The following is a 71622-nucleotide window of genomic DNA, read 5'->3' on the forward strand; positions in this document are numbered from 1 at the left end:
AGTGCCTGGGAACACAGGAGCGACATTAAAACCTGTAATTAAAACCTTAAAACCTGTAATTAAAAAATAGTTCTTGTTTGGAAAAAAAAACAAAACAAAAAAAAAACCCAGAGAAAGCCAATTCTTCAGTTCTTTGCAGGCAGGCAGAATTGAGAGAGACATCATGCAAGATGTCCATGTTCTGTTGTGCCAGGCTGGACTTCTARAGAAAAAGTTTGAGAGAAAGCCCAAGAAAGGTGTTTGTATGACTCAGMTTCTCTGAGAGTGCTTTCTGGGTGTCCCACAGAACTAAGTGGTTTCCACTGGCAACACAAGCTGGCTTTGACTTTTGTCTCTGGGTATTTCTTCTCATCAAAAATAACTTTTCCCACCCACACTTTCTCCTTTCTCCTGGTTGCCATTTCATGAGTTGTTGGACTCTCCAGGGGGAGAAGCAGCTGCAAGACCATATCATGTATACCTTATAACATGGACTTTGGAAGAAAGTGGGAGGAAAAAGTGTTGCAGATTTGGAGAGATGCAAAAGACACATTTAAAGCTGTTAAGGAAATGGCAAGCTTTTAAAAACAAGGCATTTTTATGAATAGGAAAATCTCATTAAGACTTTTTAAACACTGCCAGCTCTAAGGAAGGGGCATTTTCATTTACCTTTGTTTGCAAGRGAGACCTTTCTGAGATTCTTGATATTTACATTGAGAACAGGCTATATCTTGTGAAGATCTGGAGACAAATGACGGAACACTTTCTTTACCAAATGGAAGCATTGGCCCTATGTAACCCAGGCCTGTGGGATGCAGGYGACAGAAGATGCCCTAGGGCTGCATCACATTAATCCCTTCATGATATGTGCTACCATGAGCTCGTCTGGCTCCCTGAGAGTGTTAGAGCTGAACTTGGCTACTGCATCTCTGCTCCACAGACCTCCAAACACTTTCCTTTCTTATTAGATGGACAGTAAGAGTCTTTATTTTGTGCAGAGATGGGGCTGAATTATACTGGAACTTTCCCTGGCTTTCAGAAATATAAATTGTAGACCTGAATGATGTAATTATGAGAGATCTTTGTTTCTGTGTACCTAAGCATTCTAAAAGGCATTAATTTACTGAATAAACCCCTAATAAGCTGACTTTATAAAGCACCCTTCACTTTGCTTTTAGCATATAATCGATCATTGTGTCCACACGGCCTTCGCAGAGTAAAAAGTAATATTATAAACAAGCATGTTAGGAAGCTTTATGTGAATAAYAGAAGAACAGTAGAACACTAAGGGCAGAGCCAGCGGCAGTGCCTGGTCCCGTGCTGGCTGCCTGCAGAGTCCTTGCCTGTGACAGTGCTGTGCTGGACCCAAGTGACCCATCCAAGGTCGGACACAGYGACCAGTTTGCCAGCAGCAGCAGGGACACTGGCCTTGATCCATCAGCTGAAGCTTTCCTGTAGGTAATCACATTTTCCTTGATTTCTTTGTTTTGAATTTGCAAGAAACTGCCCTGCYGATGTAGGCATGCATTCCCCAGAGAGGGGCAGGCGCAGCCTCCCTGCCTGTGCCCACCCCAAATCCGCACTGGTGTTCCTGGAGTTTAGCATTTCCTCAGCGACAGGCCTGATTGGGAGGAGGAGGACTGGCAGAGAAGTGGAAAGACTAATTTCAGCAAGGAACATGGAAAAAGCCTTCCCAGTTCTGGGGTGTGAGTTTCTGAAGTTGCCTCCTCCCTCCTCGTGAGCTCCTGGTGAGAGATGTGGAGGCAGCAATGGTTCCTCCAGTGGGATAACATCCGTTCCCTGCAGTGTCCCACGAGGTGACAGGGACATATGGGCACAGTGCACATGTGATCCTCCTGCTSTTGCAGCTCACAGCAGCATTGCCCCTGGGGAACATCCACCTCAGAGGGGAGCTTTCTGTTGCTTTGCTACTGGAGACTGATGGCTGAGTGGGATTGTTTGTGGTGGAAGTACGACTGATTCATTTTCCCCCAAATAAAACCTTTAATGCAAGAAAAGCCCATCCGTAACTAATGTCTGAGTTTGCAGCACATGACACAGGCAGGTGAAGCTATAAAGGTGATTCTGGAGATAAAGCAAAGGCTGCTGACTGCATGGCCTTCGCACATGCCGAAGTGCCAACCTGCCTTTTGGGGCATAAACCAGCCTTTCCTGTGCCTACCAAGATGTGCAATGYTGTGAAACTGGAAAATGCTGCTGCTGGGAGAGCACTTTGCACTGTTCCTGTTCTCAGGCATCAGCCCCAACGCCACCGCACAGCCCGAGAGCTGCCTGAGGAAGGGGAAGAGATTTAAACTGACACATTAAAGAGACCAAAATGAAAAGTTGTGGGTGCAATTGGGAATAAATTGCTTCAGAGCTGCTAGAGCTTGTGCTTGAAAATAGCACAGAGGAGGGGGGTTTAAGCCCTGCACAGTATTTCCAAGTAGCCCTTTGGATAAATTGACACAAATTCCAGAGGGATTTTAACTACTAGGACAAGGATCCAGAGCCTCTGCTCTGGTGCACAGGCTTTAACTATGTAATGGAAAAAGCCTGATTTCAATTCCATGGGACAGGGACAGGAATTTGGGAAGGGAGCATGCTTATAATGTGCATGCTTGCACAAGGTTCATTAGGATTATTTTTAGGAGTGTTTATCATACCTGGCCAAAGGGGTATGAACAACACAAGCTCCCTTTAAATACAAGACTACCTAGTTTTGTGAGAAATGACAAAATAAGCATGTTCTTAGCGAAATGCCCAGGAACAGGGTTAGTTTTTATTTTGTCTTCAGCTTGATTTCCCTGTTAAATAAATAATACTGCTGTTAAAGTTTCATTTGCAGAGAAGTGTGATCCTCTTTTGAAACCAACTTTAAGCTGCATCGTGGGGAAAGCATCTTTTGGACTTCCCAAATGCTTTTCTTTTTGTGAGGTGATTGTGTGGGAAGAGCTAGGAAAGCAAAGCAGATGTTATTAGGATTCAGTTTACTCCTGCTGACTTTCCTCTGCTCCTGTGCTGCAGCGCAAAGCTGCTGTGCTCTGAACTGTGGGAAGGCATAAAGCTTCACTGAGCAGGTTTACTCTAAGGTCCTTCAGAGGTGAAAGAGGAATTTGTCCTTCCACTGGCAAAACCCACTGCTTACTCTGTTCACCCTACAGTTTCTTATCCGTCAATAACCCCAAGCAAAATTCCTTACAAGGCTGTTCCATCATCCACAGCCTGTTCCCCTCAGCCCAGCATTCCCCAAGTGCTGGTGCAGTGCTGGAATTCAGACTCCAGCACCAGGATATTTGTTGGATGGTTTTGAGGCTGTCTTGCCTCTTTTATCTGTGTTTCGAAGACCACRAGTCAAACACATTTCTGATGTCATTCATTTAAATTTCTTCATTAGCTCTAATTGCACTAGGCATGGGAATGGGGGCTCTGGGCAGAGACATGGCAGTTTCTTGCTCTTGGAAGGCAAGGAAGGAAGGCCCCAGGTGGTGATGGCAGGAAAAATAGTTATAACAGGTATCCCCCAAGTTAGCACAGAACGTGGCACGGTCTGGGCTGTTTATTAGATCAGATCAGGTCAGAGCCTGCCCAGGCCATTATGCCCCCATGGACAGCTTGGTATGCTCAGTGCCAACAAACGCAGAGAGAGAACTCCCATTAAACTGGAACCAGTGAGATCAGAAGGACACCCTGATTGCGTGTGACTAACCAAGCAGGAAGGTAAAAACACCTTCTTAAGGCACACAGGAATTAACCATGTCAACTTATCCATGACAGGTTTAATCCCAGAGAGGCCTTTCCAAGTTTGTCCATATTATCCCATCAAGCCTGGGAAAGCAGCGCCTTCTTCCAGACCAGCACTGAACCCACTTTCCAGTGCCTGTTTTTAGGCTCTTGCATGTCAGTGGCATTTTTTGGATGGGGCTTGAATTATGGGGCCATTCCCGTCCCCTTATTGTGTGAATGCTGCTGTCACAGGCAGACAGCTGTTTTTACCATTCTGCGAAATTCTGTGAATTTTGGACCCTGTTCAAGACTGAACAAATCAACTGGGACTTTCCATTGTTTGCCGTGAGCTCGGGAGCAGCTGTTATTGTTCTTCATCATCTGCTGGAACATTTCTGATCGAGTTATTATTGTCTCCTGAGGAAGCTTTTAGAAGACTTTCAGAAACCTTCACATATTGGCAAAGAAAATTTTTGGTTTCATTCCCAGGGCGATAGTCAGACTTTTTCCCTTTTACTGACGTCATGGCTTTTGGATGTGCTCACACTAACTCGTGGGTGAATTCAATATTCATCTTCGCAGCTTCTGCTACTTTTTCCTTTTTATCCCACGGTGGTTTATGGCCACTAGTTCTTACAGAACCATGTTTAATTTCCACAAAAGGATCAACTAAAGACAGAAAAATACCTTTATTCTTGAAATATTTAGGAAAAAAGCCCCAAAATGCTGTTGCCTAGTATCTCAATGTCTTTTTGTTGTTAGTTTTGATTTTGTTTTTTAATCCTTTTCCTTTGCAAAGATTTCTCACACATATATCCACACAGCTATTTTTCTTATATGTCTGGGTTTTGTCTCTCTCTTGTTGCTTGAAGACTGATGGGCATCGTCAGCTTTTTCCAAAGCTGTGGATTTAGAGATCCAGAAATCTACTAATTAGTTCATATCTAATCTGCATGATCTGCAAGAATGGTTCTGGAGTCTTGTAGATTTGTTCCAGCACAGTCAAATTATGCTGATTAGATTGGTAAAAAGCCAAAAAAAAAGCATAAATAGCAATTATTTTAAATAAATTCCAAGCACATAAAGACTGATTTTAGCCTGGGCTGTTGAAAAATTTTGTGCAAATTGTAGTGTGTGTTTATTGCATTTTTTTCCCCAAAAGAAGTGGAAGAGTTTGACTCGTATTTGTCATAAATAAGCTGAAATATGATGGGCAGCTGTGATCAGGAGCAGTGATAAATCTCACAGCTGTGTGGTGCCTTGCAGGGGAGAGCACCGTCACCAGCACTTGCTGCGTTGCCCATTCCCAAGGCAGAGCTGCCTCTGAAAAATTCTTGTAAAATCCCTCTGCCTGTAAAACAAGCTGCTGCTGTTGAACTGTGCTAGCTCCCAAGGACACTGGGGCTGCCAGGCTGGGGAACAGGGCTGCTCCCCACCGCAGCCACGGGAGCCCAACCCCTGGAGCAGGCAACGGGCTGGGAGGGGCAGCCACCGGGCAAGGAGGGTGCCCTGCTCTCCACCACTCAGTGCAACCAAAGGTGCTACCTGGCAGAGCCCTTCCTGGCRCTCCAGTGGCTGCTGCCCTTGTTTTTGGGGTGTAATGGAGTTTAAAATAATAATTTAAAAGTCTTGCTCTCTGGTCCATCACAAATTCGAGCATGGGAGTGAGCCAGGAGGCTTAGCTGCCCAGGCAGCACTGCAGGTAGGAGGTTTCTTCCGTCATCAGTTACTGCTGCACTTGCTGAACTGCAACATGCACACACAGAGGATAAATACAGGCTAGAGAACAAGTCAAATATAATTTGAATGTTTATGGACACAGCTGAGCAAGCCCTCTGCTTTTCAAAGGCTTTTAAATGTTTAGGAAACAAAGTCATAGCGAAAACCTCCCATCTTACAAGTGGGCAAATGTGCTGTTAAGAACCWCCAGAGTTTTGCAAGGTAAATCTTATTATGTGGTTGAAAACGCAACTGGAACTTGACTCTGACTTGCAGCAAGCAGCCATTACATGTTTTGGGAAGGGCCATGGAGCTTAAGACCATCACTGGCAGGAAAGTACAGAGGGGCATTGGAGTAAATGGGAATGATCTCCTAGATTAGCTCCACTTAGTCACGCTCTGCAAGGAGGTTTAAAACAGCTCCTGTGAAAAGAAACAAGCTTGTACTTCCCTCAGAGCATGACAGAGCTCCTCTCATGGTGCTTCTCAGCCTGCAGATGCCAGCTGAGCACGGAGCATCTCTCTCCTGGTGCTGCAGCCCCAGCAACCATCAACTCACAATTCCCAACAGGGTTGTCCCCTGGTAACCCTTTGCATTTATCTGTGTGAGTTTCRCTTGCCCTTCATTGCCTAGTCAGTCATCAGACAGGACTCACCTGTAAARTCTCTCCAAAGTTCCTTACAAGCTGTCCCCATCCTTAGTGCCATAAATAACTGTGCACCATCAGCAGACTCCCCCAGATAAGTGCTCAGCCCTTATTCCAGGTCATTTATAACAACACTGAGCTGCACAAGTACCAGCACAGGCACCAGGACACCACTCGTGACCTCCAGACTCCTGTGAGACCCAGCTAGGACCTCAACCCTCTGTCCCTTGTCCCTGAACTCATTACCCAGCTTTATTTATCTTACAACTAATGGCTTCAGAAAGTGCCTTAATTCTATTAGATTCCMAAGCTTTTTGCATGGGTGGCTCTGCAGCCTTACTCATGGTCTTTTAATATTATTTTGGGATGTGTAATTGAATTCAACCACCCTTAGGTATTCTACAACAAAGCGGGGCAGGCATGGAGGAAAACACTACATGTTYTGAACATTTAGCAGACTTCATAGTGTTGCTGCTTTGTTTATTTTTGCTTGAGAAAGTAATCTGTAAAAATGCAACAAAATGTGACTGTTTTCTGCTAGTGTGACTTTTCTGCTTTGGAACCAGACTATCCAAAACCAGGGCCATGTTTCAGCTGGTGGGGGAAGAGCATAGGATCTATCTATAGTCACTGATCCTTCTAATTCACAGGGAATTTGGGARGTTTTTTTCAGCCCTGATAAAACTAATGCAGCACATAAGCCTCTTTGAGTCACCCTCTCTGCTATAAGAACTACCATAAACAGCTGATTTCTATAAGGCAGATGTATATATAGGCTTGGGATAGAATGTAGATTTTAAAATGCCACTTTTCTACTTCAAAGAGATTGATTTATGTTTTTAATCTGTAAAAAATTAATGCGGCTAATTAATGAAAATGGCTACAGAGTAAAATGAATTAAAGTTTCAGAAGATTTTAGCATTGATATGGCTGCATGCTCTGATTTGCTAATGAGTCATGACACGAGTCAAGACATTATCTGACTGTATTTGCACCCAGGTACTGTAAGAACTAATGGGCACTGAGGTGCTGCCATGTGAGAGCTTTGCCCTGGAGGAGATTCTTGCTGAGCATCAGGAGAGCACTGTYTTTTAGGAAGGAGCTGTGAGAAGATGTGGGCTGTCAGGTCCTGTTTTCCATTCTGACACTGCCTCACACAATCCCCTTACACCTCAGCCTTTGAAAGGAGCGCGGTGCTGTGCGATTCCCAAAGAAGCCAACACAGTCAGGGCCCAGGCAATCAAGAGCGCTGTGCTCAAATCCCACTGAAATAAATTAAGGAAAAGCAGTAAGAGCTGGGGCATGAAATCCTTCACCTTCTTTGAGAAACCTGCTTTCTTTAGTCGGCCAGCAGCTCCCTAATGTGGAGGTACCACCATGCTCTCACAACAGTCATGGGTGCTTCCACCTCCTGCCACAGCCGTTTTACAATTGCCTTCCCCTCTCTGAGTAAATGTTTGCAGGATCAAAGTCAAGGAGGAACTGTTTCCTTATTGAGCAGAAATCCTGTCTCACACAGTGATTTACCATGCAGAAGAGCAGCACTTTCTTTTCCTCAGAAAGCACGCTGCACCTTGACACTTAGAGTACAGCTCTGTCCCGAGTGGCACAGACAGAACTGGAAGGTGCAAAGACTCTTCATCTGAGGGGAATACTGAGCCCTTGCATTCCCTTGGAGGCAAAAGACGCTCCAACAGATAATGCTCAAGATCCAGAACTGTCCCTGAGGCGGGAGGAAGCCCTGGGCTTGCTGCAGCACCACAGGGTTGTGCACAGGTCAAATTTTGCACAGGTCACATTTTGCACAGGTCACATTTTGCCAGTGCCTTTCTCAGTTGTGACAGGCCCCATGTTCATGTGTTCAGCCCATCTGGGCCTCTCGGTGCTGCTCTAATGCCGTGCACAGGGGCTGCGTGTAAGGCCTTCAGAGGGAATTCAGTTCCATTGACAGTCCAAATAAAAACCTAAAGGAGTCCAGTGTTGCCATTCTTGCTCTGGCGTGTGTCTGCAGGCTGGTAATCAGCCGTAAYCATGAGAATATCTACGCTCCCTGCTGGAAAAGGGCACTTTCCTCTCTTTAAAGGGCTGTTAAGATCAGTGAGGAAATGCTGACAATGAAGGATCCTCCGGGGAGCACTAGGTGGTAAAAACTGGAAGTCAATCTCCTGTCTGGAAAGATTTATATGCTTGTGGGTTCTGTACTCCACTCAAGTAGTATCCATTTTCTTCAGTGTTTCCATGTTATCTGACAGGGGACAGAAAACACAAGAGAACATGCAGAAGCTGTGGCTAGTTTCTTAGTTAAACCTGATTTTCAAGAGGCAATCAAATCTCTCTCTTATTCAACGCTTTGTTCAGTAATGTACTGAAATGGGTGATTTTTTATTGTATAATATATAACTACGTTGTGCATTTTGTTAAGATAATTTAGACCATACTGAACTCCTTTAACAGTGTGACATAATGCACCTGTAAATCGAACAGCTTGAGCTGACTGAAGACTTTTTGTCTCCTTCCCTCCTTTCCACTCCATAASCTGTAGATCCCACCCTACATGCTTTGTTAATACAGCCTAATTGAACCAACATCTTCACCATTGAGTATTTCTGATCTGTGGCTTTCAAGGAGAGAATCTAGAATTTCCTGGGGAATTGCCTCTTTATTGCAAAAGGTCAGGGAAGAGCTTTCTCCCAGAAATCATTCTCTACCTTGCCACTGCTTCTTCCCCTTTTTCTTCCAAACAGATTTGGTTCTCAAACCCAGTTGATTCCTATGAATTATTCTGTGATAGTGCTTTAYGGACAATTTCTAAGGGGATGGGAGACCGGTGTAAAAAGTACCAGAGCTACAACTTCATCATCTTCCTCACCCCTCAGGTGGAATAAACCTGTGGCTCAGAACGTTTTGACATCACAAATGTCCATGCCACATGCCCAGGGACCAGACACGTTGAATTGCAGATACGTGCTAGGCAAAACTACAGCAAATGTATTTTTGACTCAGGTTAGGAGTGGGGAATACAGCTCTCCTAAAGCAATATGAGGGAGAGGAAAATCCCACTGCAGACTTCCCCTTCCTGCACAGTGCCAAATACAAAGGAAGGTTGCTAAAGCAACAGTTTCTCCGAGATGACTAGACCTAGTCAAGCACATGGGCTTCATGCTGAATCAGGATCAGCATTCAGAAAAATATGGAAAAAGCTCTTTCTTCTCTTTACGTAGCTTTAGCTGCTCAGCTTGCYCCTCTGGGAGCAGAAGCTCTGAATTCACTGGGTCCTGGTTTCTGACATACCCTGCAGCTAACCAGACCCCTGGGGAGAGCTCCAGAGCTCCACTGGAATCACTCATGCAAATTGCCCTCTTAAATTTAAAACTATAAAGGAACACGATATTTAGCATCAACCCACTCAGCCCCCCCTGAAATAACTTCAGGCTGAGGTCCTCAGCAGCTCGAATGCTGCTGTGCTGCTTTGCTCTCTACAGGGCGCCCAGTCAGGAGCACTCAGCTGTACCTGCAGGTCCTGATGAGGTGGCAAAACACGGCCCTTGTCCTGCACACTGGCAAAGAGGAAAGCGCTCTGCCCAAAGGCTGGCTGTGCAATTTGAGCAGGCTTGGAGCAGCAGGAAGAGCTGTGTGCAGTGGTAMGGCTGTCGGCTTTGGGTCTGAAGGCAGCAGCAGGGAGATGATGGGAAGGGACCACACACAGTAAGAGAAGCCCAGCTGGGGGCAATTGACCTTAGCAGCCAGGGGGAACATGAGGTATAGTGAGATGCCCACAGGACAGTGTTCCCTTTGTGGTTGTTCTTATCAGTGTTATCAGCCAGTTTACCTCAGAGTTCAAAGCTGTTGCCCCAAGGCAGAGAACAGCCTGCAAAAGGACAAAGAGCTCCTGGTCGAGATACGCAGGTAGAGTTGAATATCARTGAGGAGAATTATTTTTATTTCACTATTTAATTCAAGGTTTCTCTGTTCCCTGTGTTGATGCTGATGCAAATTCATTCCAGTTCAGAAGCTGTCATGTAGGGAGAAAGTAAATAATACAGTCTGGCTCCCCTCTTTTGGCATCTAAACAACATCACTCCTCAGGAGCACTCAAGAGGCCAAGCAGCATGTAAATRCTTTCCCTCATGGTGACACAGACAGAACTTTCTGGTGCTACAAAAACCCCCTTGCTCCCTTTGCTCACAGCTGCACGTACCTTTGGTGTAACATCATGGTTATGCAATGCAGACTCTCCCACTTTCGMTCTTATCATGCCTCTCTCCTATTTGTGCCAGCAGAAGCTGAGACAGAGCCCAGCAATGGCCTCCAAGAACTCAGGCATTTCTCAACCCTCCTTTAGTGAGCCTGCACTGCTCCCACTGGCACAGAGGTGAGCTGGGAGCACCAAACTGGAGCCCAGGAGGGCACAGTTCTCCAGTCACTGACTAGAAAGAACCTGGAAAGGCATGAACACATGGGCTGCCCAGCACAGTCCTGCAGCCAAGTGATGCAGACCCTGCTGGGATGAGCACTCGTATTCCCAAATACTTCACTGCATCTCTGGGCCCCCCTCCTTCCTAGGTCACCATGACTTCCGCACTTATCCCGTTCACCAGCACTAATGGAGCACAGATGTACTCTCAAGGGAACGAGCATGAACCAGAACCCTCATCTCTGGAACGCTTCCCAGGAAGAACCATCTCCTCACCATCACGTATCCCAAACTACCTAAGGACAAGGCAGAGCAGGAAACCAAGCAGAAGAGTGAGTTCCTCGAATTTTTGCTACTTTATCCCTTTTAGRTTCTCAAGCAGGATTTATGATCATTTGTTCAGAGAAGTGTTGTGCTAACAGGTAGGCAGGAAACAACCACAGTGCAATACAGATCTGTCATACTTTAATTAAAGCACAGGTAAACTGTGAATGGCAGCAGAGCTCTGAGTGTTTCTTAGTCACTCATCTTAGTCACTGCTGTTTGCCTTGTAGGCTGCCAGGTGTCACAGCCTGCTCTCCACGCCAGCCTGCAGGGGCACAACAGGACCTGGCTGTTGTGCAGAGCTGTGTCCTGGTGCTCAGCTATGACTGAGGGATCCTGGTGCCTGGCAGCAGTGAAAAGGTGCAGCCTGAACATGTGACTGAACTGCACCAGGGCAGGAAAAAATGTTTTGTTCAATACTGGAGCCTAAAATGTATTCAAAAGAGAAATGAGTCTCTAAAAGTATGGCCCAGGCAGATTCCCCCAGCATGGAGGGAAAGACCCWTCTTTCTGATCTACCACTTTAGGCAGGGAGTGCAGCCAGAACGTAGAACACAGGTGACCATAAGCAACATTAAACAGTGGGGGATCTGGCWGCATAGTACTGTCCAAACTGGACAGTGTAGGATCCTCCCTGTGACCCTGACAACAAAGCAACAGCAGGAAGAGTGCAGTGCTGCTGGCCATGGCTGCCATCGACAACCGAAACACAGAAGCCTTTTTAATGTTGCAAAGGCAGAAATGAAATCCTTCTCCTCTTATGCAATACTTGCTTTTCCTCWTCAGGGATCAAATCAATATGGGACCAAGCAAAGTCAATGGTTTATTTCAAKGAGTTTTGAATTGGGCTTTGTAAGCAAAAAGGCATCAGCCTTGTTTCARACTCCAGGAAGACACATTGGTATTTCCATTCCACATCTATTTGTAGCACAGAAATGTGACCTTCTTCCTTTTAAATCGTGTTTAAATGTTACATTAGTTTAAACTAAGGTCTATCAGGAAAAAACAATCAGGTTTAGGGCTGGAATTATCCCTGGAGAAGCTTGGGGATGCCCCTTGTTAGTRAATGAGGATCACCTTGAAGGAAGTTAAAAAGAACTTTGTGGTTGTAATTCCCCATCCTTTCTTCTGGTGTCTGTCAGTATCTCAGCTGTGCTGCCTGGTGGTGATCCCAGCACACACAAACATGTGCACACACAAACACATGCACACAGGTTCTAACACAGCCACCAAACCCCAYACACAGTGTCAGCAGTTCACTGGAGAACATGAGCAGCAGAAGACGGAACTCTCCCATAATTTCTGGGGAAATGCTGCAGTTGTAGGCCAACTTACATAACTGATTTAGCTGAACAGAATTGCTTTCTGCCTTTAATCTGCTCAACAGTTTATCTTTGCTGTCGTGATCGGTTGAGCTCTCTTTAAACCGTTATGGATTAGCGTTCTGCCATAACACGTTAAAAGCTTAGCTTTGTTTATTTTTATCAAGAATGGGGGAGGGATATCAGGTTAAATGTTCAGGCAGCAGTTTATGAATGGCTGTTTTTCTTGCACAGCAATTGATATGCTCAGGTACAGAATGCAAGGCACAGCTAAATGCTTTGAGTGACAGCACTAGTGGCTGAAATAGAAATATTCGTGAATTTACTATAAAAGTAAAATGAGAAAAAAAGAAGGAACTTAATAAATCTGCATAATTATTTTAATCCATAAATACAAAAGGTAATCCAGCATTCAAACAGTTCATTACACCCACCAGTCCTGTAYGGAAGACCAAAGAGTAAATGATCTGAAAACTTAATTAATAAGGCTGGTTGAGGATTTTACTAAGTTTGCATTATTGATGTAATTTGGAGACAGAAATCCTGCCAAAAGCAATCTTTCTGTCATTCAGCTGCAGGAAAACAATACACCATAATGGAAATAAACCACAAAACAACTGGAAACTCATCCACACCACTTACAAAGAGGTGCTCAGATAATATTACCCAGCTGTTCAGTTAATTTTTACAGTGGATTCATCAGCTATGAAAGTGGTTGTTCCATTAGAAAATGACTGTATCGATCCAGGTTCAAATTTCTACTACAAACTGATGAGCACAATATACCGATTTAAACTAAATCCAACAATTACCACACTTCTTTGACCTCACTGTAGTCAAAACTTGCAGATGCCAGCCTGGAATTGAGTAAGAGGTTGTGTTCTCAAGCACTGCCAATAATCCTCTGGAACACCACTCCAAGGAAACTGATTCTGTGAACATTGTGCTGGCAGACGTATAATCTCAGAACTTTCTTATCTAAAATGGAGGAAGTAGGCACTTTCACATTCTTAAGAGCAACACAGGCACTAGAGAACTTCAAACAAAAGTGTCCAGTGCTGCTACAAAAAAAATAAAAACATAAACCTGGGAAAGTAATTCAGAAAAAAAAGAGGAAAAAATCCAACTTCTTTGTAATTTGTGTGTTGTTTGTTTTGCTTTCTTATGAGATCTTAATTCTGCACATTCCAGTGAATGGCCATTCACTATTAATTTATCTTCTTTCTGACAGCAAGTGGAGCACCATTCCAGAGTTTCAACATTCTCTTGACGCTGCTCTGCTTAAKGCTTGTGTGCTATTTAAACAAAGCATATTCCAACCAAATCTGACTATAYATGGAATTCCCTGACAAGTAAAACTTTGGATGCCATACAAAAAAGCCATGAAAACAGAATGTACACAAACCCCAGTCCAGACTGCACAAACTAAGCATGTACTACACCAGGCTCTTGGTGGCAAAGGTCAGGTACCCAGTGTGCCCAACCACCTCCCTCAGTGGCACGCCACTCTTGAACTGCACAGTCCCTTGCTGCAGATTAGTGCATGGACTACCTTGGTGTGATGGGCTGCTGCTGTCAAAGCCAGTGCTAGAATTATCCTCAGCTGCTTTTCCAAGGTCAGGGATTTGCAAGYTAATTGTCCTTACGTTGTATACACGGAGCAGAATTTCCAAGGTGTTAATCTCTGTAAAACCATATTCTTCCATCGCCAGGCAGGTTCTCTGAACTTGTTCAATGCAGGGGGAGAAAGAGCAGATGCGGCCACCTGCAAAATAAGACAGGCAGTGGAAAAGAGGGCAAAAGCCAAAATGAAGCATGTTTAATTTTTTTTCAAATTCTCCCAGATGCCCACAGAATCACTATTATACCAACAAAGTGAAAACACTCTTCAAGAAAATATTCATGGGGCAACTTTGTGGGTTTAAACTCTCAGCACAAAATCAAACATAGACAACTCTAGAGGATGCTTCAGACCCTTTAAAARCCGCAACAGGAACTTCATTCATCTTCCACATCCAGTGTTATCCACGACATTTGTTCACAGTAAAACTGTTAAAGTTGATCCCTTTCGAGCAGTGGCTCTTTTGGAATCACTCTCCACTGTTCTGGACTGAGGCACTAAACTGCAGTTGGCATGTACACAAAGCCAGAAGTCATTCTCCACACACTGTACAGCGCTGCAGCGCAGCGCGCGTGCACACGCCCCTGACAAAAGCGGCTGTGTTTAGTTGAGGACGATGGTATGCGTGGACAGAATAAAGGGATCTCTCCAGGCCATAGATGGAGAGCTGTTAAGGCTTTACCCTTTTAGTCAAGCTGACWGGCTTGTCTCCTGAGCATTGCAGTTTATTGGATATCACATTGTGCAGGCTTACAGTAAATGCTATCAAACTCGAGGCCAATACTTTTAAGTGATAAACTAACACTTGCCTCCTTGTCTGTGCACAGTTCTGATTTTTGATTCTGAATGCGGAGTATTAATAGGCTCCCTACACCATTTTAAGTGCTGCAATGTCACCTTAACAGCTGAGAATAGAATGATTCAGATTTACTCTGAAAAGCCACAGCCAAATCAGATCAAAGAATTATAAGGACACTGTCTGCCATAAAGCCAGGGCATGTGCTTTCACCCAGGACACAGTGTCCCCCAAGGCAACTGCCCTTCCTGAAAAGCTTTTGTGCAGGAGGAAGGAACACTGGGCAATGCAGCTTCAGCAACAGTTTCACTTATTACAATTAGATGAAAATGCCTGCTGACCTGATTTGCATTCCTTCCCAGTCCTCTCCCGGGCTCATCCACTCAAACCTTCCAACACCAGTCATCTAAGTAGTTAAAGAACCTGTGCAAGTCAGAGCAAAGCATCCTGCTAAAAATAGAGGCTATGCTGGGACTACATGAAGCCTGCTTTATCTCAAACTCCCCATTTTTTTTTTTTTTTTTCGTTTCTAAAGTCAGATCTCTAAAAAAAGAAAGCATCAGGTCTGAAAGCGTCACTGTAGCACTCTAGTTACTGTGCAGCAATGATGTGCTGGGTACTGCCTGGGGAAGAACACTTTTCACAACCATTAATCCACTATACATAAGCAGGATTTAATTTTAGTCTTCAAGTAAAGTCTCTTCACCAAGGGGTTCTTATCATGAATCTTCASAACAAAGTACCCTGGACAAGTAACTCCCTGGAGTGACAATTAAAACCCAAATCTAATAATCACCTGCAAAATTAATGCTGGTATGTGTCTTTATGAACCAAGTCTGTTGATGCTGATTTAATTGCATGSCCAGTCCATTAACTCCCATGAAATTAGATTTGTATGTTCATCAGGATGACCAGCACTATCAAAATGTTCCTGAATCAGACAGCTAATCTTTCCTGGCCAAAGCACTGAACACTTCTACCATGTTTGTAGATGGAAAACAGAAAAACTCAGGAAAAAAATCTGTTACATAATTAGAAAGCTACTATGATGCACACATGTTATAAAGAAAGAATTTGTATTCTTATTGTGTAGGGAACAGAACAAATGGCTGACTTAACTAAATGTCAGTTCACAATAACTCTTTGTCTGCAAAGCAAGAATCTGCCGAGAGACCAGAGACTTACTACTACTTCATTCAGGCTTTTTGGTTTTGTATTATGTTTTATATTGCAACAAAAAAAGCAAAATATATTTACAGTAAGTCTGTTCTTATTTATTCTGACTCTAAGGGTTTGAAGATATATGTTTAGGCTTTTGAATTCACATGCTCTGGATTTACAGTCAAAAACTCAAAGCCTGCACACAGCTGTTGCCATACAAGCTGCAAAGCCACCTACGGTTCTTGTCAAGCCTTCAATTAAAGGCAGAGCACCCTTCCTCTCGCCTCGGGCTGGTCAGCTGAGCACAGCACATCAACACYAAACTTGATGAAGATTTATCAGGTTACCTCCTCACAACTGCTGGGGGAAGTAGGRTTACAGAACACAGGCTTTCAAGATGTTTGATAGGGAAGAAAGCTCTCCCTCACAGTAGCAAATATTCAGAGGGGAAGCACAAAAAATGTTACCTTACTTCCTGCACTGCTGGAAGCTTCTCAGGTGTGATGGGTGAGAAGACAGTAACTGCTGGTATTCCATCTAACTGAGACCATCCAATGGGTTTTAGTAGTTCTGCCAATTTTGGTTTTTCCCTTTTCATGCCCATTGTTCTCCTTATTTGTACACACACCTCCCAAATAAATATACCTACAAAGAGCTTAGAGCCCATCAAGCATCTGTTTTACAGATCCTAACAAGTGGGAGAGGGGTCCCCTCTGCTTTTTCCTGTACACACCATTAGGTAGGCCAGATCTGACTTGCAGTTACAGGCTGGAATTATTTGATTAAGCAGATATTAGGAGAGAAGACTGGAAAGCTACAATTAGCAGAAGGTTGGAAAGCAAAAATGAAATTCCAGACTGCAGGAGGCTGTCTAAAATAGAAACATTGGTGAAGTTTCAATTCTTATGGTGTGTTAGACCAGCAAAAAAGAAAAAAAAAAACCCAGCAGAAAACCAGCACTCAGAAGGACATGCTCATCTGTCCTAGAGGCAGAGACACTGTCATCTTTAAGAGAGCAGATGCTTCTGAATTCTGCACACTGTGGCTGCCCTCTGTACCCYGCTGGATTACCAGCTAGGCAACACCCCTTCTGTCACAATCACCAAACAGATATAAATCTAGATTCCAGCATTCACAGTTCTCAGATTCTTTGAGAGCCCTCTTGTCCTTTAGACATCAAGAGGCTTTTAAGGCTTAAAGGACTTGAATATGCATTGCTTTGTCTTGCCATGCCAAGGATTCTTTAGTGAATGAAGAAAAGACATGTACTCCCTCCCTCTCCTCTCTGGGGCACACTGCTCTGTCTGTGGATCACAAAGGGTTGGACTAGACTAGAGAGCAGTGAAAACATCTGAATGGAAACTTTTTTGTACAAATTTGGTTTGTGTTCTTTCAGAGCTCTCCTTTTAGGAAAGCTACCATTCCTAAATTTGGTTAATGAGATCTGTGTGTCATCATAAATTGATATAGTAATTATGAGAGATTAATCCTGTTCACATTGGGAAGCTGTGTGAGCTTTTTGATCTGAAGAGCTGTCTAAAAATGTGTTTATTCATGTATAATGCATCTGACAAGTGCCACAGTTGAGGAGAAGAGAATAATGAGACTGCATGAAAGACTTAAGTTTTTTTCTACCTTCAATTTTACATGGAGCGAGTTAGTTTGAAGCATTTAATGGAGAGGTTAAATGTCCTGAATCCATAGCCTGGAACAAGCCCACACAGTCCTGGCAGTCATTGTAACCAGCAATAGGGTCGAGAGAATATGAAAATGGAAGTACAATTCAGACTGAAATTATTAGAAAACAGAGGTTAATGGAAGGGGGAAATAGAAGGGAAGAGTTTAATCCACATAGCACTGTACATTTCAACAGACTGTATCTAATTGTTAATTGAGGGACACACCATTGCATCTCTACAAGAGGCCTCAAAAGTTGCCAGAATGTTCCTGTGCAACTCCAACAAACAATTTTGTTTCTGATTTGCCTGAGCACRGACCAACATCTCTACCAGCTCTATTCAGTGCATTAGGTTTCAAGTGTGGAAAATCTCCATGCTACCAAATTGACAAGAACTCCAATGCATGTTTACGATACAGAAAATGTGTCCAAGAAATGTGCTCTCACTTCTGTGGGTTATTGCATGTGTCACAAGTGTTCTGACAGGTTCTTTCATCATCCCACTATTATTCAGAAGATGCAAAAAGAACACATGTAGTACAGCACCATTAAGTTTTAGGGAAAAGGGCCAGTAATTTTGGAGTGATTCTACGGCATAAAGAATACAGCACAGCATTTTTAACTCTGGCAAAAGMACACAGCTTTTGGGACTTCATCCTCATAATTGGAATATTACATTACAAAGATCTCAAGGAAGAACAAAAACCACTGTGTAGGGGTGAGGCAGGAGAGTCAGTGAGCAGCATCACTGTGGCATTTACTCTGTGCTAGTAGGACACTAAAAATATTGTCTCTGCAAAAGGGGACTGAATGTCCTTTAAGTGCGTGTGCTCGTGGGCGATTTGATGTAGCTTCCCTGACAAGTGAAATTAGAGGATTTGGCTGTTGGAAGAAATTAAAGGATGTTTCTTGATTCAGAAAAGAGAATTTTCTCCAAATCACTTGCCAGCTCATTAACAGGAGCTTGATGTGATTTTCTGCAAATGTGACCTTAACCTCTGCACTTGTAGGTGCATCATTCAAAAGGAATTTACTCCTGCTCATTATTATGGGCTGGTAAAAGCATGTAACAAGGAAATTAAAAAATCAGTTGGCTCCATACTGGGGAAGCAAACCTAACAACTGTGTTTAAGGATCCTTTCATCCTGAACTACTTCCTTCAAACTRTGTAAAAGCCAGTAGGTTTGGCTGGCATTCCACACTGTGGAATTTTGATACAGGAATCCTTCTGCTTGACTCTCTATACATGAAAGAACCACTTGTACCTCATGCCAGGCCTATTGTGTGCATCTGACCTACCGAGCCTTGAGAGACCCTAGCTAGGGCAATGCCCTCACATGAGATACAACAACTGGGGCTGGCTCAGGGAACAGCCACTGCTTGGCAAAGAGATGAAGCTGCTTCATGTATTAGCACCYGGTCCTAGATCCTAGTGGGACAGTTCTGCACTAGATCAGATGGACTCTCAATGTTCAGAGGATATGCTTCATATAGTTTGTGGATCTTTAACCTCACCTTGAGTTAATTTTCCTTCAAATCAAAGCAGGTGCTGCATTAGCAAAGGCTGGTACATTTTAGCAAGCTTGTATTGCTTCATCCATTTATTCCATAACAATATCCTGGGGACATGAGAAGTGTCGATACCAACTGGATACCCCTTGCAGGGATGAAGAATGACAGCATGCTAGACTGTCAGGCTTCACTTCCTGCCCCAAAACATTCCCTGGGTATTCCTGAGGCAGCCCAAGCCCAAACAACATCAGCTTTGATGTTACTGTTGATGCCCTATTCTCAGTGTGATTCAACCCTACCCAGATACCACACAGGGCTGAGAGCTGTGGCCAGGGATTTCAGCTGCTCCTCAAAGCCACACCTGGGTGGTTTAAAAATGGGACCACGAATAACCTCTGGAGCTCAAGAAAAATAGCCAGTGAGACTTCCTACATGGACATGGAATTGCAGAGGGCCAAAGGAGATGTTCAAAGTGAACTTTACCTGCAGAATTTTGGGGGGAGAATTGACAGCACCCTGTTATCTGATTTAGGTATTATTTCAAAATCATGATTTAACMAAGTCATAATTTAGGGGCTTTTTGATACTCAAGAGGGAATGGAAAATCTGAATWTAAGGGTAAAATCTTTAAAGAAAGAAAGGAAGTAAAAGAGAGGTGGTTTTAATAATTTTGTGACTCAGACTGTTAAACACCACAAGGAGCAACTTAAAATGCAAGAGGCTAATCCACCTAATATATGACTGTAATTTTCCATCCCCCTACCTGAAAATTTAAAATCTGTACGAAAATTATTATAGCAGTGGGTTTCTCCCTCATATTCCACAGCCTTGGAAGAAATAGACAGTATTTATGAGAGTAGAGTAGGTGGGTGCAGAATTATATTCAAAGCACTACAGTATTCAGCTGTGAGATGACTGTGAGTCAAAAGTTTCAGGGCATTTATGAACTGTAGAACATTGAGGATATTTTTGTTACAACACAATTTTTTCATTTTCTTAATTTTTAAAAATTTAGCATGAAGGGGTTAACATCAACTTTGCAAAAACCGCCAAGGTCAGGTATTAGGAACAACAGCCATCACTACAGAAAAGCATTAATCAGCAGATGCTGCAGAAGAAAAACAGTGCAGGTCTGGAGATGAAAGCAAGTTCTGCAGTGCAGCAGTGCCTCAGAGATACTACAAGCAGCATTTCGGCTGAGTGTGTGACTGGTGACATCAGCACAAAAGGATGCAGCTGAGATGCAAACCTGGACATCAGTAAAGAGCTTCACCAGAGAGCAAGAACCTTCTAGTCACAAACCTACTGTGCCATTTTATTCCTTCAGCTCTTCAGAGGTTGGCAGTGCTTTAACTGGGAAACCACGCTGCTGTAAGTACTGTATTTAGAGCATACTGCAAGGCRTAACACGAGTGATAAATGTACTCTGTAAAGAGGATCATTAACACTCAGCCTACCAGGAGCTACAACTGGACCTTGAACTGAAGTAGGAGAGAAAACACTGATCTGATAAGATTTTGTTAAGGTTAAGAACTCTCTTCCATACTGTCTCAGCTGAACTCTCTATCACAAATATTGTGGTTTTAAGGAAGAAAATAGCTAATGCTATATATTGAATTTACTTAGTTCTGATTTAATTCAAAATATCTTAAGAGTTTAGTATTAMATTACCACTGTCTGGTAGTACAACTGTGAGTTTTGTATGGCACATCACAATAAAACCCACTGTGTGAATGGTTCAAATGTGAYCCTGTCCAGATCTGAGAGGGCATGGACAGAAAAGAGTGAAACAACTCGTTTCCTGCAGTGATGCTTTATCACTACATGAACCCTCCAAACAGGGTTGAATAACAGCAGAATGTTCACAGGCTGTACTGCAAAAGAGTTTTAACTATCTGAAAACAAAACAAAGGAGCACTATTAAATTATCTGCCTGCAGTATGGGAAGGGAAGCAGTTACAGATAACCTTCTGTCATATTTTAGATTTAACAGTAGGAAAAAAAAMCCACAACAAAATTACCTGCATGACTCTGAATAAAACAAAAAAAGTGTGTAAGTTTTTACATATTACTGCAACAATCAATTATATTTTATATGAAAACCAAGTTTTGTTTATATGCAAAATAGCAACATTAAAAAAAATGCCCCCAGTCAGTCACGTACCAARTTGCCCAAAAGAAGAGCCTCAGACCAGCACAAGATCTCAGACATGGGTGGCTGGTTGCAGCAAAAACTGCAGCAAGGATCAGCAACTTCGCCTTTTGAGTGGCTCATAAAGTGAATGACGCCACTTCACAAACACAAAAATGTGGGATTTTGAAGTCTTATTTATATTGCCTAAGCAGATGTAACCTTGTAGCATAGCACAGAAAAGTATAGCCAGATGGTATGGCCGGTTTGGGACTATAATACATTTTCTAGGATTTCAAATGCTGGAGTGAGACAAGAATTCAAAACTTGGAACTGTTCAAGCAGCCCTGCTTAGTATTCTAAGCATGCACCACTTAAATAATTCAAATTGGACTGCGCAATGCAGCGCCTTCCAAGCTGGGAAGTCAGCTGAGTGTTGTGCTCACTAGATTAGATAATTTGAGCATGGGAAGGGCATCGTACAGTGCAGTGGTTTTTTTTCCCYCCAGGACACACTGGAAAGCTGCTGCAAATTGAGCTGTAACCATTGCAGGTACAGAGTGCTAACAAAGCTCCCTACTTACTCACTTTTAAAGGAAGTGTGTTATGTGGGTATCACAAAGCTTTCTAGAAAAATTTCAGTAGTAGCTGAGGTAGCCTAACAGGGGGGCTGGTCCTGACTCAACAAGACACTGCACATTCAGTGACCTTTAAGAACAAGCTTAAATACTGTGGTTTCAAGAAGACTTAGCAATTCACTTGATGTCCATCCTGTGATTAYATATTTTAACGAAGAACTGGGCCTTGGCACATGATCAAGTTTTTTTTTTAACTCCTGTACCAGCATGGGCACTGTTCAGCACTCCATACTGTCTTGTTTAGAAAAGTCACTTTTGYAGATGGAAGCAATTTGGCAAATGTTAATTCAAATCCACACTATTATGACATTAATTAGAGGGAAACTTATTCCAGGACAAAAGAATTATTTATTCACCGAAATTTATTTTTCAATAGGGAAAAGACGTATAATAAAGTCATGAAATCTGTGCAAAACCTCAACAGCAGTTCTCACTTGCTGCCACAATCCCAGAGTAACTGGCATGAGCTAGAACATCCTTTATGTTCCATTCTCACTGCATCCAATGGCACACTTCTCACTAGCTCCAACCACAAAGATTTAGGACATAAACTGGCAGGCATATTTAAGTGCAAACACGTTTTTTCTTAACATTACCATTGGGGTGCTCTGTTAAATAGGTACAAATCTGCAGTGATTGATGTGAACTGAGGCTGAACACCTTTTATACAAACACCTTTCCACTGAATTGCCAAAGAAATTTGCTTTCAGCATTTATTGTTACTTCTGCTTCCCACACATCTCAGATCTAGCAAAATGCATTTGACTGAGGTTCAAAGGAATTTTTATAAACTGCCCATGCTAATTGTAGCAGCTAGCACAGCCCTGTAGGAAAAAATTRTTCTTCTTTCAAATCTTCCACTCTAAATTGAAGACGCCTTCTGAAGGTTTTACAGCCTTAGAAATGCCTAGAGACTGACATTTGAGAACAGTTATCACACAAGGGAAGGGAGSACGTGTAATGTATGGCTCAAAGGCAGAAATGCATGCACAGAACTTCCTGAACAGAAAGAGGAAAATGCAGTTACCTTCAGCTTTTAATGCTGACTTTGCATGTCCTATGGCTTCCCACGGAGATGGAATATCTAGAAACACAGCATCTGCAACGTTTGAGACCCCAAAGCCATTTTTGCAGACATCCTGGTTGGTCACGGTGACCAGGTGCTCCACCCCGTGCTCCCGAAACTCTTCCCGCGCCTTCTCGGCCCTTTGTTGGTGGAACTCCACTGTGTACAGGTGCCCGGTGGGAGCCACTGTCCGGATGAGAGCATGGGAGAGGGACCCACTGCCTGTACCTAGGAAAGACAAACAACTCATGAAATCGAGTTTGTCAGTGCCAAACATCAGAACAAGTCTTCTCCATCAGTCTTCCTGCTTGGAACACTTGCTCGAAACACAAATGAACACAAACTACTGGTTCATCTACTGAAAGAGAACAGTCCTTCCTTCACAAGGAGAGAGGGACTAGGTGACCTAGGAAACACTCTTCAGGGTCCTCAAAGCATTCATTTAAAAATATGGTAAACTCAGGATGTGTCCCACCTCCCTGGAGTAGGAAACTAATGCCAAGGGTCAGCTGTAGATTTAACAACTGCCACTAGAGAACACAAGGAAGTAAAAGCAACAGGAAAAATTCAGGGAAATTAAACTGGAGAGGTTTCTTTTCAAAGTGACAGACTCTTCTAGGGTGAAAAGAGATTAAGGCAAATTTTAACAGATTTTCAAAACCTTATACTTCACTAAACAAAGAAAAGATGTTGGCAAGGCTCCATGGTTGAAAATCCTATTAATATCCACGCAAACAAATGGCTGTCAGGATATGGAGTTTGCTTTGCCCAGATCTCTTAAGAGACATCCTCAACTCCCACTGGAATTACCCAAAACTAAGGCCTCTTGGCCTTGAAGCCACCCTGATCAAACACCTGCTTTCACAGGTCACTTACACACATACACACCTACACATGCTTAACTTAGTCTAACAAAATCTATCACAAAATTGTAGGCAACTACAATTACCACATACAAACAGGGACTAACAAGACAGAGAGTTTCTCCTTGTTTTAGTTTGACAATTTAGGAAACTTACTTTAAATGATCCATTGGCATATCAAATAGATGAATGACTAATAACGAACATTTTCACTGAAAGAAACACCCATATTACCAATTCCCATTGCAAATTACTCACTCAAGTGGCATTTAACAGAGTAACCCCCCAAATTCAAAACCCCACAGCAACCCCAAATTATCTGTGTGTATTGATTCATAATTCTGTGCTTGGAACACATTTCTTCTGTAGAAATAAAATCTATTTCTAGTTATTTTCAATGACTGTTCAGCCCGAGGCACGTTCTTTCAGCTAATGTAAATCTTTAAAAAAACTTATAAAGGACAGAATCTGAAGTACAGCAGCTCAGAAACAAGTAGAAAGGAAACTAATTAGGGGGCACAGGGGCTGGTACAGCCGCTTAATTGGYGCAGTACTTTCCATAATCATACAGGAAGTCCGAGTTCACTGGCAGATCCAAGGTTCTTGCCCTCCAGTCACATAAGGGGAGGAACACTGTTGTGGCACTGGATTTAATCTGACAGCTCTGAAAGGGGACACATTCAGACTGTAAACACAGCTCAGGGCCCATGTTTGCCACCGGATCCACCGACTGCACTGCAGAATSAGCACCACTTCTCTGCTTCCCTCTGAGAGGGCTCTGACCCCAGTGGGCAGACTGTCACCCCCCACAGCTTCAGCACGGCACATTAGAGGGGGAGAAAGGACCTACAGCTTTTAGCACTGGCTTCAGAGAGGTCTAAGAGAAGAGAGAAACTCTGACACACATGTATTTAATAAAGTGAAAAAATAGGCATTCAAGGTAGAATTAAAATAAAACAAAGAACCAGCAAAACACAATTATATGTGCGTACATCAAAAACTACCCTGTCATGGCACTTGAAGGATCCAAATGTCAATATGAACTTTTCTCTGGTCAAAGGAGTAATGATAGCACAGCAGCCATGTGGTTGTGTGAAAACTCAATGATAAATGTGCACTGCAAAGAAATAGTATTCCATTAWTTTTTTTAAATGACAAAAGCAGGGAACTATTGTTCACAGTATGCTAGAGAGTGAATCTCTGCCTTTATATTTCATGCCAAAAGGGAGGATTACACAACCGAGATCTATTGTAAAAGGAGGGAATTTAATTATTTTACCTCTCAAATGTGTAGTACTGCACTTTCTGCATCTCTCTCTGCTAATCTAAAGGAGTGAACAGGAGGCCTGTCAGCACAGCTGGGCTGTAAGCAGAAGAGGGAGGAAACTTGAGCATKTATCCGGTTTCCTTGTTCATATTCTTTTACATTTTTAATAACTTTCCTTTTAAATCTGCCCTTAAAAACACCATAGAAGATACCATTTGTCTCTTCCATAGGAAAACCTATTAAGATTTTTTTGGCTTCTTTTGTGATACTCTTGTATTCACAAACACTCCAAGCCAAACCCCGAACTAAAGCCAGGATGCTGAAAGTCACTACTCACAGGCAGAGCTTTTGTTAAACAAGGTTGCCAGGAATTATTTATTGCTGACTGGCTACCACAAACATGAGAACAATATGTATGTATCACATTTTAACGTATCAAATTCTATCACATTAACAGCATTAATGGGAGTATTTCTGAAGATGCTGCCTGCCTTCTCCGTGACAACACTYGCAGAACTGCAGAAAACAAGGCCCGAGATGGTTATGAATCACTGACCATTGTAGAATCTCTCCTTGGACAGATAATWCGTTCTGAACCCAGACCTGTGAAATTATGAGGACCCTTAACTCTCACGTGCCTGACAGATCAGCCTATTTGATGTGATCCGTTAAAGTATGAGTCCACACTTTCTGTAAGCCCTAAAGACCAATCTGCACTGTCTACATAAAGCAGGGTTTCAACCCTATGTCTTTATGATATTGTAGAAAGTGAAATTAGGGTTTATATTCACCTTCTTCCCTGCAAATCAGCAACATTCAACATTGCTGTACTCTTGCCACCTTCTCAATTTTTCTTCGTCCTTATTTCAAAATCATTACTGAAAAAAAGCAAAATATGACTCAAAGAGTCTTAGGCACAGTTTGGAGCAAGTCCTTGACAGGTAAAGGTTTCCTTGGGAAATGAAAGGTATCCTTAGCAAGATACTGAATCAGTCAGGACAGCAGCAAAATACAATGAGTACTACTGAGGACATGTACTAGAATGCTACCAAACCAGAAATAGTGTACCTGAATTACCTGCATACAAATGAACAAAAAAACTGGATACTCAAAAATTACTATTTTGTAACAGAAGAAGAATAAGAAATAGAAGTTCAGTGGATTTTCATGCTCATAGAGGTGCAGTGAAATGTCTGTGTTCCTGATATGACCTAGAAAGCAGAAGGTAAGACAACCAGAACAACTAATTTTTATAATTTTTACACCAGGATGTCCCCTTTCTGACAGCCTGCACTATAAACAGCCTTAGAAAGTGTTTGCTGTCTACCAGAGGACAATGCCCACTTGACTGCCGARTATTAATCATGAATGGACTCTACAAAGGAGAGGTAAAAGCACAATCCAAACTCTACCAAAGGCAACCTTAACAGCACAACTCATGCTTTAGAGTTCACTTAGGTGAGCACTCATGTCATTGCTAATTTTCATTTGGAAAATGTGATGATCTTTTACRTTGACTGTTCTGTGATCTCAAACATCTTAGTCAAAAACCAGACATCTGCATTGCAGGCATTTAATGAGACACTGCAGGGGCCCCAATATGCCACAATCAAAGCTCRAAATCTGAGGAGGCAGCACTGTGCAGGGGATCAGCACAACTAGGAATCGGCTCCATTCAGTCCAAAGGCAGGAATTAAGCTCTGTGTTAAACCCACATGAGTTAGGTGGCTAATGGCCCTGCATACTAATGCAGTATCCTTTCCTTCTTCTTGGGCTCAAGCACATGACATTGTCCTTCTCTACTACATTTAAGCTCTAGGCAAGTGTTTCTGCCCCAATCCTCAAGGAGAACACTGCTGTTTTAGGATTTCAGTCCTAACAGGTGGACACCCATATGAAACATTCCAGCTCAGCACCTACTGATACTTCCTTCTGATTTGCAGACAAGAAAGTATTGATCAGAAGAACTCCTCGATTGCCCTGACCTTCAAAAGATATTTTCTTCATACTCTCTGCATATTCAAGTGACAGGTTTTCTACAGAGAAGCCTCCACACACCTCAGCCATTTTGAGACAATGTCCATGTTAAAACAATTTCTCACCTTCTCAAAGCTGCGTGGACAACATCAGAGCTGTACAAAAATAAAGCATGTTATTTCAGCACAGAATACTGTCAAGACTGAGTGTCACTGAAGCACTGAGCACAGTGCTTGACTGACATAGAATACAGTTTTCTGTTTAGTCTGGTTTCCTTATTGCAAAGGATATTTGTCTAATCTCCTGGAATCCTACCCATGCCATAAATATAAGTAACCCGATTCTGTGCTCCACTATGTTTTCTCTTCACAGGCTATCGTTAGAAATTTCTCATCATGGTGCTTCTTTTTTGAAAAGGAGCTACAAATTGTCATTTAAGATCTATAGATGTTTACAGCCGTGTGTAAGCAAATGCATTTTGGAATAAAGCTGAATAAGCTCTTAAGTGCATAAAAAGGTTCATATTGCTTGGAAACAGGAAAAGAAAAAAGTATGTGAAGTGATATTTAATACTGGGTCTCTAAAATATCTAGAAACATTTTAGAAGAACTTAAGCTTCTGATGCAAAATTTGGCTACCTAAGATATTCTGAAATGAGTAAATACAACAAAACAATGACAGTGTTGCTCTATTTGTCTCCTAGCTACGCCACTTAGCCCTAGCAAATAGTAAAACAGGTCATGAGTCAGCCATGAGAACGGAAGGAGCCACAAACCACGGGAAAATTAATCTTGAGACAGTTAACAACTCCAGAAACACTGAACAGATGAAGACTGCTCACTGCTCATTGTACATGACAAGTTTGTGTAACGCCTTTTAATGAATATATGAGAAGATATTAAGCATTTGATGGAAATTAACCCAAATATCTTACTGGGAAGACAGGTCAAGGCACAAATCATGGTGGCAGAGTTAAGACACAGGAAGAGCAAGGAGACAGAGAAGGAAGAGAGGGAGGGAGAGAATTTCAAGAATTTCAACTGATGGCTGAAAGAGAAAACAGTTCACTTTACAGAAGATTACTTCTCTTCTGCCTGTGTGTCATGGACGCCATGCTGAAGCAGGCATTTTAGGCAGCAGGCTGGAGCTCAGAAGGCCACTACTCATTGACCATACTGAGGAGCTGAGGGGAGGATAGTAGGGAGGTTTTCAAGGCTGGCACTCCATACAAAAGAATGTGAAGAATTAATTTTTCCTTAGATGTTCAAGTGAGTAATTAAATTTTCCTTATAGATTCAGAAGTCTGAATTTTTTTAGGGAGTAGTCTTCTACAGAATAGACACAATATGGTTAAGAATATGGTTAAGTTCAAAGCTGCATGAGAAGTGTGCTTGGTGGTCAGGTGAAATTACAAGATCAAGGTGAGTCCACAAAGTCTGGAAACAAACGCTTTAGGGTTTGAACAGCATTCCTCATCAGCTACATGACAGCCACAAGTCTGAATACATTACAATGATGTCTAATGTGGTCAGAGTTTGGTTCATAGAATCMTCACAGACACACAGAATGGTTTGAGTTGAAAGATGTCTTTAAGATTCCCTAGTTCCAACCCATCTTCTGGGACAGGGACACCTCTCATTAGACCAGGCTGCTCAAAGCCCCAACCAACCTGGGCTTCAAAAGCTTCAGGCATTGGGTATCCACAGCTTCTCTGGGCAACCTGTGCCAGGGCCTGAGCACCCTCACAGTAATGGGTTTCTTTTTTCTAATCTAAATCTATTTTATTTCAGTTTAAAGCTATTACCCCTTGTGCTATCACTCCATGTCCTTGTAAAATTCCTTCTCTCCAGCTCTCTTGCAGCCCCTTTAGGTACCGGAAGGTGCTATAAGATCTCCCTGGAGCCTTCTCTTCTCCAGGCTGAACAACCCCAGCTCACTCAGCCTGTCTTCACAGGGAAGGTGCTCCAGCCCCTGATCATGTTTATGGCCTACTCTGGACTTGCTCCAATAGATCCACATCTTTCTTACTGCCCCTCTGTTGGAGGCCCCAGCATTGGTTCAGTGCTTGGTATGGCAAGAGAATATTGTGGTTTATGACATTTGTACTGATCAGGCCTTTCCAATATTTCAAGAGGTGCTACACAGGGATCAGGTTTTCTAATTCTCCCACTCCAGCCTGAACAGCTGCTAAGAGGTAGATAAGGGAGGCATTATAAAACASAGACATAATTAGTTTGGGCATATTCCAGAATCAAATTAATACTTCCAAATTTTGGTCTGTACTTTACACTTAAAACAGAGCTGCAAACAATTTACATATACTTATGACACAAACATTGTAAAGACATGAGCAGTATTTGTCAAAAAGTCTATAAGCACTTCAGAAGAGTCATAAGCATACAGYTGACTTGCTGGGACTTCACAATAAACTCTTAATCATTTATTAAGTATCCATTAATCATTAAGTCCTCATTAATTTTTTATGAGTGTACTCTTTAACAAAATATATACCCAGACCATGTGCTTGAAAATTTCATAATTGTTTYTGAGCAGCTCTAGTGTAAGGCTGGGTGGCAGCTCCCGTTACTCCTTCTTTGGGAAACCATGAGGACCCAGAACAGTGGTTTCAGCCTTCAGAAATACAGTCCCTGAGCTCAGAAACCCATTGCTGTGTGGCACTGAATAGGGTTTAGCAATTTTTAATTTGGGATTTAGCTGAAAGGAAACAAAAAATCCAATTAACACTTTTGCTCATGTGATTTTGTGAATGCTGAAGGATCACTGGGATGGTGGTTAAAGTACTTTTCACTAAATTACATTTTGTCTAAATACTATGCTCCATCGAAGCCAAAATATTTCTGAGATTTATGAGATTAAATGAGGTTTCACATGCTGTACTATTAGGACAGACACTCTTTTACATCTCACCATAGAGGGAACAGTAAAAAAGCCTTGATATGCTGGGACTGGAAAGAAGGGACTTTAGTTTTGAAAAAATATTTAAAAGGTTTCATATTGGTTCCAGTGTAGTTAGAAATAAATGTAAAACCCTCAAAATCAAATGGAGTTGCTATCCCACAGGGAGCCTAGCCTGGGAAGTTGACATCAGGATTAGATTTGGAGAGTGGGGTGACACAAAAGAGAAAGATTAAGCCTTTTCCTTCATCTARGCATTGTTGCACATGCAATAAACACACGTGGAATTAGTTACCTCACAAGAATAATACTTCCATGCTATTCAGCCACTCAGAGCAGGTATTTAAGCAGCTATTTTGAATATCATAGTTCTGGAAAGATGGGACTGTTAAAAATCTGTATCTGAGTGGGGAATTCCTCAAAGCAGGGACCAACGTTTTCCAGAGACCTTAGCTGCAGCAACAGTGCTAACTGTTTTAAAACTCAACATACCTTTATAAATTAGAAATTAGCAGAAGACAGAAAAAGGATCATATTCCTACTCCCCCATCATGAAACATCAGGCAGATGCACAGTCTCCTTATAGCCTCCTCAAGAGAGTATGCCTGGGTCATTTTAATTATGTATGTACTGCTGACAAGCTTGCTCTTTATATGTTTATTAAAGATGATTAAAAATAGTAAAAACTGTATTAATATGTTTGTATCTTTTAGGACTAATCATGACTAATCAATTTAAACTATATAATTAAAGTGATATAAAATTAAGCCTTCTGGTTATTCTACTCAATTTTTATAATCACATGCTGAAGATCATTTATACTCATATTCACAGCATTTTAACATGACACAGAGGGTATTTTATCTTATTTTTTCARTCATTTCCTCTCACAGCTGTGGAGATTAATCCAAAATTCTGCTTGCTTATAATGGCTAAATACAGGGCATGCTTCCACAGTTGAGTTAGTAAGACAAGATGAAAAAAGCCCAGCTGTTTTTAGAGCCTGCTTTGCCAGTCCATACAGTAACTGTGCATGTAAGTTGAAGTAACAAAAAAGATCTCTGCTAATTAATGCTCAAAATACACCTAAAACCAACACCAGCATGAAGCAGACTCAAGTCTTAATAGACCAGATTTCCTATCTTGTTTCTACTCATCACCATTGGATTGGTTCTGTCTAGCCCACACAAGGTTAATACGGAAGTAATGATTTTGGATCACCAAATACCATTGAATTTAGGATTCACACAAAGCAGGCTCTATCACCACACTGGAGGCTCCAGTTGTCAATACCTGTCATTTTTTTAATTCAAAGCAAATCTGCAGTAAGTTCTCTTGCTTCAAGGTTAGCCAGGTGGATTTATTGCAGTACAGTTCTTCTCTCCTTTCTTTGTGAACAGTGAACCTTGCAAGCAATACAAGCATAACTACAACAGTAAAACTGTTCATTTTGCCTGGCAAGCTGAAGTTGCAATACCTTGACAGTACAGACATTAAAWTGAACCTGGGGACAGTCTCCCATTAGCAAAAAGGATTATTTGTGATTATGACTTTTGACTCACAACGTTTTTGGAAATCATCAAGAGTTTCCATTTCTCAGCTGTTTAGATAAGCAAGAGATTAAACATTTCATCCTCTCTAGGCACCTCTGGTATTATTGAAAATATTTTACATACAGCTCTGTGAATTTGACTACTCCAAGTGAGAYGGGACATGGAGCAATTAACATTCCCCTCCCTCAAATAATCTGTTGTTTATTTTTCCCATTCTATATATAACAGGGAGGGGAAGAGCTGATGGATGCAACAACTTTCCATGATAAAAAAAAAAAAAAACATCTGATCATCCCACAAGCCAAATTACAAACTCATGGGACCCAACAATTTTCACAGTATCAGGTACAAGGCTTTGCCTGTTTCAAGCGCTGCTGTACAGCAACCAGCTCCATGCACTGCCTGGTTCTTAAGGGGTGAAGCTGGATGCAGAGAGAAGTGCTGTTTCAGTTGGGCTGGAAAGTGGTCATTATGCCTGAAAAGCTGCCCAAAATTACGCAAGAGTGGGAATGGGAAATGATAAATTGCAATAGAGTACAATGTATAACAGTCCTGTCATGCTGATCCTTTGCCATACCTATGCTTGAGAGGGAAGTGTATGAAACTGCTTCATAAAAACACTCAAACAGCCACAAAAAACAAGGACAAATTACCTCAGTTCCTATTTCTCCAAACTACAGAGATTCACACAAATCAAGCAAGCCTCACATCGTGCTTGCAGTAATAAAGTTATGAAGATGTTATTATAAACTCTGTGTAACCAAGAATTTATGTCAATGTTCACTCCTTACTTCCAAATTAAGCAAAATCACAAAAGCCGTAATAAATTAAACCAAGTTTAGAAACAAAACACAGCCCTGTGATGAACACATCATCCATCGTATTGTATCAGTGATTTTGCAKGAGGTTGTGGTGCTACAAGTAGATTACACTTGAAGAGTGAAACATATATACTTACATCGTACCATATATTACTACTGCCACATTATTTCTCTTATTAAACACCCCATCACCAGACTCTTTCACTAGATAAYCTCAAGTATGTCATCTGAAATTGCAAATTCAAAACCTGAATCTTGACTCAAATAATGTATTTAAAAACATTTTTAAGTACTTAACTACAGTTTTAGAAAAGAGAAATGAAAATATTTATTTAAAGAAGATTAATTAACCAAATACAGGCTCAGAGGTATACCCATACATGAGGCTGCATACCAAGGTAGCATTAATTTTTGAAGAGGCAGCAGCTGATAACACGTGCACATGAAATAGAATTATTCAACATGTAGGCAGTAAAAATTGTATCACAGTGGAAAAAAGCACAACTTTTTGTAMAATATAAAGAAAAGGTTGCTTTTTCATGAAAGTGTTGGTGTTAGTTCATAATAAAGGATTTCAACATAGTAATTATTACCTGATTCACATACTATGGAGCCTGGCTTCAGTTCCAACATCATGGTGATTATAGAGATGTCAGTGGAATACAGAATCTGCGTCCTGTGAGGGAGATTCATGGTCCACAGTTCTGGAGTTGGATGAAGAATGAACACCCATCCTCCTTTACTGCAGGTCACTTTGGAGCCATACTTCTTGCCTATGAGGTCTGTGGAATGCCTGATGACCCCATACTTAGTCTGTGTTACAGTGCCATGCTGGACTTTCACAGGAAACATGGACTCGTGGCCCAGGAACACAATAGCTGTGTCACCATCCTTTATTGTATCTCCATATTCCACAAAACTCATGGTGACAACTTACAGCTGGCTGATGATTGTCCCCTAGAAGAGAATAAATATGTCAGGAGAGTTTCACAGGATCATGATGGAGCTGAACCCACAGATATAAAACTAAGTAATTTTATTTTYCCCAATACAGAACAAAACCACACTGTGCAAATAAGATGTTAGCAACAGAGCTCCAGGAAGCTCAGGGACCTGCTCCCTGCAATGATCCAATGATCCAATTACAATCAATGGAAAGATCCCACGGATTTGAATATAAYAAGTATTTTTCTTGGTTTATGGTACATTTCAAAGAAAAATCRGGAAATGTATTATAATTTACTCAGCCTGAACCACAATGCTACTGCAGGTTAGTACCAATTTCAGCACCCTGTTCAATTACAGTTCATGAGCACTCAGAGCATGTTATTAAGTACTAACTTCTATTCCCATCTTCTTGCCTATTTCTTGGTGATTTGCTGTGCTACATGCCTGGACCTCAATCACCAGCTATTAGGACTGCTAACAAAAGTATAATTGAAAGTTTTCCAAATGAACRTTTAGAGATAGGCTGAAGGCATTATTTATGCATAAACTTGACTGACTACATGGAAAAAAGAATATTGTGGCATTTAMTATGCCAGTGGAGGTGCAAAGTAATTGTCTGGGAAGTGATCTCTGCTACAGCTAAATGTAAACAACCATTTGCAAGCTAATGTCAACAGTTGAATCCCTTCAGCCCCRTAGTCTCAGACCTGTTTTAGAGAATTACAATTGAATTTTGATGGCTTTGAGAAGACAATCTAGAAATCAGATGGCAGCTTACAATGAAACCTGACATTGCCTTTCAGATAAGGCAGCTAACTGTCTAACTGCAGGTTGATCAGTTCACGCAAGAATCACTTGGTGAAGTAATAGGGATCCCAAAGTTAGAAATTAAAGCCTATGATAGAAGGCTTTGAAAGCCAGATCTCTGGCATGTCATCCCTGGCAGAATTAAAAGCAACGTTACGCTTAGTTTCAGAATAATTGTTTAGTTCCAGCACTTTTGTATTGAATGTTTAACAGTGTGGTCCTGCTGCATCATTCTAACCAAAAACCTTCAGTACTCAAACTGGAGTCTGGTTTTGTTGACCGGAACTCTGTGTAGCTCAGTTTGCTGTTAAGCAGTTAATTTATAATTTCTCCAGTGCARTAACTGAGGTTGATAAATAGATGTGCTTGTGGCCGAAACTTGCAAAGCTTATGACATGCTTATTGTGTAAAGTGTTCAGATGCCAAGGCAGAAGAGGCTTGTCTGGACATATGGTGAAACAGTAAGAAGGGCATCCCATGAATTCAGAGATGTATACATAAAGGACTTCGTGAGATAGAATAAATGCTGTGTTTTATGGCTTGCACTTTATGATTATGTCCATGTCTTAATCTTTAATAATGACAATAATCGTTCTCATTCCAGATACTACTAATGCACTGCAGTTTTCAGCTCTCACAAGTGTCATTTCAAAGGACCTCGAATGGAATCCATTTCTTTCACAGTATTTACTGCAGTTACACCCATGTGCAAAAGAACATTCCTGCAGCAGGCCTGCCAGGACACTGAGTGAATTCCTCTCCCTTTGATTACACCAACTGGCTSCCAGCTTCCTTGCCTTCCTTTGAGCCACCACACTTACCACAGCTAATTGTCACAGAAGTGAATCACAGAATCATCAGGTTTGGAAGGGACCTTTATGATCATCAAGTCCAGCATGTCCGACCCTGTCAATGCACACTGACATCCCAAGTGACACAACCTCTCAGGCTCAGATTTCACCTGGCATATTATATCCATATACTTGGGGTAAAATTGGCATCTGTGAGAAATTTTGGATGATTTGCCTCTCCCCTACGTCAAGAGCACAGTGAGCTACAGACACTTGCAGCATTTTCCATTCTCTGGCAGTGCAGAGGCTCCAGTTACATTTCTCTCCCGGGCAGAACGCAGGGCTTGGTGCAGCACCGCTGTCGCCACACGGTGTGAGGGGATGACAGTGGCGGGAAACTGAGGCGGTGCCCCCTGCCACAGGGTCAGGACTTTTCTGTGGGCTTGCCATGGCTGCAGCGATCTGAACCCAACGCCCCAGGCGATCCCTCGCAGCCACACAAATTAAACCACTAGCATGTTTCTGTGTTCCTTTCAATCAGAACCCAGGCACACATCTGTCTCCCCGACCAGCTCCCACAAGGAGCTGGCAGGTTGCCCCTTTCCCCCTCCCGAAGCCTGGCTTTCTTGGCATGGGGGCAAGGGAACCTCCCGCAGAGCAGGCAGGCACAGCCCCCTTACCGCCCCGGCACACACAGCCTGGGAAATCGCGGCGACCCCGGTGCCAGGGCCCCCCTCAGTCTCCTCCCGTACCCTGAGGGCGGTAACGCGGCTCCTGCACCCCGGCAGCGCATCATCCCGTCCCAGCGGACCCGGGAACCTCAGCTGCGGGCGGGTGAGAAGCACAGACTGGGCAGGGAAGGGGTGAGAGGGGGGGATTCGCCTGCGGGAGAGCAGCGTTAACCCGTGACGGCCCCGGGCAGCGGCTCCGCAGAGAGGGAACATCCTCGCTCCAGCGCCCCGCATCCCCCCGGCTGCCACCGGCTCTCCCCGTTGCCCCGAGGCGTTACCTCCCCAGGCCCGGCCCGGCCCGACCCGGCCCGGCTCTCCTCACACGCGGAGCCCGCCCAGCGCCTTCTTCCGCCCCGGTCGCAGGCTGCTGACGCTCACGCCGCCTCCGCCCCCACCAGCTCTGCCTGGAGCCGGGGAGTCGCCGTCGCCTTGCCCGGTGCGGTCAGATCCAGTTCCCACAGTCCCATCGAGGCGCCTGTCGCCCTCAGCCCATCATGCCCGCAGCCCCGTGGAGGCTCCCGTTCCCATCAGCCCGYCGTGCCCACAACCGCATGGAAGCACCCATCCCCCGTAGCGCACCCAGCCCCTCAGGCCGTGGTGCCTCCAGTCCTATCGAAGCACCCGTCCCGCTCAGCCCCATCGAGACGCCTGTCCCCCGCAGCAACTTGCTGACCGCCCGCACCCCGTCCTCTCAGCGCTCCTTGCTGGGTCCTGAGGAGTGGGGACGGTCACTGACCACCCTCAGCAGCGCCCCGGCACCGCGGTGGGGTGCTCCTGCCTCGGACAATTGCCCTGCCAGTGAAACTTAACAGGTCCCAGTGGGTCACTGTGAAAAGCCACAATGGCCCCAGTGGGAACTTGGCATTCATCGCCCATTGTACGTGTGGGGTGTCTCAGGGGCCACTGCCAGCAGAGCTGAAGCCCTTTCTTCAGGGAATCACTCTGCTTTTGCCATTGGCAGACCAGACCTTCAAGGCCCGGGCAGGCAGCTTCCAGAACGTTCTGCATGCCCTTCCCCCAAGGCAGCCTCAGGRAAAGGCAGCTCGAGGCCAACCAAGCTCTTAATAGGGGTTTCATAAGGCTGCAGGAGAAACCACACTGTGGGCTCAGAAGCAGCAGAATTGTTATCTAACCCTCTAACAGCATGGTACTAACTCCTACTTCTGTCTCGTGTTTCGGAGTGAAGTGATGTGGAGAGCCCTGCCTGCCCTGGTGGTACGGGGGCTGTAGTCAGGAGGCAAGGAGGAGCAAAGGAGGAGAATATCGCCTCATCTGCTCACAACAAGCCCAGGCCACCTGGCATGGGAGCGGTGTGGGCATAGCAGGGAGCATGTGAATCACCCTGGATGTGCAGGTAGTGTTCCCAACTAAATCAGATAACGCTCTTTACTGTGCTGCATTCACCAGTAGCCTGTWATACACAATAATGGAGAAAAAGTCATGCTTTCACAATCACAAACAGTAACGGAGAGCTGTTTAGATGATGATCTGTGATTTTTTTAAATTAATGTGGTTCCACCAAGTATACGGGATTTTTTTTCACATTATCTTCAGTGAGAACGTATTTTTTGTTATGGTGTTGACCTGCCCGTAACATAATTGCAGTAGTCTTTGTTAGTTATGAAACTCTCCTCCATCTAATCTAAACATAATATATGCAGTTTCAGAGGTTTCTTAAACTGCAAACTCCTACTCAGCTGTTTTCCTGACTGGCAATCATGGCTCTACTGTGCCTTTATATTTGCACCCACTTTGTTTAATTTTCTGTCATTTTTAGTGTCATTGGTTATATTTGTCATTGTTTATGTTCTTATGTCCTTTCTTTCCCATGATGGGCTGCTGTTCAGATCACTGTGGCCCTGACTGTATGCAAGATTGAGACATCAGCAACTCCTCATTTCCACAGGCACTCAGCTCACTGGAAACAATCAGTAATTTTCAACAGACTGCCTAAGCAGTGAGAAAAAATATGCACCAAGGATAATAACTAAGCAAATATATTTCAAGTGATACATGGGAAGAGAAGTTTCATTTGACAAGTTAAGCAGAWGCAGCTATGGCCAATTTCTTTAATCTACTGGTACATGAGTGTTATGTTTAATTTTTAAGTGGTGTTTAGTTGTAGATTAGGAATTGGAAACAATTCAGTTGCTCATAGCAAACCACTTTCTGTTTCCTAATTTGGAATATTCTTCTGTGTTTCCAAGATGATGTTTATCCCCTAATTCTTCAAGTTCATATTACGTTCACACAAGTAATTTCAGAAGGCACATTCACTAGCTAACACCCATCTCCTCTTGCACTTGTACACTACACAACATTTATAATTAAGCCTCTTAGGAAATTAGCTGCATGCCCCATGATTAACTTCCCTTAATTCTTCATTGTTRAAGCTCAGTGCAAAGATCTCTGGAGTAATCAGCCCACCTTTCCATCAGGAAACATAGCATATAAATCAGTATTCACTAAGATACCATCCTAGCATGGAAAGTGAGTATTGGTGCCTTTATCACAGTCTAACAGGTCATACAGGCTTATCCAAAGCAAGCGTTTCCCAGCAGATGAGGCAGATAAAGCRAGTGATCAGAGGCTGTTGACACAGGGCACAGCATCTGTAATTAAGTCACTAGGGAAGCTGGCACGGAATGCTGTGACAAGGGTAGGATCCAATTTACACACAGCTTTCAGCAAATCTTAAAATGCWGTCTGAGTAAAACCCAGCCACTTCTGACTTGCTGTATGCTGGGAATTCATCAAATAGTGGTGAGAAAAGGGGGGTAGAGGGTGCACTGTTTATCAAACATGTGAATTGGACATATTTTAGTGGTTTTATGCTTGTGACTCTCTTTCCATGTCACTCAAGTTCTGTGAAGAAGAGGTGTGTATTTGTRTTGGAAATGCTGTAATGCATGGCACACTGAGACTATTAACTGCCTACCGTGACTGGTATTCCCTGTTCTGCAAGATTGGGAGGGAGAGAGCATATCCAATGAATAGAAATGGATCCTTGGGTTTTGGATCTTGAAGTGACCTTGACTCCACAAATCTCCTGAACAATTAAATTACAGAACAGTTGATTGNTTTTTTTTTTTTTTTTTTGGCACATGACAAGAGCAGAGGATTCACTGTGATTTACACAACCACCCTACTTCCTTTCAAATAAACTGTAAAACGAGCCCACGGCTTCGCAGGTGCTGGAGGCGAGGTGCAGGTCCTCCCTCTGCAGAACCMGTCTGCTGGGGGCTGGGTGCCACATCCGCAGCCTCTTCAGGGTTTTCTGCCAGCCCGGGAGGAGTTGCCACTCAAAAGGCTCGCTGCACGGTCAGTCCGCATACGACATAACCCTTATTTTTGGGATAGTCGATTATCATACCCGTGTTTGAACCTTCAACCAAGGTGTTGACAAAGGCGTGAAGCCTGCAACCGGCCACGTTGGTGTGCRATGGCAGCCCTTGGGCGGTAGCACAAGAGAGGCATTCCTGCCCTCACGCTCGCAGTAACGGATGGCGCCGCAGCTGCCTCAGGGCCGCGAGAGCGCCCCGGGAGACCCCTCCACGCCCACCCGGCCTCTCCGACGCCGAGCAAAATGGCGGCAAGCGCGRGCCCGGCCGCCGGTACAGCGCGCGCACCGCCCTCCGACGCGCGGGCCAATGGAATGAATGGGCTATAAATAGCGGCCAATGGGATGCCGGCTCTCGCTCTATATAAAAGAGGCGCGGCGGTGGTGCTGGGGCTTCACTCAGAGTCGAGCGGTGCAGTAAGCGGAACGTTGCGGTGGTTCTTCTTGTAGCTGCGAAGCCCTCGGTAAGTCCCGGGGCAGCTGAGCTGTTCTGCAGCCTTTAAACAAAGGATTTTGGTCTTTTTCCCCTTTTTTTTTCCTTTTTTTTTTTTTTTTTTTTTTTTTTTTTGTGGGGAACACCACCACAAAAGTATGATGTACTGTAAGAAAATGGTTTTAGAATATTTCTGATTCAAATTAAAAATAAAAAATTCGTGATTTACATTAAAAAAATCCACAGTCAGAATTATGTTTGCAGCTGAGGTAATCCAGTAATTTTACATTTATATTGTAATTTATTGAGGACTCTGGGTATAATTTTATTTATAATCATTTAGTACTTGTTTAGCCATGCATTATTTGGAATTTACACTATTGTGAAGCATGAGTATTGTGTGAAACAGTGTGTAGGGGAAGATTTTGTGAGGTTAAAAGTGCAGAGRAGACCAGGAGGGAGAGAGGATTTGTTCTTTGATCCGGAAGATAAGAGACTGGACTTGCACAGACGCCGAGCCCTTGGCTTCTCCTGGAGATCTGTATATTCAGCATCTCAGTCTACCAGACCTGGAATAACTCGGAAATCTGGATGGCAGCCAAACACAGCACATTTTTACTTGAAGCAGTCTAGGCTTTTTATTTTGCAATGGTTTCCTCTACATGTATATTMTTATTTTTAAGTCCTGAGCAGTTCTGTAAAGTGCACCTGCTTCTTGTTGTTAGGTGCTGGTTGAGGGTACTGGTCATGGTGCTGAAAGGATTGTGTTGGGGAAAGAGTTTCAGGTGACGTCTCCTGACATTCACAGCTGGTGTCAAAGAAAGCAACTCTGGGGCTCAGATCCGCATTCATGTGGATGACTACACTCTGTTTGGACAGGAGGATAAACATGGGGAGARCTGTGAGAAACGCGTCAGAGAAAGATAAAGATATTATTATGTAAAGGTGAAAGTCAATTCAAGATACTCATTCACATTGTTAATATATATTTATTTCTGCAAACAGCNGGGGCGCGAGGGGCGGCGCGGGGCAGGGGCGCAGCCGGGGCGGGGGGCGCGAGGAGCGGCGAGCGGCGCAGGTGCTCACCGGGCTGGCTGGGCTCTAAAACCAGATTAACCCGGTATTTAGCAGGGTAGTTACATACGCTCGCCCCGTCCAGGTCCCCTGAGGGAACCGTCTGTTGTGTAAGGGCTTGTCAGATGCTGCCCTCCCCGGCCAGGGAGCAGCCGTGGCTCCGCGGACGCGGAGGGCGCCGGCCGCTGTRGCTTCTCGGGATCCCCTCGCCCGGCAGCGGCGGGAGGAGGCGCGGCCGCGCACCGTGGGCGCAGCGGTGCCGCCCCGCTCACCTGCCGGCCGGCCCGGGGTCCCGGCGGGGCCGAGCACCCCCCAGCCCGCGGCGGCCCGGCCGCTCCCTCTGACCCGGAGCCGCGCGCGGGGTCTGCCCGGTGCTGCAACGGCCGCTCCGCGCGACCTTGGGYGCGTCCCCTCACCCGGGCGGTGCCCCGGGAGGCGGGAGAGCTTCTGCCCCTGCGGCCGGGAATGGTGGGGACGGGGCAAGGCTGGTGGAGATGAAGAACTTTTTTTCTTTTCTCCTTGGCGCTTGTGGAAGATGGTGTAGCAGCAAAGGTGTCAAAGGCGCGGGTGGAACATGAGCCAAGGTGACCTTCTGGGTGCCTGGCGTTCCCCAGGGTGATCCGGAGGCTGCCAAGCCCCCAGTGATAGGCTTCCCATCTTTCTCCCTTAGTGACTGCGGTAGGGTCAGCCATGCCCTTCTCAAACAGCCACAACCTCCTGAAGATGAAGCACAGTCCTGAGGAGGAGTACCCTGACTTGAAAGCTCACAACAATCACATGGCCAAGGTGCTGACCCCGGACCTGTACAAGAAATTGAGGGATAAACAGACTCCCAGTGGATTTACCCTGGATGATTGCATCCAGACTGGGGTAGACAACCCAGGTAATGGGATCGCTAGGTCTGCATAATGATCTGTTCTCCCTCATGACTGGAAGTGCTGCTTGACAATGGCACCCAAAGTTCTTGAGCTACTGAGGGGCAAATCTTATAAAGCACTAAGAGACTTTTCTAAAAGCATGGCTCTGTTAGGAGGCCATGTTTCCATCAAAGCTGTATTCCGTGCTGTGATCTGACATGTCAATTCCCAGACACTTCAATTATGTAACTGCTCTGCTAAATACTTTCAATCTGGAGAGAAAAAAAAAAAAGTGAAACCAAATGCATTCCAATTATAACTCAACCGGGGAGGGTGGGCAAAAAACAGTTGGTTTACCTGGCTATCCTGGTCTATTCCTGTTCCAGACTGGTTATGTGATGTTCTATAGCACTTCTATGAAAAAGGGGGAGCAGATGTGTTTACATGTTAACATTACAGTATTTATTTTTACTCCAGCAATATCAAAATGGCCCAACTAAATAATCAGAGACTGCCTCCTGATGAGGAGTACCCGGACCTGAGCACCCACAACAACCACATGGCCAAAGTTCTAACCCTGGATTTATACAAGAAACTGAGAGACAGAGTCACGCCCAGTGGCTTCACCCTGGATGATGTCATTCAGACTGGGGTTGATAATCCTGGTAAAATGCATTGAGAATATTCCGTGTGAACCAGCTGAAGTAACTGGTGCTTTTGAATATGGTGAYTTAAAACTGATCTTGTGAAAGTGGTATTTATGAGCAGACTACAGAAATATAGCTCTGTAGCAGAAGGAGCAAAAAGCAAAGCATGCTTGCTTGCAGCAAAGCATGATTGTTTAGATATAAAGTTCTATGCAATGATCCAAATTAGCTAGTGAAATTAGATGTGCTGTGCAAATTTGTCCTAAACCAAGCTTGACAAATGAGCATGGTTTAATGACAGCAGCTATGGGTTTCCATAGCACTGCATTTGACTAACTGAATGAAGTGTAAAATGTAGGGTCTCTCCAAATGTTTCTGTGTAAGAGTGAATTTCTAAGTGACTAGACTTGACACTAAAGAACTTGCCTGGTTAGTGCTGCACTGGAGTACAGCCAAATGTCACCCAAACTTAGTTCTTCTGACTTTGTTACCACTCCAGGCCATCCTTTCATAATGACAGTAGGATGCGTGGCTGGTGATGAAGAATCCTATGAGGTGTTCAAGGAGCTCTTTGATCCAGTTATTGAAGACAGGCATGGTGGTTACAAACCAAGTGATCAACACAAGACYGACCTGAATGCTGATAACCTGCAGGTACAAACTTTTGATCAATTATAGATTATTGGTCTGAGGACCAATAAGAAAGTTGTTGGCAGCTGCCTAAACTGGTTGCTCAGACTCTGTCCSCTTGCTTCCGCCAAGCATGGATGCTTTGGACTGGGAATCTGGTGTAATGAGCCTGTAGAGTTTACTGCTGTGGGATAGCAGTGGCTRGGTGCAGCCAGGCAGCTGGTGTGCAACAGAAGTCTGCTTCAGGTGCTGCTGCAACCTGGGTTGGTGCCCAACACCTTCAGTATGTATTTATTTCCATGAACTGTGGGCTGTAGTAGTCATGCTAAATAGCACTGTCCTACGAGTCAAGGACTGTCAGAAAATTTAAACACTTTTTTCTGTCTGATATTGGTTCTTAATTATCAGCTGATCATGTCATACTTTAGAATAGGTGTCATACTTTTACAGCTAGGAGTAAGGTTTCCTAATCATTTTATGTATTTCAAATGTTACTGTAAACTCTTGGAGTACCTAACACCGTGTTGATTAGCTAGCTATAGGTCATATTGAAAATAAGAGCCTTGGGAGAACAATAATGAGCAATGCTCACTTGCAGGAGTAAACTCTTAYGTAAACAAGGTTTTGCCTTGTGTTGATATCTTTAGATTGCAGATACGAAGGGATAACAAGCTCAGACCAGAGTCTGAAATGGACATAAAACTGATGTTCTGGTGATAGCCTTATCTTCTAGTATTACTTAGTAGCTGTAGCCTTGGCCTCAGAGCAAGAGTTAGGTTACACAGATTCTTGATGTAAGAATCTGTAATTCTTGAAATTGTAAGAATCTCCTAAGTGAGACATTGGTTTACGGGGACAAGTAGTCAATACTTCAGGTGTAAAGTGCATTCTTAAATGCACGGGAGCTGCATGTGTTACGGGAAGATACCTTGGTAACAGCATTGTACTCACGGCTTTCCTAATCTTATAGGGAGGTGATGACCTGGATCCCAATTATGTRCTCAGTTCCCGTGTCAGAACTGGCAGAAGCATCCGTGGATTCTGCCTTCCCCCGCACTGCAGTCGAGGAGAGAGGCGGGCTATCGAGAAGCTCTCTGTTGAAGGTAAAATGAGAGCTGGGTGCATCCGGGAAACAACTTCTGTCCTTTGTGCATGAGGTGTCCTTTGTAGTTTGAAAGTGGAGGCACTTGGCAAAAGCCAACTCCYTGGAGACTTAGTCTGAACATGGAGCTTTCCCTTGAAAAGGCTCATTACATTTGAGCTGCCTCAGCACTGCAGCTTGTGGCTGAGAGCACCTGGGAGAGGGAAGTTGGACTGCATTAAGTTGACCTCGCTGATGTCAAAAAAAGCTTCTGTCTGTGTGTGGGGAAAGAGCTTGGTTCATCAGGGCTCAAACCTGAAATGTAACAAGTATGTAGCAACTACAGGGCTTGAGTCATGGGGTGCAGTATTTTGTGGCTGCTTTTAATTGACTTCATTAACGCTAAACTCGGAGGTGTAGTCTTGCTCCAATCTGCAGCTGACTGGAATAAGCCCAGTGCTCCGTGTAACTCATCAGCTGGCTTTTTTTTTCCTATTRCCTCCCAGTGCTCAAAGGAGAAGTTGCAGAGCCTGAGAGTGTACTTGTTTCAAAACCTCTCAAGGGCAGGGTAACAGACCTTGGCTAGAATAATACTGCTTGTTACATTCATAACCTTGGTTCTCCTTTGAAGAAAAGCACTCTCTACTTGTACAGTTCAGCAGCAGTAACGATTCCATACTGCATGTAAGGGAACAAAGGCTGCTTGTATGAGCCTGGAAGGTGCAGACAAATCATATGATACTGCCTCAGGTTCTGTAATGCCACAAGGACATTGCCATTGCTGATGAAAGCAAGGGAGGAACCAGACCCAGCAGATCAGACATTGCCATAGTTAGTGTGAGGTCTCCAAATGGCTGGGAAAGTCTAGCACCTTTAGTCAATTCTAAAAGAGCCTCTCTCTTTCAGCTCTGGGTAGTCTGGATGGTGATCTCAAGGGGAAGTACTATGCTTTGAGGAACATGACTGATGCAGAGCAGCAGCAGCTGATTGATGACCACTTCTTGTTTGACAAGCCAGTTTCTCCTCTTCTGTTGGCATCTGGGATGGCACGAGACTGGCCTGATGCCAGAGGCATCTGGTGAGTATGTCTGTGAGGAAGCAGTTACAGAYGTCAAAAATTCTTGCAGTTTTGGTGGTGACTTGTACTGTTGGGCAAAATAGCAGTTTCTCATTTTGATGAGAAACTTTGATGAGAAACTTCTGTGGGGSAAGTTGCAGTTTAAGCAGCAGAATTTGGACAAGTGTTCTTATGCTGTAAGAACAAGCCAGCTTGGCTAGCCCAGAACCAGAGCCTGTCCTTCCAGCACAGATTAGTGAAGGACCAAACAAAAACTGAAGCTTATAGAAGTACATCACTTGTCAAGGAGCAGATAAGCTTCTACAGTCAGCTCTTTGCACAGGGTTGAGAGTAACTTGTGGTGCAAACCATGGGATCATCATAGCTCAGAGTTGATCCTGGATGCATTGTTACTCCCTTGCAGTGTCTTCACTCCTGCTGGCAGAAACTCRCTGGTGCTGGACTAGTATGGTTTTACCTGTACTAGTGATAAGATKTTCCCCCCTACCCCCAGAGACTGGGTGACAGGAGTTGACTGATGCAGAGGTGTGGAATGGAAAGGTTCTGCGTGTTTTAGATGTAGGTCACCTACATAAAACTCTGCATCTCAGGAACCTCTGCAGCATAATTAATTTGCTCCCTTTTTAAGCTAAGGGCTAGGTTTTTATCAACAGGGATACTCCAGTCTTATTACTGCAGCTGTTTCAGTGCAACCCAGAGGAAGCACGCTTTGTTTCTGTAGGTCACCTTTAAGATTGCATCATCTACCTGCAGATTGCCAGCATCAGATAGCGCTGTCATCTGAGTATGACTAATCTACAGCCTTGAAGTGTAATGTCTTGGTGTTGTTTGCATAAATAACTTTCCTCGGGTACTAGCTAATTTTTGATTCTAATCAAGTTCAGAAATTACCAGCATGATAATCTGATGATAGTACTTGCTGTCAGCTGCAAGCTGYGACAAGAGGGGGCCCATTGTTCAGAGGATTTTTATATAGCATCTCTGAAGAGCCCTGAACTAAAATTAATAGTGACAATAAGGTACAAAGTGCAGTTTGACAGAATCTGACAAAATTCTGCTAAAAGGGCTTTGTTACACATGGTGTCATTATGARCATTACTGTACAGGGCTCCCTCAAAATCTACTGGTGACCTTCCTGCAAATTGCTGAGCAAAAGAAACACCTTAAATTTGTTAACTGGGGCTACATGGGAGCTAGGGCTATGAGGGGGTTTCAGGTTTTGGTACTGTAAGACTAGCTAATGACATGTAATTACTCACTCTGTAAAGGCCAATCCAAATTACCTCTTGAAAAGAGCAGGGTAACAACTACCAGCTTAACTCAGGTCCTTGTGTGGGCACAAGAAAGAAGATCAATCTTGCTGAAGCAGCTGAGTGAGCCTCTTGAACTAAAAACTACAGTGATGAGCAATTTGGTGCTGTCTYTGAAATGTGAGTGGGAAAGACAGCAAATTGCTTGCTTTGTCTCCTAGGCACAATGATAACAAGACCTTCCTTGTTTGGATCAATGAGGAGGACCACCTTAGAGTTATTTCCATGCAGAAAGGTGGCAACATGAAGGAAGTATTTACCCGCTTCTGTACTGGATTAACAAAGGTAAAYCAGTATTGTCTGAGCTGCAGGCTCAAATGGTATATTGTTCTCTGGTTACAGCTGAGAATGCAGTTTCCAAGCCCCCTCTGGAGTCYTGCATGGTTGTGTTTCATAGTTTGGATATCTGTAAATACCCTGATGAGGTCTAGAGCTGTAAGGGCTCCAAAACACCTATACTAGCAAAAAGCCTTGTGGCTGTGAAATCTAAGACGTGTCCTCTTGATGTGGTGGCATCCTTATCCAAAGGTTTTTTTCTGTGTTTTAAAGAAATTCTACATAGCTCTCCAAAGCATTGAGACACCAGGGAGGTGGGGGGCGAAGTTGTTTGAATGTGGATGGGCAAAGCTGGGCTCAAGTTTTTTAGACTGGATGCTGTTCTTTGCTTGTGGTCCTGATACAAGCTTGAGCTTTACCAGCCCCTTTCCTGGGCCTAAGAGATGTGCCAGCTTGACTAAATCTAAAYGTACTAAATCCAACTTCCCTACAGATAGTGATATAAGTGTAGTTTTTAAACTTAGCCCCTCTCATTGCTAGAAGCAAGATGAAGGCCTTAAAAGCCCCTTGTTAGTGGCCCTTTTTTCCATAGGGGAGGGGGCTTATGTGGCTGAAATAGCTGTTCGGACTATTGTGGCTGTTGCTGGGTGACTGAAGCTGCAGATGAGCTCTACTGGATGTCCTATAATCTTAAGGCAGAGAACAATCTCTAAACATTTGTTCTTTCTATTTATAGATTGAAAGTCTCTTCAAGGCCAAAAACTATGAGTTCATGTGGAATGAACACTTGGGCTACATCCTGACCTGTCCATCCAACCTTGGAACAGGGCTTCGTGCTGGTGTGCACATCAAAATCCCACACCTTGGGAAACATGAGAAATTTGGAGAAGTCCTCAAGAGGCTTCGGCTGCAGAAACGGGGCACAGGTGAGAGATGGTAACACTGATGCCTGAGTCAGTCTGTCCTAAGACACCAGCAAAAACCTGCTTATGGCCAGAGCCCTGTCTTGGTTCACATTGTTGGTGCCTGTCGCACCCATCCAAAAGGTACCCCTGGAAAGCACATGGAGAGAACAAAGCCTTAAAATGGTATAGAGGAGAAGCTGAAGATGCCAGTGCTCTACTTGTACTGTGTCTGGCTATCTGGTCTTGTGTGTCATGCTGAGCACCAGGTCAGGTGGACTTTGTGGCAGCTGTTCCCATTGTAAGCAAGGATGGGAATTCTTGTTTAACTTCTGGCTGGGAGATGGCTCCACTGGGTACTTGTGACCTCAGGTTAGATAGCTCATGGGTCAGAAGAATCAAGAGCTGGCCTCTTGGTATGTTCTGTGGTTCTTGTTGGTAATTGCACATGGCCTTATCTTCATGCATGTAGGAGGAGGCACCAGTGGCAGCTTGTAGAGAATGGTCCTGCGGTATTCCTACCTCAGTCTAGGGAGGAAGGAAAGGTGGACTCACCTGCTCTAGCTGAGGTCAATGTTGTAACTGAATCTCTTGCTGCAGGTGGTGTGGACACAGCTGCTGTTGGAGGAGTGTTTGATGTCTCCAATGCTGATCGTCTTGGCTTCTCTGAGGTGGAGCTGGTGCAGATGGTGGTGGATGGTGTGAAGCTTCTCATTGAAATGGAGAAACGCCTTGAAAAAGGCCAGTCCATTGATGACCTCATGCCAGCTCAGAAATAAAGCACTTTATTCTCATGCTTCCTAACTTATTGGATGAATAATAAAATGTCACTCCAATTCAAACCCTTGGGGTTAGAGCCCACTTAGTTACACTGTAGAGAAGTCTTCCATCCATCTGTGTTAGAGTTTATTTTTTTTTGATGGTTGAGATGTTGCTGAAAATGAAATAAACTATTGTTTGGCCTGAGCTGTCTTAGATATGTTAACTGAATGTTTTTGAGATACAAGTGATTTGGTTTTCATAGTTATGCTAGATGGTCTGGTTTTGTGTGCAAGCACATATTCCTAGGTGTGCTGCTGCAGACCAGCTGAGTTGAAATGTTAAAGCAGTTTTTGAAAGTTGAACCTTTTAACTTGATTGTAGTTGCTGTAAATTTGAGAACTAGTGTTAAACATGAGTCACTGCAAACATGCCCTACCTCCAAGGCTTTGACTTGTGCATCTGCTCATGCCAACTGTAAAATGTCATTATCCAGAGTACTGCAAGCCAGGCTGGCTCCTGTAAGGGAGAGGGGACAAGGCTSGGCAATGGAGGGCTCCCCTGAGGGGCTCTCTGGGGGCTGTGGGGCAAGGCTCTGAGGTCAGATTGCAGCCTATGGTATTACTGACCCTGAGCTGCTGTGTGGGGAGAAGCTTGTGTTCAATCTTGGGCTGTGCAGAGAGCTGGTGTAAACAACCAGCTGCTCTTCTAAGGGTAAGGAGGTGAAACCTAGATTAATTCAGCCCATGCCTCTCCCAGAACGATTTTGGCTCAGCCAGGGCAGAGATGGGGGCTGGAAGCTACCACTTAGAGGAAAATACCAGCTAACTAGCTTTAGTCAGCTGACTTTTGTTGGCTTATGCACCAGTTGCCCCATGAACCTAAAAATGAGCAGTATACTCAATTAAAACATGCTAAACAGTTTTTTCCCAAGCTGGGCYGGGCTTGCAAGCTCAGGTAGTTCTCTGGGTGTGAGCTCAAGATTGCATCAAGCAGGTCTGCTCTCCAGCATAGCTGTACATGTATGCTTGCTGTGTGGAAGCATCATGTTATTARCATACAAGAGCAGCATTTTACACAGATATTGCGAACTAGGAGCATCAGACCCTTTGAAAGAAAAGGGAAAGAACAGCCTTTGCAGCTSATGCAGATGCACCTGCTCGACAGCTCTACCCACTGCTAGAATCCAGCTTTGATGGAGGGAGCGTGATGAGAGGTTGATGCAGAGCTTCATGGCGTGCAGCTTTATATATGTTTGCGTAGATAACTGAAGCTTTTGTAAAGGCTGTGATATTTCTAAGGCTGTGATTGCAGGCTGTCATTTAGCTGAAAAGATGATTCCAGCTGGGGTAAGCTAATTTAATTTTGGTGAGAAAAGGCTGAGTGAACATCTCAGATAAGATTTTTTTTTTTCTTTTAATACAGCTTTCTATGTTTCAAAGTTAACTGTGTGGGGGAGAGGAGATCATATGTAAGAGTTTTGTTCTGTGCTGGATGTTCCTGTATTTGAGTTAAGCAGCAGAGGGATTTTCTGTACAAAGCTTGTGAGAGCAGGGAAGAGAAAATGGTGCAAGAGACAACCGGTTGGTTCTGTATATTCTTTAGATCCCCCATGCTGTGCTTCATGTCACTGTTCACAGACGCTTGGCAAATAGCTGGTTTTGCTTCTTGTAATCAGAGAATGTTCATTTAGTGGTGCCTCTCCTCAACACAGCGTTGTTACTGCGCTCACAGCAATTACCTAATGGAAGGAGTTGCCTGAAAACTTGTCTATTTTTTTCTAGCTATATCAGCTGGACTAATAAAAACATTTCTCTCTCTATGCATCTTGTTTCTCCTATGTTCTTAACCCATCAGAGCTGTTACATCTGTGTGCTTTCAGCCCCACAGTCTGAGCTGGCTAAATAATTGCAGCAAGCCAGTCTTTAATGCCTACATCCAACTAGAAAATACTTACTTTTGTTTGGTTTTCTTTCCCACCCACCACCTTTGCTGTGTTTCCTCCTGCTGCTACCATGCGACCATGCTTTTGTTTCAACTTGTACAAAGCAATTGTAAATATTCCAGAGAAAGAATGTGTCCTTGCAAAAGGCTGGGCACTGACCAACCCCAGGTGGGACTTGCTAAAAATCTCTTATCAAGAGAGAAATTAAACCTCCTGCCCCTCACCTTAAAAGCTTTGTTTGGGTCTTTGGCATTACTCACTGTTGTGCCTTGGGTGCCCATCATGAATTAGATGGAGCAGCCACTTGCTTGTGCCCTGGGCACTCAAAAATGGTGCCAGGTGGTGGCAGGCTGCCAAGGGGTAGGATACCTGGCCTTAAACCCAGGGAAGGAGAGGGGTGTATCAGTCAGTGCTTTATCCAGACAAACTGCAATTACTTACGTGTGCCCCACAGCTTTTAAAAAGGAACCATGTGGCTCTTGTTCTCATCACACCCCATGGTGATGGCAGTGTTCCTCACCAGGGCTGGAGTGGGGACTCCTCTGTTGGCCCCAGCAGTGCTGGGGGTGTGGGCTGGGGAAGGAGAGGGGTCAGGAGCTCTTAGGGCCGTCTCTGGGGCTTTCCCATGACATTTCAGCTGGGCTTTTCTCATCCACGGATTGGGGAGCAGGGATGGTTACTGCCATCCTGCTGCTGCGAGGCAGTGCTTTGTGCTGTCCTTTCACTACCCCTGCTCCCACAGGCTGGCACCTTGTCCCTCACAGCACAACTTCTACAATATATTCAAGGGGAATTTCTGTTTGTCATTATCTTTTCCTGCTGAGTCTTTCTGCTTCCCTCAGGGAGCAGCTGCCCAGCCCTGGGCGGTGTGCTGCCAAGCCTCACCTCTGGACATGTATGGCACAGGCAGCAGCCTGCTGGCACCCCAGGGTCTTTGCTCAAGAAATGAAGCTGCTTGGGAAACCATTTGCCTTTCCTTTTACACTCACTGGCAGCAGACCGCCCATAAATGCTCTTTATCCCACTTCCCTGCTATCTACTGGAAAATGATTCATGGTGTCTCACTCTCTTGTGGACTCAGCACCACGGCATCCCTGGGCTCTCAGCCCTGGCCTGGGAGGCTCCCAGCCCTCAGTGAAATGCTCAAGCTCCCTGCACGCTCCCTTGTGCCCCTGGCCTGGTGAGGGGGCAGAACGGCTGCTTCCCAAGCAGCTCCAGGTGCTCCAGGGAGGCTCCTGCAAACCSTGCCTGCTCTCTCACAAAAACAAGGCATGGAGCAAGGTGGTTTTACCTGCTGGATGCCTGGTGAGTGCCCTGCCTGGGGCACAGGAGGCTCCTGCTCCAGTCCTGCTCTGCACAGAGGATTCTTGCTCAGCTCCAACCACCGCCGAGGGCAGGGCAATGCTTTCCTCCAGCTTTCCATTTTGCTCAGCATCCATTGCTAGGCCAAGAAGGAAGAGGAAGGTGCTATTGCCTAATGTCTCCGGCACTCACCTGGGAGGGTTTAGGCCCCAGCCTGTCCTCAGATGAGCATTACCATATTTTTACGCAACATGGAATAACTTGAGCAGAAGTCTTTGAGACTTTATTCTTTTCTCCGCCCACCCACCCACACACAAAAAATGTGGTCATGTGGTAGGCAGGGCGCTCTTCTGAGGATGGAGATGGCATCACAGGCTTTTCATCTCCTGTTTGCTTTGCTTTTCCCCTGGGGAAGCATCAGGCCAGCAGGTTCCTTTGGCTGCTCTGCATTCCTCTGGCTAGTCTGCCTTCCCACCTCTCCTAAAAAAATAAAAAGATACAAAGCTGGAAAGAGCCTGGGTGAAATCTCCAGCTCTCCACCAGTGGGACAGGGCATGTCTCCCACCATTATAGGACTTTGTYGGGTTTTATTTGTCCCCAGTGGAGGGGGAGCCCAGCCCAGCTACGGAGAACACCCCATCCCACATGAGATGAGACATAAATTACAACTGGGCCTCTGGCATTGCTTGACCCTCTTCCCCTGGTTATAATGTTAGGATTTATTTTCTTACACAGAAATCATACAAGCCCCTGACCAGCTGCAGTTCAAGGCACAGGCCACTTGCTCTGGGTTCCCAGTCCCCCAGCACCTTGCTGGCCACAAGCCACTGGCCAGCAGTGAGGGCTGCCCAGGGTGTTGGTACTGAACCACTGGGCTTTACCCTTGGTTTGAAGCACCAGCTGGGTTTTTTTTCTTTCCTGTCCAAATGCTGCACAGGGCCAGGCTGAGTGTGCCAGGTGAGAAAGTAGTACCTGCTACACCCACAGTGTGGGTCTAGCGATTAAATCGGCAGCGTGAGCTCAGCCTGCGATTGACAATTAACAGGGAAAGTCTGCAGTATCAGACAGGATAAAAATAAACTCAGATGCATCCAAACCTACCAAAGATTTTTGTTTTTCTCCTCCAGCCAGTGAGTAAGACTCTGCGAAACTGTTTATATATATATATGCACATATATATACACATCCATATGTGAATTAAACTTTCAAAGGGCAAAATGCCTCAYGCTCAACGTCCAGGAAAACCAGTAGAAAAATATGAAGATTTAAGTTTTTAATAAATGTGAAAAGTTCAGCTAAAAATATACTAGAATGGGTAACCCTGAGCTTTCCTCGATGCAATTTCAGAATAAAACCAGAAATTTTCATTTTACGGAAATACATGCAAGCTCCAGATCTTTGCAAAGACCTCAGCTTTTCTCTGTGTTTCGTGCAGGTGGGTGTGAGGTTTGCCTGACAGCTGCAGTCTGGTTGCTTTTTCCATATCCATTATTGATGACTGGAGAGTGAAACTGAGAATAACCTGGCTGAAGAGCCTTGAAAGTGTCAGCTTATATTTTTGCAGTGACTTACTGTGATGGTGTTTGATGTTAGCACTCGAGCACAGCAAAGCTTTCCTGGATTACTTGGGAAAGAGTGAGATTGGAAAATTACTGAATTAACTTGCCCAAAACCCCGTGCCTGGTCCAGCAGAGCAGTGAGGGCATGCACTGAGGGCAGGTTTGCTGGGGTGTAAATGGAGTGTGCAGTTCAAATGCTGCTGCACATCCAAACTGCAGCGAAGCTGGAGGGGAAACCAGCGGCAGGGTCAGCTCTAGTGCCAGCTCTGCCCATGGCAGCTGATGGAGGCTGGGCACTGSTTCGGCACAGAGGTGGCTTCTCCTGCTTTGCTGTCCCCTGGCCAGGGACAGGCTGGAGGCAGTGAACGCAAACGGGGTGGCTTTGGGGCACGCCTGGTGAAGTCATTTCGCTCAGGAAAGCTGGTGTTTCACTGAGGCCCTGCGGTCTACCCACAGAAACTGACCGGTGTGCCTGCAGGCGGTGGTGAAATCCCCGCAATCATCTCTAATCCTGCTCGGGCTGACGGCGCTCCGGGGCTGCCGGGCACAGCATTCCTGCCTTCCCCRGGAACCGGCACAGCCACCCCGTGCTGGCGGTACCACTCCAGCGGCTGTGCTGGAACGAGTGACCGAAAATGTCAGGTGGGCAGGAGAGGAGAGGTCTCCAGTGGGAATGGACACAGGAGGGCCATGGAACCACTCTGCTCCATSAGCGAGTGGGCTGTGCTCAGCGAGGGACATCGGGACATCGTCTGTGATCGKTGCTGTAACAGCCTCCAAGCTGGAACTTGTCCGGGGAGAGATGGCTCAGAAATAGTTGTGGGAATATGCATGAGAAGAGGATTGCGATGGATGGGAGCACTCGTGKCCCCAGAGTTTCAGATCCTCTCCGTGGGAGAGTGATGGCTGCCTTTTTCCGCCCCTGTTTTTAAAAGAAGCCATTATTTTAAGAGAAAATGTCATTGAGCATGTTCAGAATGCTCTTTCCCTCATGGCTGGAATGAGAACCTCTCTCCTTCCCTCTGACTCTGGCATGTCCATGCTTTCCCCCTGTCAGTGCCCCTTCCTCTCCTCTCTCTGCTTGTGGCACAGGGATGATCTATGATCTCATCCCGCCAAGGGATGGCTGGTGGGGCCCCAGCAGTGATCCAAACCTTGCACCTGCCTAAAGGGTGGGAAGGACCATGAAGAATCACACAGCTCAGCTGTTTCCCACTGCTGAGAGCTTCAGGAGAGGCTTAAGGGTTTTTTACAACTGTCCTGGAGGCCAAGAAGAGCTGAGGAGGGAATGCAAGTCAGGCATGCATGGCCACATGTACAGGAGCTGCAGTGTGCCCAGCTGACCCAGGGCTCAGCTTCTGTGCCCACCAGGCGCTTGGCACCTCCCAAATCCACCTGTGGCTCTCCAGAGGCTGATCCTCAGCCCACAGTAACACTCACAGCATCCCAGTGCCCGTGCTTCCCACCTCCCAGCTCTTTTTGAAGCCCTATCCCAGCAGCAGGAGGTGAGTGCTGGGGATGGGTGCACCTYCCCACAGTCCCAAAGGTCCTGGCCAGTGTCCCTGGTGCCTGTGCAGACTGTACAGACAGGATCTCACTGCAAGGCACCTCCTGACTGCATGAAGTGGGAGAGAACCAGATGGATGATCATCAGCAGGGCCTGCCCCAGTGAGCCCTGGGCAGGGCTGTGTGAGAGGCACCGARTCAGCAGCTGCTGGGAATAACACCCTGCACGGAGCCACCTTGAGCAGCAGCTGAGCTGCCCACTGCCCATTTACTGCTGTGCTTGCTGCAACTCGTTCCCTGGGGTGCTGTGAGGTGGGGCAGGGCTCACCTGGGCACAGAGCTGAGCCAGCAGGCAGGGACTGGCCAGCCAAGAGCCCCAAGTTTGTGTTCTCTGTTACTTGGTGGTTTGGCCTTTTTTTTAGTGGGTGGTTTTGTTTTTTTTTTAAATTTGCAACAAACACTGTGCTTTGCAGAGACTTGTCAGCAGGACAGAGACCTTGCAGCTTAGCGTGGGAGGAGCTGCCTGCCACAGATTGCACTGCTGAGCTGAAACGAGGTGCTGAGGACAACCCCAGCATGGGATGGGGACAATCCATCCCTGCCAGACCTGGCCCTTGCTGTGGCAGGGCAGCACCCCTGGCATGGGGGGCTGGATCCTGAGAATGTCAGAGGAGAAGGGTCCCCGTGGCAGCACGGGGCTCTGCCGTGGCTCATGTGCTTCACTTCCTGGCAGTAACCTAAATTTTGGACAGAGCCAGGCTCCAGTTGCAGTGGGAATCATCAATCTGGCCGCAGTAGCCTCCCCTGGAGCATCCAGCCCCTCTCCCTGCTGGCAGGCACAGATGCTCGGGAGCATTTCGTGCTGGTGGCCACTTATATCCCCACACAGGCAGTGGGATTGCATATTTTGGGATGCAGCCCTCAGCTGTTACTGCCAGAAAGAGGCCATGCCCSTCTCCCCTCCTGGGGACCATGATGTTTCACCCTCCCTGCAGCMCCCTCATGCTCCCACCACAGCTCAGGTGGCCCTGGTGCTTGGCCATGACACCCCAGAACATGTATCTGGGAAGACCCTTGGACATGGTATCAAATGCAACTTTAAAAGCAGGCACAATTTGTATTTTGTTTTTCCTCACAAGGAATAAAGGGTTGGCCCTGGAACAGCATTTGTGAGAAAGGACACCAAGCACTGGGTCAGCTGAAGAAGCAGATGGCCAGAGTATCTTTTCCAAATACTTTTGTTTTATAAATCAGTGTCAAAACCAGCAATGACATGTCTGTGGTTAGTGTATGTACCCCATTAGCCTGGACTTTCCAGGGGTACCTGTACAACCTCCTTCTGTTTTAAGATCATTTCCATTGCCATGGCCATACCAAGATTTTTTTTCATGCAACTTAGTTCAAGAGTGAAGCCTCCACCAAGAACAACTTCCCTGGAGAGCCATCATCTTATAGAGGAGTTGTTTAGGCGCTCACTTGACGTGCCTTTTAGCTCAGTTTATTCACTTCCAGTTAAAGCCAGCCCTGAGCAGGGACCACCAAAACCACAGATTAGATTACCTAAGAGAGGTTTGGAATAAATACATCAAAAAGATACAGAGAAATTATGAAATACATTTATAGACCCAAGAGCTATTTGAGGCTGAATGGGCATGGGAACACTCCTGAAAAAGAATCATAAAACTATCAAGTGAGGTAAAACAATTTTCAAGATACTAAGAAACATCTACCAGCCTGGGGAGGGAAACATTTTGGTTTTTGCCAGTGCTTTTAGTCCCATGGCCCTTCCAAACACAAACCTCCACCATTAAACTTTATTAATCCTCCCTTCTGATTTCCGTGTGGGTCATTTAGCATTACTTCATACTGAGCTGAGGGTAAAACCTAATAAGCCAACCACTAATCTTTGAATTTGGCATAACTGTCTCCTCGTTATTTYTCAACATGTTCTGTCTTGTCCTGCCACCCCACTGAGGAAGCCTGGAGTGGCCAGCCTGGGCTCACAGCGGCACCCAGGACACAGTGGCCGTGGCCAAAGGGCTGCAGTTTCCAAACAAACCCTTGTGGGAGATATTTTGGGACTTGGAAAGGAACYTCTCAGAAAGGGTAGCCTGTGGTGAGACTATTGCCAAGCCACACTAAGACTGGGATCCTTGGAAAGTAACACAAGAAAATTAGATGTGTGTATATTTGTTTAAAGCAATAGCACTACACTCTGCGCGTAGCATGAAGTTAACATATTTTAGAAGCAGGTGAAAGCTTGGCAGCACTTTCTTTCCTTTCCAAGGTAGAAAAGCCTCCTGCCACAGCCCCAGGTGAGGGGATATGATGCTGATCCAGGGGAAGGAAACCTCCAGTGAGGCCCCAAAGTCTGTCTTGGAACAGAAAACAGAATTGCTCCTTCAGCTTATGCTGGGCTGCGTGCTAATAGTGCTTTGTGCTTTTGTAGTGTTGCATTTAGAAAAAGCATCATTCAGGCTTTTAACCAGCCCTCAGAGAGTATCTTAGCTCCATCTTGCAGCAGGGAAGAAGCTGCTTTGCTGAGACTGGGGACAGTGTGGCAAAGGAGGCTCTTGGACATGATCCTCTGMTGTGCTGCTCTCCCTCTTCGGTGACTCTGGTCACTCTTCTTCTTCTCCAGATGGAAAACAGAGAAAAGACAAAATTCCTGGTTTGAGATACAGAATCCTCCCTTATCTGAGTGTCTTTCTCATGTGCAAACCCACCCACAGTGCTGRGCAAGGATTTCAACCAAGTCTTTTTGTCCCAACTAGCTGGATTTTATTTATGCCCCTTTTAGCCTGTTCCTTCCTCAAGATTAAAATAAAAACAACAACAAAAGTAAAAATAAAGTACAAAGGTCTCGAGAGAGCTCAACCTTTCCTCTCTCTGCTGCTTTTCCTGCAGAAATAGAAAATTCYGGCAGAATTTCTCTTGGGAATGGAAAGGACTGTAGAAAGCAGTATTGGAGGCGAAAAGCCTTGTGCAGACCCTGGTCCCTCCCACGGGTCACCTCCCACCAGCACGAGGAGAGCACCAAAGGGGACCTGATCCCCAACCCAGCTCAGGACAGACCCCCGTGCCAACCCAAGCGCTGGCAGCAATATCACTCTACTATAGACRTGGCCGAACCCTTATCTGCAGCCCCAAGTTAAAAAAAAATTCTTCATGTGCTGGGCTTTATCCTCCACGTTTTGGCCATTTTTAGGGTGGAACCCCTTGTGCTCCACACCTTGGAGTGCTGGTGGGGCAGGATGGGGCTTTGCTGCCTTTGGGAGAGAGCAGGGCCTGCAGCAAGGGTCCACCCAAAGGAGCCCCTTTGAARGAAGGAAAAGGGATAAAAACTGGGAAAAGCTGGGGAGAAATGCTGCAGGGTTCGAGCAGGGTCAGAAAGCCAGGCCAGAGCTGAGCTGCCCCGGCAGGCTGCGTTCCCTGGTTCTCATGGAAACAGGCATGATGCTCTCCAGCTCGGCTGTTTCTCTGTTTGTTTTTAAAGGCAGCTCCTCCGGCAGCCCCTGGCCGGGCAGGAGCGGGGCGGTCCCGGGCACAGAGGGAGCGCTGCCCCTGTCCTGGGCAGTGTTATCTAATCGGGACGGCGGCGGGAGCCCCATAAATGGCAGCAGCAGCGTGCGGGGAGGCTCTGGCAGGGCGGGAGTGGCTCCTGTGTCTGCTCTAGGTCAAAGTCACGGCCGGCGGAGCCCAGGAGTGCGAGCTGGTGCCTTTYGACTTCCCCTCTACACTGAGCAGGCGAAGCATCCTCTAAATAAAAGCCTCCCTTGGCCCCTGAGCAGCAAACAGCCGCCCTTGGAGCAGCAAGAGACTTCCAAATCAGGGCATCCCAGCCCCGGCGCGGCCCTGGCGCTGCCGGCGAGCGAGTCCCGCTGCGGAGAGCTCTCTGCTCCCTGCGCTGGAAACGGTGCCTGCCTGTTCCTATTAAAGGATATTGTTTACTCTYCAGCCGGGTGATGCTCACGCGGGCTGGAAGCTGCAGCCCGGTAGAAATCCTTGGCAAGTGTCATTAGGRCATCAGGTCTGTTTTGGGATGCTGAACAGGCAGGGTGCTGAGCCCCCATCCCACCGTTGTGTGGGGTTCCATGGGGCAGCACCCCCTGCCCTGCCCTGGGACAGACCCACACTGCTGTGGGCTTGCAAGACCTGCAAATCTGAGTGATGCTCTGAGAGCCTCAATGTCACTCTGCAGGTGACACGGCCATGGGTCAGGAGAGGGGGACGTGGCACCCTGAGGTCCTGCAGGACAACTCCACCACGGGGGTGACAGGTCAGATGAGCACCCATCAGACCCAGTGTACACGGAGGGGTCACGGCACATGGGTGCACCAGGAACTGCAGCACCCAGTGGGATTTGGGCTGGGCTCAGGGACACTGGGCGTGACAGGTGACAGCTGTCCCACCCCGGGCCATGACTGACCAGTGCMAGCAGGAAGGGCACAGTCCTTCACCGACCGGGATTTCATGGCCTCCGACTGCATCGCTTTCCAGGCCCAGGCTGACCCCTCAGCAGCAGGCTGTGGACAGGACCCCACTTGCCCCTGGAGCTCTATTTCCAGACCATCCACCTGCAGGCCACACACCCAGGGCCACCCGAGTTACTGCAATTTGTGACTGACCTGTTTTAAACCACAAATGATCCCTACTGTCACCTCTGAGTCCACTGAGCTGGGCAGGAGCAAACCTGACATGATGTGTCCTGCAAAGTATTCAGGTTTCTGCTGTCCAGGAGCGGGGAGAGGCACCAGTGCACTGAGCCACCTCCATCCCTCCTGTCTCTTCCTCCTCCCAAAGGCAGGGAGGGGTGCAGACTCATCACAGGAGCAGATGACTTTTTCCACAGAAACAGAAGACAGAACACATTGTCTTTGTGTTGAGCTCGATCCCACCTATTCTGATTGTCACTGTTGTTATTATTTCCATAACTGTTTTTCCTCCAGACTTCTGGCTCCAGGAACACATTACTTCAGCCCTGCCCACTCCCAGGGCTGTGAGGCTTCAAAAGATGCCTGAAAGACCTGTCCTTCCTGGTGACAAGTGCTCCTTCCTTTGGATTCTCTGAGGACAATGTCTGCAGCACGTCACAGGTAGGAGGGGCTGCCCAAGAGAGCAGCACGGTGGCTGTGGCCATGGCAAGGGGGATGGATTCGGGGCAGGCAGCTCAGGAACAGCTTGGGCTGGCTCAGGAGGGGAAGGGGCTGTGCTGCTGGGTGGCACCAAACCAGAGGTTGCTTCTCGTTGCCCAAGGGGAAAGCTTCTCTTGAATTCAAGTATATGGTGGTCTGAGCAGGAGCCATTGCTTGAGATTTTTATGGGTTGCTGCAGGCTAAGAGTTCACAAAACAGCTTGCTGCTTCCTTCAGCAGTGGCAGTGAGGCTGTCACAAGTGATCCATGCAGGGAGACTTCAGCATGGATCCCCCAGCTMCTTCCCTGGGACATGCACAGGATTCCCTGGCTCCAGGTGATGCAGGTGCCACACTTCAGCCACAGCCAGGGCTGCCAGTGACATACATGCACAGTCCTTGTCAGCACCTTCAAACAGACACCAGCTCTGTACAGTGAAGATCCGAGGGACTCTCTGGCTCCCCAGAGACAGCACTGGCTGATCCTTGGAGCTGACTGAATATTTATRACCTCCAGGAAGGACAGCAGCAGCTTGTACACAGGACAAGCAACCACAGGGCTGTGGTATTTGGCTTCCTCCTAGCTCTTTAACGAGTCTTATGACTATAAAAGAAACTTGAAGGTCCTCATTGCAGACTGAATCCCTTCTCAGTAATTAATTCCCTTTTCTCAGAGAAAATTTCAGGAAGGTTCTTACAGCGCTGTGAAAATGTTTCACCTCACTTTGCCGAGAAGAAAATTTGGGAYCTTCTCAAAGTACTCCACTTCGATCTACCAACAGAGAGCTTTTGTTGTCCTACACGTCAGCCTACCCACAGTCACCACAGCGGCCAGGAAGAGAGCTAACTTGGGGCTTGGGAAAGTCTGACTCCTACTCTTCCTGCCTTGTGACAGACACTTGCACAAGTTGCACCACTCCCTCTGTGTGAGAGAGCAGGACCTTCCCTTCCTCTTCTGCAYAGGGACCAGCCTTGGCCATGTGGAAGGGCAGCAGAACAGCATGCAGCCAGCCCAAGGAGAAGTTGGTTTAGCAGCTAGAGACAAGAAACCAGGGCTAAGAATTGTCCTGGCCCCAACCCAGCATGTATCCAGCCTGTGACCCCTTGCACCAGAGCAGAACAGAGAAATGAAACCAGCTGAGACAGGAAGAGACTTTCTGCTGTCACCAGGCAGTTCCATCCTTCACCCTCCAGCTGGGCTCTGTCTGGGGCTGCTCCCACCCCTGCCAGCCAGGGCTCTGTGACAGAAGGTGACACAGCAGCAGACCAGGATGCTCTTCTGTGGAAAGCCACACCTAGAGGAGGATGTGTCAGTGGGGATCTTGTTTCTTTGGTGCTCCCCCAGACCTGCCAGGCTGGACCCTCTTCAGGCGTGGTGACCACTGTGACCACGCACTGGGGATGTCCCTGCTATAAGCACTGGGAGAAGGAACAAGGGGTGGTCCTAAAAACTGACCCAATCCTCCAGCAGTGCCTGRGAGAAGTGTGCCAAGGGAAGGAACGGCTGCTCCTCCTTTTTCAAATCCATAGGTCTATTCCCCCTGCTGGAAAATAGAAGCTGAGATCAGATCACCCCAACCTTTCCTCCTCTAGATTCACCCCGCTTCTGCTCAGTCTCCTATGTCAGGACATGGCCTATTTAGGGACCCCCATCACCCGCCAAGACAGATTTCAGTACCTTTTCCTGAATCTCAGCACACTCTAGGATTTTCCACACGGCAGCTGGTGAGTGGGATTGCTGGCAGGCCTTTTTGTCTCCGGTGGCATCAAGGCTGAGCAGGACTGTGTTCTAGCTCCTACTGGGTTTAACACCTCATTTCCTTTGCTGTCTGCCCCAGAAACATGAGGAAAGGAGGCTTTGTGCCCTTCAGGCTCAACAGCCACTTGTACAGCACCACACGAGTACCAGGAGCTAAGAAGTGGTGAGGGAGACCAGGTGACTGTGGACTCTTGGCACATCCACTGATTTCTGAATGAGCACAAGCAGCTCATTGGGTCCTCCCAAGCTGCACAAWGAGAGTCTGTGASCTGAAGGAGCTGCTYATGGGATCACAGAGTGGTTTGGGTTGGAAGGGACCTTAAATACAGTCTAGTTCCAATCCCCCTGCCATGGGCAGAGACATCTCCCATTGGACCAGGCTGCTCAAAGCCTCATCCAAATGCCTTTGACCTGTTCCAGGGGCAAGGCATACAGAACTGGAGATGGCAATCTTTTCCATGGGCAACCTCCTTTTACGCCTCAGCCTCTTGCTCTTGCACTAGAAGCTTGGAGGGTGCTCTGCAGCCAGGTGGGTGTTCAGTCCCCTTTGAGAAGAGACTGAGGCTGAGCTCTCAGCTTGAATGTCATGCCAGCCTCAGTTAGTCACCATCAGGACTGGGGGTGCCTCCTCTTCTGCATTGCACTTCCACACCTACAGCCTGGCTGWGAGGCATCCAGAAAATCCTCCAGCACAGCCAGTGGAACAGGTGCCATCAGCATAACCACCAATTTCAGTGTACGCCATGCTGATCCAGAGCTTTACATCCAGGCTTTTGGTTTTTCATTTAGCAGCGTGTCTATCTTTGGTTCAGTCCCAATTTAGGACTTGTTTTCATTCCCTGCCTTCCTTGAACTCTGCTGCTAGATCAATGAAACTCAGCTTTGCAATGAAATGTGGAATGCTGCTGCTCCCAAGACAGAAAACTGGGAAAAGGCATCATCTGAGTGACAAAAAAAGGCAAGGATGAAACATTCTTTATTCTCACATGTTGTGAGAGGACAGAAGGGGAGGGTAAGGTAGAGGTAAYGGCAAGTTAATGAGAAATGCTGGATGCTGGTTAAATAAACARCATGTGCCTGTCCCCATAAACCTTGGCTCTCGTCCCTCTGCTTTATTTTTATCMTTGACGAATGCTTTTGTCACTGCCTTTACTGCTTTGCAAAGGTGGTTCCACATTTCCCCACTTCTTCAGCAGAATTAGCCAGACATGCAACCATTTTTTTCCTGCCTATTTTGCATCATGCAACACCCACCCTGGAGACCCAGCTCATAATGACAGCGGCAGACAGAAAACTGGAGAAGCATCTTTGGTATTTTAAGCTACCCAAGTTATCTGGTGCACAAACCAGAGCTCAGCTCCCCTTTGTGCCCAGCAGAATTCTTCCCTATTCCATCAGGATTCACCCCAAGTGCAGCTCTGACCTAAAAAGTAACCTTTAAAGGTGAGATGCCTCTTGGTCGGCAGCTCTGGTCCCTGCTGTGAACTGTCACAGTTTTTGGGCTGGTTTCCCAGAGAAACAAGGCTAATGCAGCCACGTGTGAGAACTTGGGCTCAGTCTGTGCCCCCTGCAGCTGTGGCACCTGCAAGTGAGCAAGGATAGGCCAGAGAAAAACCTCCCTGCTYGTGCCCTGAGCAGAGCTCAGAGGAGGAATGAACCCCTCCATGCAGCCCCTTGGGCTGCAGCTTTGCTCCAAGGGCTGCTTGTTCCAACAGACCATGAGACAACTAGGAAACAGTGCACTGAGCTCCAGACCCAAATCCACACAAGCAGGGGACCCTTTGAAGTGGTGCTCACTGAGTTCCTCCTGTATCACTGCAAAACTCCCACCGTGTTTCCCTTTTCACCTCACGGGATTCCTTCCAATGCCTAAGTGAAGCCAAAGGGCCACCAAAGGGCAGAAAAACTGATGTGGTTTCCTACAGCAACAGGGCCAGGACAAGCTTTTCCTCCTGCTTAGGGCAGCCTTGCAGCAAGAAGAGGCTRCTCCCCAAAGAGACCCAATACCCAGACAGCCCTGACCCTGCCCATGAGCACCCAGAGCCCTCACAGGATCTCGCTGGGCAGCTCTGGTGCTGTGCCCACTGCCCAAACCCCCACACGTTACAGGATACACCCAATAAAGAGCATTCTGCTGAGGTGTTTGATTCCACAATGAGAGGCCTGGAAAACACCCGGGAACTGAAATCATTCAGAACTGATCACTCTCCTTTCCCCTATCCTAGGGACTGCTGTAAATTCCAGATTCATTGCAGCCTTGACTTTAACTGAGCCAAGCTGTCCTRCAGCTCTGGATTCACTTCAGCAACYGAACACTGMGGAGATCCTGCTGCACTTGCCCTGCTCTGTGCCACAGACCAGCGTGGGGACACTTCAGGGGCCCCAGAGCACTTGTGCTCTTTCTCCAGCTAGAAGAGCACTCACAGATCTGGTCTGCAGAGACTCAGGGAGCTCTGACACCACAGGAGACCTCAAAAAGGGACTGTCCCTTGAAGYGAGACGCAGCTCAGAAGGGTTCAGCCAAGGCTTGTCTCTGGAGATAAGCACAAAGCAACAAGTTTAGAAGCCAAGGATAAAGAGGTTCATCAAGGGGTCAGTTAGATAAAACCACTAAAATACATTTGACCCAACAAAGCTACTCTGGTGGCTGCTCCCACACCAGTGATGAGGAACAGAGCTTCCAAAGAGCAGAACTCTGCTTTTGCTGCTCCCACTGCAGTCACACACGACAGGGTGAGCCCTGTGCACGCCTCTCACCACAACCAACACTCCAGGCATCGCCTTGGGAGGCTCAGGAAAGGGCTCAGCAGCAGTGCATGGGTCTGGCAGTGCAGGAGGGAGGGGATGAGACACAGGGCTCCTTCACAGAACAAGCACAGATGAGCTGAGATCAGCCGAAATAAACAGCTTCTCCATTCCCACTCGGCAAGTCCAAACATCCCAGCAATAAATATTAGTAACAGTCACTATTAATCCCATAACAGCAAAATTTGGATTACAATGCGAGTGAAAGCTGGAGCAAAATATGTGATTTGAAAGAAGCTCCTGAGCAAATAAGGAAGTTTTGCTTCTTGCCTACTTGAAGCACATGTGACATGATTTGTTTGAAGAACAAAATAGACTCCAGGCATGGAAAATGCCAGGCATAAAGCTCTAGAGAGTTACTAATACAGTGGAACATAAATGGCAAGTGATCCCAGATTATTTTAGAAAAGGCTGGCTGCAATTTACAGCCTTGATTAGAATGATTASTAAAGGATGAACAGCAAAATAACTTCACTAATTAAATTTCCAAAGAGGAAACCGAAGATTCTTGCTTGTAAAATGAGGTGCAAATGAATTTAAATATTCAATATGACTTTTGCCCTTCTCAGCAGAAGAGCATGCTGACCACTATGGCCACTTTCTAGGAAAGGAAACTGAACAAGGCTTAACAAAGAAGTGAAAAAGGGCTTTGCAGCCCTATAGGTTTTCCATGGCAAAGGTAAGTCCCTTGGAATGACATTTCAGCTCAGAAAGCATTRAAAAATAGGAAACTAAATGTAGCATTAGAGTGTATTTCAAGCTGTAAAACACAGAGCTTCCATCAATATCTTGTGGTCCATTTTCCTCCCTAGTGCTTTTAAGTCAAAGTTGTYCGAGTGGATGGTAACACCGATTACCGATGTGAAATTGCAGGGAGTGTGTGATCCGCGGACTCGTCTCTAAAAATATTCCAAGTGAGCTGCAACCAGAGCTGTTTCTGCGTTTGGGAGACATCCTGTGGCTGCTGCCGACACTGCAACGTCCCTCTGCAGCTCGCCTTGCCGCAGAGACCGTCCATCCATCCATCCATCCATCCATCCGTCCGTCCGTCCATCCATCCGTCCATCCGTCCGTCCGTCCGTCCGTCCGTCCATCCATCCCCACCCCGCTCCTCCCAGACAGCCCCCAACACTTCAGCAGGTGCCCCCCACCACCAGCCCCATTGCAACAATGGCTCCAAGCTCCTGTCAGGCCGTGTTTTTCCCATCCTTCTGGAAACACGTGTGAAAACACTTCATTTCATGCCTTTTGGCTGGGTGAGCCGGGGGAGGAAATTATTCCACGCTTAGAAACTCGGCTGTTTGCTGCTTGTTCCGGTGCYCACGCCCAGCTGAGGTCTTGGTAAGAGGCACCTCCAAGCAAACAGGACTTTACCTGGAAACAGGCAAATGATTGAAAACCGTGTGATTGTAACACCAGTAGAATTTTACTTGCTGATTTTGCATCCCCATWTGTTTCAACAGAATTATTTTCGTGGTGAGGTATTTTGTTATATGATTTTATTCACCTAATACATTCAACGTGATCAGCAACTACAAGGAAAACATGAACTGTACAAGTATTTTGGTTTTATGCCCTGAATTTTTAAAGKATGTTAAATGATAACATAAGGGTATAAATGGAATGAGAACTGCAACATTTCTATGCCTTGAAATTTCATGCTGTGGTTCCCACAGCAACCATAACCATGGCCACTCCACATGGATTTTACATCCCAGTCTGAACACGCTGTTCCAAGTGCTCAAAACACATAAGCAAAAAACAAGCATAAGCATTTTTTTCCCCTGCAATAAACATCTTACCTGCTAAGCCACAACCACTACAAGGTTTTAATGGCACTTGTAGGTGAAGGTGAACTCCCAGCAGCTGACAATGAATGCCCTGAATGTGGCTTGTGTGCAGMGATACTTGCAGGATTCATAGTGTTGGTATTGACACCCTTCTGTTTTCTGTTATTGCTGGAACAAGAGCCTGCTGTTTGTACGGAAGGTTAAAACATTCTTAGAAGGCTAAAAGAGAACAGTTAAGGGTCTTTCAAATTCTTTTGTTTTGAATATCAAACCGTTTCAACTTCAGAAGCACAGAGTGGTCAAGAGACTCCTCCTCCATGGTTTTGCTCATTTTATCCAGCCCCTTTGCTTGTAGTGCACTAAAAAGAGACTGGCAGAAACAGGAACACGAAAACCATCAAGYTACTGGTTTGCCTTTTTCTGGTCTCAAGTTTGCCAGATGTAAGGAGCACACACAGAGACAGCAATTCTTCCATCTCCCTTGTTCTTAGTTTTCTTTAAGCATTTACTTCTGTTGTAATGCAGGACTCTGATAGGCCTTGGGTATGGAAAAGTTGAACATCTAAAAAATTATTAATAGCACTAGACCGAACTTTATTCAAAGCTTCCTGCTGGGTAACAGTTTATTCTCTGAAGTGACAGAGTAATGGTCAGTGGTGAAGTTAATGAAATAATTCACTGCTACTGGAGGGAAGAACTCCTGTCAAAGGTGGAATTTTCACAACCCCACTTCATCAGAATGTCAAATCAGGGGTTTAATTGGCAGCATCAGTGATCTGTAATAACATGAGCCTGCCTTCACTGGAAAGCTCCAGGGCTTTTCTGCGAAAACTTACAGAAATGAGATCGTGTGGACAGTTACAAGTCCCCATATTTAAAATTAAATGTTACTTCACAGTGGTATCTGCTTTTCAGAATTGTATTTATTCCTAAACATTGGTAATGTAAATTAGAAACCAAAATTCTACATTAGTATGACCCCCCCACCCCAGACAGCAGAAATACCATCCACTACCAAAATTCTCTAAATGTTTAACGCTTCAGGTTACTGAGAAAAGACGTGGTCTTGGATAGCCCAGCAAGAAACACCCAACCAGGCCCCCCCARATACAGAGTGACACAGGCTCACAGGAGCCTCTGGCACATCCAGGGGTACCTGAGCCCTTTGGGGACAGTGACCACTGTGACCGAGCGGGTTCCAACCCAGGGGGCCGTGCACACATTGCTGATCCCGAGCAGCATTGCACAGAGAGAACAGCTCTCTGTGCTGGCTGCAGGCCTAATGAAATTGCAATCCACAGCATGGTCTGTGACACAGCAGCTGTGGGAAATACTGATTAAAACCCTCTACACAATATCCCAAYGGGCCCATGTGCAGCTGAGTTTTTAACTGAATTGGAGAGATCTCTTATTTATCCAGATATGCGAGTCTTTCCATATGACCAGGAGAACTCTGCACTTCATTTCTGCAACATAAACATGTGGATACTAATTTAGTATTTTTTTAAATAATCTAATTTATCTTGACACAAAATTCTGTAATAAAAAAAAATTAGGATACAGTATCTTGCTGTATTTGATCTTGAAGCCTCACTGTAATACAAGAGATAAAGGTAAACCTTGTCCAAATCTGTACTAGAAATCTTAAAGCCACAAAGATCAGACCAAATGCTGTAGCTTGAATAGAAGTAGTGTGCAAAACACTCAGCTTGCCAGAACTAGCTGTTCCTCTAGCCTACCTCTCCCAACCTCTCAACATGGTCAAGGACCTCAGGTCTTRTAAAGAGGTCAAACAGACTCAAGTGTTTGAGAAGTCCCAAGTACAGGGAAGGTTTGCATAAGAAAAAGTACATCTGAATTTGTTTGCACCTGCTCAGTGTTCATTGTTTTGTTTCATGTATGTACCTTTAAATACTTGTTTTTAATGAAGGAAAATGCCACAACCCAAACTCGTAAGACCTTTTTCCCTGCCAGATCCAGCAATCAAAATACACCTTCAGTGCTGGGTGACACAAGTYTCAGTGATGCAAACCTTTAGTCATGAGCCCACTACCATCAGCCCCCAACACACCACTTAGACCACACATTCCAGGACCGCAGTCATGTCATTAAACAAAAACACTCCTCGGTTGCCATTCACGTGCCTCAAAACACCGAGACCTGCTGCTGCCTCCTCAGCAAACACTGACCTCTGGTTATTTTTAAATCTTGCCCCTTAAGGTGAGAAAAACCAGCTGTGGTTCAGCAGAGTCYCATCAGCAGCGGTGCCTGCAAACCTACAGAGATCCCCAAGGAATATGAACAGGCAAAAAGCCTGTGTTGGGGAAGCAGTTCATCTTTGGTTCCAAGAGCTGAAGAAAGCGGTTTTCCTTCCCAGGCAGCTTCCAGAGGCTTAACACCAAGCGTGCAAGGTGATAAATATTCTCACAACTGAGTAATTTTACAAAGCATTTGGGAGGGAAGCTCTTAAAAATCTGTTTCAGATTATAAGAAGTGATTTTTTTTTTAATACCTCAAATAAAGATTTACTMTGAAAGAACCTTTTGAGAACACTTTAACAAAAAATACCAAAGTACAAACTTTAAATATTCAAAGTATGATACTGGTGCACTTTTTAGAAACACTTACATACTTAACAGGTGAAGTAGGAAGAGAGTATTTCAGAAAACATTTAATATGAAACCTTTTGGAACTTCCATCGAATACAGATTTACATAATTTATCAGAACACTTTTTCAGTTCAGACAACAAAGTGCACTGCCAGGTGAAAAAAATTACATTTGGAGGAGTGCTTAAAAYGTAGGAAGTGAAAGGATAGGTGACCATTCACCTGAGAAAGTACAATGACTGCCCTGAAATGTCTTATTGCTATTACAAAACGGAGTTTTCATGGAAAAAAACCCATACTGAGCAGCACAGGCACGGGCAGAGCACTGAAAGCCAACTGAACTCCGGTAGCACCTGGAGTTCTCAAGCCATGGCATGATATAGAATATACAGAGAATAAAATRCAAATTCAGGAATATTTACTACATTTAACAACTATGATTACCCTTTAAACTAGCATAATCAATATCAATGCTTAGGGGGAAAGAGAGGGGAAGTCTGCTGCCTTCACAGACTACAGATCACAAGAGCTAACTTGCAAAATATTAAGGACTTTGCATTTTCACCTCGGGTCAAATCTGAACTGTGTACTATGAGTAACTATTAGCTCACTGCAAATTTAAAACGAAAATTTAGGCTCCAGTTTAAAGCACATGTTAAGTACATGCGTAAGTGCTTCACTGAAATATAACCACAAAACATTAATACAAAAAGTCAAGTAGATAATGCAGGGTATTATCTACACAAGTCCTYGAAGAAATAAATTGAGTATCGGTAGGAAACAACGCATGAAGAAATCTCTTCATTCGAGTTTGCAAAATCAAATCCGGTTCACCGCTGTGATGGTTAAAAAGTGGGGGCTATCCCAGAGCAGCTTCACGTCCTACCCAGAGCTAGTTGGCCGTCAGAGTTCATCAGGGGTGGGTTCCACACTGCACRGGGACAGGGGACAGTGGACTCCCTGGGCAGCACAGCCAGACACAGCTGGCACAGAGCCATCCAAAGCAACACAACCGGAGCCAAGGGGAAGCACGCTGGAAGAGAGCTGCAAGGAAAAGCTTCAACTGTTCCTGCCTATGGCTGTAGTTGAGCAAGCTGGACATTTTGACAGAGGAGATCAGTGGCCAATTTGATTCCCACTTTGGGGTTTCACCGCTGAGCGTGCCCAGAAGGCGAGGGACAGCACTGCCCTACTGCAGCACGGCCTCACAATGGCACCGACTGGGACATGGCTGGTGGCAGAGCATGGCCATGGTTTGAGAGTCCCTTTGTGCTTTGTGTCAGTCTGACCTACTCTAACGTGGAAAACTCGCTCTGAAAGAAAACCACTACTCAGCAATTAGCACCTCCTTTTACACTGCCTCATTCCCTAGAGGAACAACAGAGAAATGTTCTTAGCTGCGATCAATACTCACAAGCCAAAAGGACAAAGATATAATTTTAGTAGTTTAGCAGAAGCAGAAGAATGGAAGCATTTACCCAAATATTAATGCACAAATTAACTACATTATTAAAATTTGATTCAGACTTAAATAATAAATAGGTGGGCAAAATATAATGCAAGACTTACTCAGTAAAAGTGAATTTTTAATTATCTCATGAGATCTACTTAGAAAACAGGACTAATAATGTTCACAACCATAAATCCAAACCCTTCACACACTTTTTTTTTCTTAACACAGCAGTGAACTGTAAACCTGCGTTTACTGGTTATCGCCTCAGTAATTTTAAATATTAACTCAAGTGTTTCCTCCTTGGCCATTTCAATTTTTAGCACCAAAATTAGCCCAAAAAGAGGTACTGGTACAGCTCRATGTTGTAAATGAATTGTTTACATATAATACTTTATATATTATACACACATACTGTACATTCACACATCCACACAAACAGGAGGCATATTTAAATGAATATATTCTGTGTCTCAATTTGTTGTCAAAGACTTAGGAGCAATGGAAATAAAGCAGAAGGGGTAATATTTTACATAGTAGGCAACTTTAATGCTGTAGTGCACTTATAAAAAAGTCCAACTCTCCCTCCCAGCTCAGCAGCTTTTTTTTTAATATCACTATTCAGAAGGATGCAGAAGTTATTGCCTAAATGTTATTCTATACATTTCCATCGGAATTCTCAAAAACACTTTAAATTGCTAACTAATTTACAACTTAACTATTTTTTCTTGTTACAGCTTTAACTCATTGGCAATTTTGGAAGCAATGTTTTTGAAAGCTATGGATGTTCCCGATATCCGCTTAAAGCGAACTCCGTTCAGGGACAGTCTTGGCAGTTTACACACCTCCATCTCCCACTGTACAAGGTTTTCCGCGTGCCCATCTCCATGGACACAGAAAAGCAAGAAACGCTCTCTTTGTTCATAGTCACAATTATTGGCATCCAGGACCTTTCGGATTTCCCTCATCATGTCATTGGGATCCATGGAGCTGGTGGTTTTCATGCTCCAGGTAAAACGCAGTGACCGAGGCTTGGCTTCCTTGTTCTCGTCCTTCTGATCCACAGCTACATTGCGGCTGAAAGACAGGAATTTCGGAGTGAGCAGGGCCAGCCCCCCTCTCCAGGGGCCACGGCAGTGAAGGCAAAGCTCCACGCACACCACCCGGGTTAGAGCAGCGCTGGGGGCTCCGGCTGCGAGCCAAGCCCCCCTCCCCCAGCTGCTGGACACACACACAGTCAGGGAAAGCTTTAGCTGCTGGGGCTGAAACCAAGGTGTGACACAACTGGCAGTCACTGGTTCAGGAGCAGGAGGGCACTGAYCTTCTGGAGGCAGAACTACCTGCAGCACCTACGACTTGATTTTAAGGCAGGCTCTGCTCAAAACTGTATTCTCGGACCACGTGGGCTGCTGAAACACCAGCTCTGTGCTAGAAGTTTCTGGAACACTCAAATAACAGCACCCTGTGACAGGAGGGTGCTCAGCCCAGGCCATGGGAGGTGCCCACTTACAGAGAAAGGGGTGAGCCCAAGCACAAAGGTGCTGGGGGTTCCTCTGCACCTCCTCCTGTGTGGCAGTGGGAGACCAAGKCCTGGGAGGGCCCATGGAGCCCCAGAGCAGCTGGCTGCAAGGAGGAAGGACAGCAGGACCAGGGTCACCCCCCTGCTGCCCAGGGTCACCATGAACTCCCCAACATGGGCTGGCTCAGCTACACTCCAGCCTTCCTGTGCTGGGATGTGTTTGAGATGATCCCTAGGGACACACCACACTGCAGGCTCTGGGGGCTGCCTTCAGAGAGGAAATGCTTTCTCCTAAATTGGTCAATAATTCATTAAATACCAACGACTGACAGAGGTCAAGTGATGAAATCTTTTGCAGCTTCAAGCACTGCAGTTAAGCGCCTCTGAGGCTGATGTGCAGGAAGAGTGCTGGAAGTCACTGTCAGACATCTCTTGAACATAGTAAAGATGG

General features: G+C 45.4%; 3 protein-coding genes across 11 annotated transcripts in view; 1 reads left to right on the top strand and 2 right to left on the bottom strand.

Annotated features, from left to right (window-relative positions):
- Positions 1-12493: 12493 nt before the first annotated feature.
- Positions 12494-35750, bottom strand: TRMT61A (tRNA methyltransferase 61A). Its single transcript, XM_057365726.1, has 4 exons — positions 35687-35750; positions 32725-33088; positions 22696-22962; positions 12494-13896 (listed from the first exon to the last, which is right to left on the bottom strand). The coding sequence occupies exons 2-4, from the start codon at positions 33053-33055 to the stop codon at positions 13568-13570; spliced, it is 927 nt and encodes a 308-aa protein (XP_057221709.1). The 5' UTR covers positions 33056-33088; positions 35687-35750; the 3' UTR covers positions 12494-13567.
- A 3400-nt stretch (positions 35751-39150) lies between these two features.
- On the top strand, positions 39151-48002 carry CKB (creatine kinase B). 2 transcript variants are annotated; one of them, XM_057365727.1, is made up of 8 exons: positions 39151-39212; positions 40926-41138; positions 42259-42413; positions 43360-43492; positions 44377-44548; positions 46020-46143; positions 46871-47060; positions 47637-48002. In XM_057365727.1, exons 2-8 carry the CDS (start codon positions 40946-40948, stop codon positions 47813-47815), a joined length of 1146 nt encoding a protein of 381 aa, XP_057221710.1. In that variant the 5' UTR covers positions 39151-39212; positions 40926-40945; the 3' UTR covers positions 47816-48002. The 2 variants fall into 2 exon arrangements, with proteins under 2 accessions (XP_057221710.1, XP_057221711.1); XM_057365728.1 differs by lacking the exon at positions 40926-41138 and adding an exon at positions 41590-41777.
- Positions 48003-70177: 22175 nt separating this feature from the next.
- MARK3 (microtubule affinity regulating kinase 3) overlaps positions 70178-71622 on the bottom strand; it is a 60374-nt gene continuing 58929 nt past the window's right edge. For all 8 annotated transcript variants that reach the window (XM_057365730.1, XM_057365729.1, XM_057365731.1 and 5 more), the window contains one exon: positions 70178-70729. In XM_057365730.1, the coding sequence (XP_057221713.1) occupies positions 70384-70729 (346 nt within the window). In that variant the 3' untranslated portion in view covers positions 70178-70383. The remainder of the gene's footprint in view (positions 70730-71622) is intronic.

Source organism: Malurus melanocephalus, unplaced genomic scaffold, assembly GCF_030028575.1.
Source record: "Malurus melanocephalus ecotype Western Australia unplaced genomic scaffold, MMel_1.1 scaffold_57, whole genome shotgun sequence".
Classification (NCBI taxonomy): domain Eukaryota; kingdom Metazoa; phylum Chordata; class Aves; order Passeriformes; family Maluridae; genus Malurus; species Malurus melanocephalus.